General features: G+C 55.5%; 3 protein-coding genes across 3 annotated transcripts; 1 reads left to right on the top strand and 2 right to left on the bottom strand.

The window, feature by feature from the left end:
• Window positions 1–10647: 10647 nt before the first annotated feature.
• NGA_2088100 (cereblon) lies at window positions 10648–12173 on the top strand. The gene has a single exon (XM_005856267.1). It carries the CDS (start codon window positions 10670–10672, stop codon window positions 11948–11950), a length of 1281 nt encoding a protein of 426 aa, XP_005856329.1. The 5' UTR covers window positions 10648–10669; the 3' UTR covers window positions 11951–12173.
• Window positions 12174–44491: 32318 nt separating this feature from the next.
• NGA_2004810 (nudix hydrolase) lies at window positions 44492–45210 on the bottom strand. Its single transcript, XM_005856264.1, has one exon. It carries the CDS (start codon window positions 45192–45194, stop codon window positions 44520–44522), a length of 675 nt encoding a protein of 224 aa, XP_005856326.1. The 5' UTR covers window positions 45195–45210; the 3' UTR covers window positions 44492–44519.
• A 17763-nt stretch (window positions 45211–62973) lies between these two features.
• NGA_2010400 (uncharacterized protein) lies at window positions 62974–64646 on the bottom strand (the record flags this gene model as incomplete). The annotated part of the gene is made up of 1 exon (XM_005856265.1): window positions 62974–64646. A coding segment is annotated over one exon (1481 nt), but the record flags the coding sequence as incomplete, so codon positions are not given.
• Window positions 64647–70636: the final 5990 nt, after the last annotated feature.

The following is a 70636-nucleotide window of genomic DNA, read 5'->3' as shown; positions in this document are numbered from 1 at the left end:
CGAGTGACCCTGCCCAAGTGAGTTAAAAGGTCTTTTGTCATGCTGACGCAACGGGTCACCTGAGCCAAGCGGTTTACGGTCAGGAGGATGCCTGCTGTCATATTTTCAATGAGCGCCGGATCTCGGATGTAAGGATTGAGAAGGCACATGTCCTGAATGCCCGTTGGCGAACACAGGAATCCAATAATGAGCTCGAACCAGAACGTCACCTCGCGCCCCCCCTGCTGCCCCAAATCATGGCCAAGGCGTTTAGAAATCTCAGGCTCACTGAGTCCGGACGTGTTGTAGCCAGAGCTATTCGAGGCGTTCAACAGGAAATCAATTGCACGAAACATATAGTCAGAATCCCGCGCTTGCATCTGTTTCAGAGCTGCATGCAAGGTCTCAAGCTGCCGGACTGCTGCCTGAAGCTCGGGGCATTTTGGATGTGCCTGGTACTTCGCTAGATCAGTCTCAAAAAAGCATTTTAACACTGGCGTCTGTGCCTGATTTTCGCGCGTCGCGTAAAAAGCTACATCATCTTGTATCCGTCTGAGATTGGACTGAGCAATATGCGCCTTGGCGGCCGGATGATGATGAACGGTAAATGGTATCTGCCCGTTAAGCAGGGGTAACCCACGCTCATGCCGGCCTTGCGTGGTGCAGTAGTTTCCTAGACCGATGGCAGCCAGGGGATGGGAAGCAAAGGCTCTGATGTCGGCCGCGCTGAGAGCAAGCCCGAGTTGTCCAGGCAAGCTCGGATCCAAAGGCACGGGTCGCAAGACTCGCTTTTCGCATGAGAAATCCACAACGCGGGGCACCGTCCAAACTCGGTCAACATGTCTCAGTTCTGCCAGAATGGGGGGCTGGATAAACTCAGGACAAACGTACTCGGGAAGCGGCGTAGGCCAGCGGAATGAGGCCTTGTTGCCCGTGAAAAATGCGTAGACTTGTTTGGCAAAGTTCTTCATAATATTTGCATTTTTCATCATATCTAGAGTCTTCTTGGATCGACCTTCAAGCTTCGGGGCTTGAGCAGCCATTTCTGGGTTGTTTATGAGTACACGGAGAATCGAGAGTTGGTACCGCTGCCGCTGCGCCTCGTTTGGGGGCAGAAGATGTAACAAGAGCGACGCTAGATTGTAAGCGCTATCCGTACTCCGGATTTTAAGATCAAGAGTGCCTGTCATCATTTCGTAATAGACGATGAAGCTCGTCCCCGACACGTCCACAGAGGACACCCATTTATGCAAGTGGTCGAGCACTTGCGGCCCCACCATGCTTTCTGGGCGACTGTAGGCCACGGATGTAAAGAATCCTCCGACCGCGCTACTTCCCGCCTTCACATCCACGAAAGTGCATGTCTGATCCACGTACGTATCGAAGCAGCTGATTTCAGGTCGCGCCGGTGCTGCAAGTGGGACTTTTGCCCCCCTAGCGCTTGCACCGGCGTGCACCAAGATACGCAAGAAGTTAAGCCGGTTGAAAACAACCGGTACGCGAGACTCGTGCGCATATTGCTCCAGCAAGCTGAGCTCCTCCTCAGGCGTCAGACGACACGCGGCAGAGACAGCTCGACACTTGCGTACGTAGCATTCCAACTGTGTAGCGGGATCCCATGGACATGCCATGGCAGAGGCTATAGTCGCCAACGAAAACTTCAAACGCACAGCATGAGCGTCTGGGTGGAAGTCAATATTCACTGAACTGAGCATATTGAATATTTGAGCTTCCTCAGGCAGCAACTCTGTGTCGCTCACGCAAGATGAAACGAAGCGAAACGCAAAGTCGTACTGCCTGGACATGAACTTGAAGAGGAGCATATATAGTGCGGAGGCCAGCGACGCCGAAAATACAAAAGCTTGTGAAAGATGGATTGGATAAAGGTAATGCCGCATGCCCGTGGACATATTATTCTGCCATTCCGCATTACTCTTGTCAAGGACCACGTTGACGTCCAGCGCCGAAATGGAAGCAATTTCTGGTTTTGCTGCTGAAACCAACAAGAACAGGTCGTGGTCTCCATTTTCGAGGATTATGGATTGTGGCAATCCCTCAGCGAGCCGCTCTAATGCTGGACTTCGGACATTTGAGATAAAGTAGCCGTCGTAGTCATCGCAATAGAGTCGAGACAATGGGTCCCCTGGAACCACCTCTTTGGCCCGGAAGGTTAGGCCCAGGCGAGGAAGCTCCACGACATGGATGGCGCAGGGCTCGTTCGGCGCCCGGAGGGGGGTCTTGGTCCACACCAGGACATGTGAGAGATCTTCCAGCCTGGACATGACGCTCATGAGCTGCTTCAGAGGTCCCTGCGGGGAGTAGAGCACGTTTAAGAGGGTCAAGGTGTTGTTGTCTGCCCGAGATTCCCATTTGAGATCTGCGAAGTCCGTCTCACTCTCAATGGCCACCCTTCGGATCATTCCTAACGCTCGTGAATTGCAAAATCCTGTAGTATCCTGACTGTTATCTTTTACAAGATCAACCTTGACAACAGTTTGGCCATAATCTTTGAGTGCATTCTCCGCACGTCGTATGGGGTATCCAATCAAACTGTCGTCCTCGTTTTGCCAAAAATCGTATGCATCCAATATGGCCGACGGCATTAGCCCAGTCAATAATCGGTGAGGAATAAAGGTCTGCAATCCAACGCTGGAGTATAGATTGCGCGTGATTATCATTGAAAATCCGGGTGGAGATGTTTCATTCGTCGTTCCGCTCACAAAGCGTGTGCGGTCGTTAAATGTTGCCAGCTCCTTTTGCTCAAATGAATGAAGACTTAGAGCTGCGTCCGAGCTGAATATCAAATGCCGGTAGAAACGTCGTCCATACTCGATTACTCGGAAAACGTGTACCACGGAGGGGTTGCGGAGAACCGATACCTCGTAAAGAGTGGAATACGCAGTTCCTTCGCTCTCACCTGACCCATTCTTTTTGTCCCCTCCACCGTCCTTTCTCTCACTGTCTGGCCCTTCATATTTCGTCTCCCACAGCCCACAAAGCGAAGCATAGGATTGACCTTTGTATGTGCCGGAAGGCAGGAAGAGTTTAAGATCAGGAAAATAAAGTTTGCGTACAGGATCCAATACTTCGGCAATCCAGCCCTCGGAAGCATCTAAGGCACTGTAGGGCCGCGTGTGAGGATTTGGAACGAGGCGCACATCCGGTACCCAGCATTGAATGTCATGTCGCAATCCGACCAAACGAATCCAAAGGCGATTGGCGGCAGTTTGCACTTCGCAACATTGCAACGCCCCTTGCTTCTTATAAAGAGGGCCAAGCACGTACACCAGGTCCGGGTGTGTAGCAAAACGGTTTTCAAGCAAGCCCATGGAGTGTTTTTTAAGAGTGAATTCACCAAGTTGCGTGTTGACCTCGGTGTCAGCCGAAAGCGTAGTGGTCGCTCGCAACCACTCTTCAAAGTTTTCATGAATACTAGCTTGGTTCTGAATCATCTCCATCACGCCTTTCAGCTCTGTGTCAGGTAAAAAACGACCAAAGCAGCCTTGGCGAGTCATGCTCTCCCAGTGACGAGATTTCATCCTCTCCTCACCCTTGGGGATATCCCGCTTTCCCGTCAGAGTTACCGTGCGAATAACGGCTTCCATGACCTCGTCACAATCTGCGGGGTTGGCCTGCAACCATTCCAGCATCTTAGCACGATGCATGGTAAAAACATGGAAGACTTCAAGTTGAGGCACACCCAAGTCCCGTCGCACAGCATCCTTGTCTTCTTTATCGCGCTCCATGCCACGTAGGTCTCCCTCTATTGAGATATCGACATCGAAGCGGAAGTTTATCGTCAAGAAAACTTGGCTGCATAACAGAGTAGAGACATTCGTGTAGTTGAGATCTTTGGGACTTAAGTTCCTGAATAGGTAAGCCAGATGCGCGGAAACGACGCAAGCCTTGTGCAGCTCTTTTCTCTTAATAGCTCGCGTGTACCATTTTTCCAGCATTGGAAATACGACTGTGTTCATCTTTGTCCGTAGGCGGACCTGGCTTTCGGTTAGATAACTCAAATGCGCAGGCGGGCAATGCAAACCACGAACTTCTCGGGCACGCTCCTGGTCTTGCAGGAAGAGAACAAAGGATTCCACCTGCAAAAGGAGGCGAAGGACATACAGTATGGTAGGCGACGACGAAGAAGAGAAACGCCCAGTGTCGTGCTCCAGCATCAGTTCAAGCATTTTCTCCAAGGAAGCCATTATATTATAGGGTGAGCGTACTAGTTCATTGAAGAGCAAACCACAGGATGTGGCAAGATGTTTGCGATTTGGCGGGGGAATGGCCGCTGGCAGCTCCTTGTTGTAATCGGCTTGCCACTGCCCAGGCTCGAACAGACATGCGTCCAATACCTCCTGAAGCTGTTCGCATCCAAGTGCGGTTATATGTTCTTGAGTGGCAAAAAATTGGAGGACCAGTGGAATGCGAAGGTAAGGCACAGTAAGATACTGCAGAAGAAGCTCAGAGTTGCGTGTTGAAATGCGATTATCGAAAGTCGTTAGATTTTTGATGTGCAGCACGTCATCCTCCGTCTCCACCTTTTCTTTGACCAAATTACTTGGGTCAGCCCCGCTGAGTGGCGCGCGAGGTTTGCTGATGCCAAAAATACCCTTGAGGCGGGTCAAGAAACCCCCTTTCGTGATTAAGTCTTCGGGTTTGACAAAGGCAGCGCACCGAAGCTTGCCGCCAAAACCCCTAACGACAAAGCCGCCTTCAACCTTAAAGGCCCAGCTCAATGCGGCATCCCTGGCCCGCCAAGGTCGAAGGTCTGGAAGAGACTCGGAGGAGGGAGCCAGCAGAGCCTTGAACAAGTAGACAATGTCCCGGAAAAAGCCTAGCTCTGGAAAGTTGTCGAGGACGAGCGGATTCTCACCAGAGAGAAAGGAGGCTAGGTCGTCGCGTGGAAAGCCCATTTGAAGGCAGAGCTGGTCCAAAAGAGCTCGTTCTCCTCCTCCAAAATCCATCGAAGACTCGAAACGAAAAATTATGTTCTGATCTTTGAGTGTCTGGCGAAGTTGGGTGAAATAGTCAAGACATTGACACCGAACCACTTGGAGATAAGGGTCCGCCAGCTTCGCATTGTCCGACTCCAGGCGGAAGTAACCAGCATCAAAGCCAAAAGGTGCGATTGGACCCTCTGCCTGACCGCTGTAGTGGAGAGAGAGCAAAGAGGGGATGTCGCAAGCCTTCGTACGAAGGACGCAGTCCGTTAGAGCAGCAATGCAGGCCGACGTCAGCATGCGAATCGCATCAAAAGATCGCGTGACCCGCAGAGAGAGAGAGCAAGCCGCATAATGTCGGTTCAATAAATCTAGCAAACGGAGAAGGTCTGCCTGTGTCTCGTAGCGCATGGGCTGTGAGGCCCAGAAGCATTTGACCGCGCGAGCAGGGTGGTTCAGGGGCAGTGGTAGGGGAATGACGCGGGTGATGAGGTGTTGAATGAGAGAGATCCGATGACAATATGTGTTCTTCATCAAATACATCTGATTCTCCATGATCGTACAGAGCTGCACGCAGTGGCGGAGGGCATTGGTCACGTCGTTAAAGGTGGATACCTTCTCCGGAACGAGGGTCAGCTGGACTGGAAGCAGGATGGGCGGTACCCGAGCCTGACCTATCAAATGCTCGACCGAGGCGTCCCTGCGTAGCCGACCCCACAGCGGAAAGCATGCTGCCCAAGGAATGGTGGGGGTACTCGTCATGGAGACCTCGGCTGGTAAAGTCATGCCAGTAGTGTGAGTCATCCCCTTAATGCGATCTTCCATCGCTTTCAGCGCCTGCTTTATTTCAAAAAGCTGCTGGCTTCGCACGTACCCCCCCTCTGCCGTAACTTCCGAGGCAAGCGCTGCCACCTGCCGACAAGCTATCCGGATTATCGTCAGGTCCGAGTCATTCAACCGTTCGGCCGTGCCCAGATCAAGCTCAATTAGGCGACAGATTTTATACTTTAGCAGAAGGACCACATACTTAGCTTGCAAATGGTCCAGCCCGCAAAGACGAGCAATGTGCCGGACGCCCTCGATTAAAAGTGCGCCGGGACTAAATTTCCCACTATCCGGGTGGCAAGGCGCCCAGTCACAGTCTTCCTCCTTCACATTTGCCAGGAGGGTTTTGCCGTTCAAGAAGGAAAGCAGGCGCTCGTACAGCACCACCTTGCCGCCTTCTCCATAGCTCTTGTCCAATAGAAGCTTAAATGCCATGTACCAGAAGGCCGCGTCCTCCAATCTACTTGCAGGGATATCAGCACAACGAATTGATGTGCTGTAAAGCATGCGCGCTGATAGGGGGTCGGGTTTTGTAGGATGGTACTCCAGCCCGTCCGGACCGGCATTTACTACGGACAAGGTAAAAGCGCCCGCTCCTGCCTGGCGCTGTAGCGCCATCAGGATCGGATGCAGGTTGCCGCAGGGGTCTGTGCGCCAACCCGTGGGGACAGCTAAAACTCGACCGGGCCGCATAAAGCGTACCTTGTCCACCAGGACTTCCAACAGGGTGTACAAGCTTCCGTTGTTGCTGGATCCGGCCTCAGCAGGAAGGCTTCGAAGACAAGCTCCCACGTCACTCAGAGCATCATGTGAGGACTGAAACGCTTCCTTCGCGGCTTCATCGCTAGCTAACATGGCATCCGAGAGCCCCTTTGCGAGAAGGAAAATAAGACGATTGGCATACAGCAATTGCGGACAAGGGTAGAAACTTTTCATGGGCAGCCAACGAACAAGTGCTCCATAAATTGTTAATTTAGGCATTCATGTGCACAGGAACAGCTCGCAATTCTCTGCTCTTACCCGCAATATCAGGTCTAGAGAACGACCCACGCCGTCCAGACCGAGCAGACGGCTCTGGATTGTGTACTGTGGGGGGAAAAACTCTGCACCGAAAATGTCTACGAAGACCGGGTCCCGCCATAGGTATTGCTTTTCTGATTTATCATGTTGAAAGCAGGAAGTGGTCAGTTTTTTATTTACCGCATTGCTAAGAAAATTCCCCCCAATAAACTCCATCACTTCCTGCTATCGAATAAAAAGCCTACCTGTTGATAAAGTATTGCGCCTCAAAATTGAGCTCATCCTCGCAGCACGTTAAGTATGACCAGAAAGAGCTGTCCTATGACTGTCAGGTCGATGATGATCGGCCTCGAACTTTTTACCCTTCGCTCTCGTGGAGCTCTTAGACAGCCTCGCCGCACGATGAGGGCGTTCAATTTGAGAGACGACAAGGAGACAGGTGATGTGGCTGTTTCCAAGACGCGATGAAACCTGCAGGGTGGCAGTGCCTCATGATATGAGACAGGGAGCGCAACATGTCCGGGCCAGGGAGAAGGTTGAAGGCCGGGCAGACGTTTGGGCGAGGGCCCACGCCGCCAACCGATCCGAGCCGTTGATCAACCTCCCCGCCGAGAAATTTCCAGCCGGGCCAGTTGCGTAAAAACACGTTCGAGGGAGCATTCGTAGAACATTTCCCTTCTTAGCTTTTCCATGAATGAAGCATAAGGATCAGGATTAAGATGTCAAGGTGAAAAACCAAGCAAAAAACGTGGTCAGCCGTCTACGTCCACCATTGTACCTTTTAGCAAACAATACAGAGCACGAGAAATGCCCCCACGTCGCAATTACGCTGCCCCGCGCCGGGCTAGCAAGTCTTCTACAATACCGAAATTGCAGCATATGACTACTACAATAAGGAGTGCGGCTTTACGTGCGTGGAAAAATTCCCCCACGCGGAACATTATTTTTGGGGGAGCAGCTATGATTGCAGTAATAGCCGTTTTTATGCGGCATTTTCTTAGCTCAACTTACCCTATTCCCAGTACAGGAGTTGTTCTTGTAACAGGTGAAGTTGAAGAGCAATATGAATTAGATTCATATGAATGCGCTGATGAAGCACAAATCGCAAAGATCACAGCACAGGTTCCGATGAGTGCTGACCTGTATTTCTCTCCATAGGAACCTCTTCCGGGATTGGGCGCGAGGTAGTCACTTTGTTGGCCAACAAAGGATATCATGTCTTCGCAGGAGTGCGACGGCAAGAGGACTTCAATAAATGGAGAGGGTTTGTTGATCGTCATCAAGGATCCTACAATGTGATCCCTGTAATGCTTGACGTGAGAAGCAAAAAGAATATTGATGATGCAACTAATGAGGTCGAAAATTACCTGCGGGAGCGCAGCAACTTGAGATTTTCCGGCTTGGTTAATAATTGTGGAAGAGGATACCACATGCCCCTTGAGCACCACGATATGAACGATGTGCGCGACATGTTCGAAACAAATCTTCTTGGTCCTCTGGCGCTAACACAAAAACTACTTCCGCTTATCCGCCGCGACAAGGGACGCATTGTCTTTACTTCGTCGCTTGCCGGGCGCATAACGCAACCAAAGGAGGGAATATACTCAGCTACTAAAGTTGGCATGGAGGCGATCGGGGACGCTTTGCGGCAAGAACTCCTTCCTTACGAATGTTCTGTTAGCCTAGTGGAACCTGGATTTGTCTTAACGCCTATTTTATCTAAAATCCTTGAATCAGAAGAAGTAGGCAATTCGACCTTGGCGGCGCGAACCTACCCCCGTTATTACACTAGCAAATATTTCTCAATTTTTAAAAAGGGCATTGAAATGGCAGGACATGTATCCCAGCCCGCTCACAAGATCCTGGCAGCTCTGACAGACGCCCGACCTAAGACGCGCTATACCACAACAAATTTTATGTCCATACCTACCTGGGCTGCCATTCGCGTGAAGGAAATCATACCTGACCGGCTCTTTGACAAGATTGTGGCGTAGAACACTTAAATCTACAAAGCGGTAATTAAACGTGTAAGGAGCTGAAAAAGTCATGAAAAGGATTTAAGAAGACAATATCAGTAGAATGGCGAGAAGCGAGTAAGTGTACGACACCCAGAACGCAGTGTCACAACATAATGAAGACAACGAAAAATAAGGCGAAAAACGATGAGGAGATGCTAGCCATAAAGAATGTCACTCTTTAGAGTGAGAGGATTATGTAATTGATGACTCTTATAATTTATTTCTCCCGGACGCTTGGAGCGGTGCTTTTGTCGTGGAGAGCCAGTTCTTAATAAGATGATGCGCAATTGCGTAAGGCCCTGGGATACTTAACGTTTTCGAGCTCTCATCAGAGGGACCTGGCCTTCTCGCCACAACCAGTTCCTCTGCCTCCGCAACCTCGGCACGGGAAAACCATCTGCAGTCCTCTAGTTCGTTTGTGTCGATATGGATCTCGGTGCTCGTTGCGGTGGCTGTGAAGCCTACCATCATCTGACACGAGGCCCCACGACCGATCGGCCATGGTTGAGAGCTATGGTAACTCATCTCTCCCACATCGATTCCGGACTCTTCCTTCACTTCTCGGCGCACCGCCTCTTCCAAGCTCTCGCAAGGACCCACATATCCAGCCAAACAACTGTACATCATAGGGCGGTATACACTCTGACGACCCAGCAATATCTTGTCTCGGACGGGGTCCTGAACGAGCGCAATGACAACAGGATCCACGCGAGGGTAGGCACGGTTGCGACACGTCTCGCTCGTGCACGCCCGTCGCCCGCCAGCCTCGACAGCCACCATACGACTTCCACACAGTCCACAGAACCGATGCTGCCGATGCCAAGCTAATGTAGATGCCCCTAGCCCTGCCATCGCGATATCTCTTTGATTCAATGTAGCCAGCAGCGCTCGCACCGGCTCAAAGCGAAGATTACCCTCTGCCTCGTTCTTGACCTCAAATTCGTTTCTCGACCGATTTGATACGTCTACAGCGAACGCCCACCCAGATGCTGAGGCACCCAGCGCAATACATGGATATATAGGAATGTAATTTCCAACATCATTGCTGATGCAAGTTAACGAGTGCTCAAATTGTTGGAGAGATATCTCATACAAAGTTTGAAGCTTTTCAGCATCGTGAAACGCTAATTTCATTGGAGAATCGGTGATCACCAGGGCTGATGTTCCATGAAACAAAGCAAATGCTGTTAACAAGTAAGAAAAATACATGACTAAGTGGAACGAGAGCATAGGGCTATATTTTGACGGACGTGGAGAAGTGTCTCCCCATTTCATCCCTGCATGCCTACCACAAAATCTTACCCGCTCCATGACTTCTCAAGGCGTTTTGAAAGGCACTGGCCTCCTTAAGCTCTGCTTCGACTCGGCTTCGATCGATGTCCATCCCACTAAAAGTGTGAACAATGCCCAGAGGGCTACGACGGGTCGAATGCATCCTGTTGGTGAAGGCCTGGGAGCTCCTACAAAACATTAAGAAGACAAGTAAAGGCTCCCACATGCAACTCCACCCACCCAATCAGGCCTGTGTGAAGGAGTAGAATGAAAGAGGAAGGAGTAGAATGAAAGAAACACATATTCCTGCTATTTAATACCTCACACTTCGGGATTCACGATCCGACCTCCCCAGTTGCCTCTCCAGCCTGGTGCATGCGTATCGTTGCGCGGACGATGCTCCGACGTCAGAGGTGTGGTCAATCGCAGTCTCTGGCCGTAGGCAATTCCACGGCCTGCCTCTGAACCTTCATGGATGGACAGTGTCTACACGGTTTGGTGCGAGGGGCTCCACATCTATGCCCCATGCCTCCGGCTTGTGGTTTGGAAACTCAACCTCCCTCCTCAATTTTCGAAATGGTTGTCACTCTAGCATGTTTTGGTGTCGCGAACATGGAAAGCTTGGCCAGATCCCAGTTATTACCATCGAATACGGAAGTGGAACTGCCAATATTAGTTTTGCCACATGTAGTGCTCTTTCCCGGAGAAAATCTTCCTCTGCGCGTCTGGGAGCTGCACCATGTACGTCTCCTCCTTCTTTTAGCCTTTTCTCAACGACGCGGACAACCAGCTTACCTCGGCATCCTTAATGCTCGAAGGCGCTCTTTAATGGAGGATGCAGTAGTGGGTTGCACGTGTGAGATGTTCGAGGTCGAATCAGATTGGGACGGGTCCTCGCCGCTCACGGCAAAGGCCAAGGGACGTCAACGATTTAGAGTACTGGACGCTGCGAGGGGGGGGAACATGGAAATGCGCCAAGGCATTCCGCATGTGCGTGTTCTTATTCTTTCAGACGAATGTGTAAGTGCATATCCCAGGTTGCCTCAGTGGCAAAGGAGTAAGTTGCATCAATGTACCTATTGGCCCACTACTATAATGGGTCTACTGTCTCCCGCTTGCCTGCTTGGAAAAGTCAAACAAATACTTCATTCTATTGAGTCTTGGCAGGGTGTCCGATGTGCTACAGGCTTTGAACTCTGTCGTATTGCCGGATTCTCTAGTGACTGCTTGGATGGAGAGGAGCGGGGTCGCGAGGGGGCTGACGAAGAAGAGGGAGCTCCAGTGGAAATGAGGGATGCGGTGTCTTTGTCATTTCGCTTGGCAGCTAGTTTGCCACTTGATGACATTACACGTCAGCGTCTCTTAGCGATGGACTCAGTGGTTTATCGCCTTCAAAATATCATCTTATTGCTGAAGAATACGGCAGAGAGCAAGCTCTGCTGCGCTCATTGCGAGGTAGCCTTAGTTGGCAAAGGAGCGCTTTTCAGTGTTCCTGGCGCAGAGGGGACTGTTGGGGCCTATAGCAATCCGGCAGGTGTTGTGCATCAGATGCTTACGGTCAGAGAGGTGCTCGATGAAGAGGAGAACGTAGCTTTGGAGGGACCGATTGAAACGGAGGGCTCATGGTTCGAAGGCTACGCATGGACGATTGCTTACTGTAGGCGCTGCAGCCTACATCTGGGATGGCTGTTCACTTGCTGCGAAGTAAATAGAGAGGAATCGACAAATTTGCCGCGGTTTTGGGGAATTAGGCGTCAGGCCTTGGTGGATGAGCTGCAGTGCAATGCTCAGCGCGTCCCCGATAGCCGTCAAGATGGAGCACGGCCTCAGATTGACGATGGCGAGGGGATAGTAGCGGAGGAAGAAGAAATGCTAATTCGCATGGTTGAGTAAGGGGGAGATGTGTCCGGTCACGAAATGGAGGTTGGTGAAGGCGCAATCGAACATGCCGGAGAACGTGTGTACGATAGTATTTCGAATGTACAAGGGGGGTGTCGCTGATTGATCACATCAACCTCAATATGAAGACGGAACATGTAAAAGTAGAGAGATTATATAACAATTTTTTAAGCGTATACAAGGTACGAGGTAAAAGTACTCTGACGCCAGATATCTACTTCTTCGACCTCGCTAGGGCAAATACTCCTTGCGCGGCTTGATAATTCTTTTTACCATGCCGTGAAGATGCAGACACACATCTCATATTGAACTGCACGGACGCAGCTTATCTGTTTCTTAAATGGAGTCTTTTGTTGCAACATGATCATCTTCCTTCACGACAACATTCGCCTGAACCGTTACCTACGACAAAAACATCCCAGTCCATCTGTGCCCTTTACCCTCTCCTATCACTATTGAAACTTGCCACCGAAATCTTTAGCAGCTGCCTTCTAGCCCAGACAACGAATAATCTTTCACATAACTTTACACTTCGCCCGCAAGCTTTTTCCAAAACGCCGAATTTCCAATTTCACTGCGGAGGCGATCCAGAAAGCGGGCGTTGATGCGTATCCTCTCTAGAGTCTGCGCAATCTTGCGTTGTGAAGAGGGCAAAGGGTTTTCTCGGAAAAATGTCTCTATTTCGTCAGCCTTCTCGGCGGTGGAAAAGCTCCCGCACGAGTAGACTATGACAGCGTCCATGAGAGAGGAGGAGGCAGTCGCCAGTTTCGCCTTGAGCTGTGGCAAGTTCAATTTGAAGAAGTCCCAGGCCAGCTCCAGGCCTTCATGAGAGGAGCTGGAGACGGAGCCAATGGGATAGAAAAAATCCTGCAGCTTGATGTCCTGCAGGGCCCAATCAAGGACGCGGCGTTTGAGCTTGGGGTCCGACGTGGCTCCGATGGCATTATAGACCTGTTTCTTTTCCACGTTGGAGGGGGCATCCCGGTAAAGACGCATTACCTGATCGAACTCGTACTGATGTCCGGCCTTGAGGACCATGCTCAGGACTGGTACTTTGTACTCTGTGGGCAGGGTCGCCACGTCTAAGGGGTTGAGGAGAATAGCCTCGAACCGCCGGCGGGCCTCGCCGAGCACTTCCGGTTCTGACCAGCAGAAGAGAGAGAGGAGGTTGATAAGAGTGGCTCGCAGCAGCTTTCCCAAGTGCCCGTCATCGCTGCGTGGGTCCCAGCCCACCTTGAGAGCGGCTGGCTTGACCAGGGACGACGCGAAGTGGCCAAAGCGCTTCCGAATTTCGGGAGCTTGGATCAGCAGCTTGTCGAGCGCCGTGAGTACTTGGGCCAAGGCCTCCCAAACCGTACTGTTGTCTTCCTGCTCGTATGCCTTGATAAGTGTCAGGAGCTGGGTTGCCGGAATTTCTCCCTTCTTCGTCAAATTGAAACAATCCATGAGCAGGCCCGCCCGGTCGGTCGCGGGCAACGTCTTGTCCCGAACACCAGCGGCCAGGCGGGCCAACAAGACGAGGGGGGTAGAGGACGCGTAAAGGTGCGTGCTGCCCGAGGTTCAGCTTCACCCAATCGTTGGGACCCCTCAAAGGGACCTCGATCGTGTCCGTCTTGAAGGTCAGGATTTGGAGGTCGGGTCGAACTCCAGTGGAGCCGTTGACGGAGGCTGCCGTGCCGTAAAGGAGGGGAACGGTCCACAGTTTGCTCTCTTCCTCCTTGGACAAGGCCCCTTCCACAAGGAACCAAGACTGGCTGACCGTCAGATAGGCCTTGCCGTCCGTCAGATCCGCCTGTTCGACACGCACGATCGGGTACCCCATCTGCTCCGTCCAGGAGGCCATCATCTGCCCGATTGGCTTGCCCGACACCTTCTCCCACGCGTTCCAGAGATCGAAGGTCTCCGTGTTCGAATACTGGTGCCGCTGCATGTAGAGTTGTAGTCCCCGCTTGAAATCCGCAGGCCCGAGCACGGCGTGCAGCATGCGCACGACGGAGGCGCCTTTGCAGTAAGAGATGGCGTCGAATACCTGCTCCACCTCCTCCGCGTGGGCTATGGGGACTTGAATTGGGTGCGACGTTCGGAGAGAGTCCAAGTTGAGGGCAGCGTTCTGAGCGTCTATGGTGAATTGTTCCCACATGAGCCAGTCGGGGAAAAGGATGTCGGTGGCGTAGTTCTCCGTCCAGGAGGCAAATCCCTCGTTCAGCCATAGGTCGTCCCACCACTGCATGGTGACCAGGTTCCCGAACCACTGATGCGCCAGCTCGTGCGCCACCACGGTCGCCACGCGCTGTTTCTGCTGCGAAGACGCCTTGTGCTCGTTGATGAGGATGTCCACCTCCCGGTACGTGACTAAACCCCAGTTCTCCATCGCCCCCATGGCGAATTCGGGGATGGCCACCATGTCCAGCTTGGGGAGGGGGTAGGGGACCGCGAAGAAGTCGTCGTAGAGGTCCAACGTGTCTTTGGCCACGCGCAGCCCAAAGCGCCCCTCCTCCGCCTTGCCTGGCGGCGTGTAGACCCGGACCATTACCCCGTGCTTCGTCATGTCCTGCACGAAGTCGAATTCGCCTACCACGAAAGCCAGCAGGTAGGTGGACATTTTGGGTGTGGGGGCGTACCGAAGCACCCGCTTCCCCGTCCCGGACTGTTCGGACGACTCCACCTCGGGCATATTGGAAAAGGCGGTGAGGGCCCTGGGGATAACAAGCGTCACCTCGAAGACAGCCTTCACGCCGGGCTCGTCCCAGCAGGGAAAGGCGCGCCGGGCATCCAGGGACTCGAACTGCGTGGAGACCATGACCTTGCTCTTCCCCGCGATGTCCGTGTATCCAGAGCGGTAGAAGCCAGCCATTTGATTGTTGTGGGATCCCTGGTACACAACGTGGAGCTCTCCCAAGCCCACCGGCAGCGGTGAGGCGAAGGTGAAGGCGAGTGTGTGGTGCCTCAAGTTGTGCGCTAGGCCGATCAGCTCAATCGGCTTCCCTCCCTGGGGTGTAAACGTCACATGCTTGATCAGGAGCTCCTTCGAGTGCAAGACAATCGTGGCTGTCTCTTCCACGACCTGCAACTCCACCTTCTCATTTCCGTCAAAAATAAACCTTAAGAGAGTAGAGCATGCGTGCCATAGGCGGAAACAGACCGCTAAGTAGGAGTAAGGATAGTAGTCAACAAGCACACAATAACCAAGGCATCTGAAGACAGGTACTTTTCTTGCAAGGACAGCTCCGATCGCAACACCTTTGGTCCCCTCAGGCCGCATTCAAGTGTGTCTAAATTCTAGCCTGCTCCGTCTCCCACTTTGCCTGTTCGCCTCCTCCCTCCCGCTTCTTGTCCGTCAAAATACTTACTTGTCAAGGTCTACGTCTAAAGTCAAGTCGTACTTTAGTGGAACAACATTTTTGGGTAGCAGCACGCGGCCCTTTGCCTTTTCTGATGCTGCTACCATCCCTGCTTGCCGTCCCGGGGGCCTGGATGGAGGTGATGAAGTTGCTGAGAGGGGGGTTGGCGCCCAGTGAGTGATTCAAACAGACAAGCAGACGACTGCAGACCTTCGTGCGCGGACATGCGAGAGGAAGAGCGGTCAGAAAGGGGCAGCGAGGGCCCGAGAAAGCGCGGCCGCTGTCACGCGGGACTGGCACGAGAGTATGGAGACTCGCTCGGGAGGGAGAGGGCGAGGCTTAGGGGGGTTACTCCCTGCCCTCGTGGCCGCGTCCGGGCGAAAATGCCATTTTCAGGGCTGGTTTTTGTCCGCTGCTGGTGCGGTTGTAGTCGTGTGCGAAGTATGACAATGCATTTTGTGTCGTATCTTCTATTGGTTCATGAAGAAGCATGATCTCAGCCGACGCTTTCAGCTCAACTTGCTCGAATGACTAATCCTCATTTTATTTTTTTGTGGGAAATGAAGCTCTGTGCAACCCTGCTGTACCTACGTTCTCAACTTCGTTTCGGTGGCTTGAGAGGAGGGACGTCACTTCAGTCCTTTCCGCACTTTTGTGTCAGGTAGCTCCACATTTTCCGGGAACAAGTAACTTCGACGCCGACACTGGATGGAAAATGACACCGGCAAACGCAGTCTGGATGGACCTGCGCCTGTGACAAACTCCGCTATAACAGCCCATCCTTTACGATTTTGTCTCACCTTGTTGGCAGAGGAATGCTTAAAGAGCAACCAATCCTTGCCTCCCTCCGTCGACCTGTCGGAGCTGCCTGTGGCGATGGGGCGTGCGTGTGGCCAGGCACAAGGCACCTTAAATTACGCGAAAAGGGTTAGCTTGATGGGCATCGGCATCAGTCGGCAGCATTGCAGCCTTGTCCAAGGGCCGGATAACTCCCTGCAAATAGTGGACGAGTCCTCGCAAGGGGTCGCCGTCAATGGCGTGCGGATCCCCCCGCAGACGCCTCGGACTTTGAAGGTAGGTGACGTTGTCGTCTTGGGGTTGCCCATGGCGCACGATCATCCAGTGGGGGCTCTCAGCTCCTCAGGATCCGGGAGCATGAGCAAAGGAGGTGCCGTCTTCCGTGTTGATTGCCTGCCAGCAGACAGGGCCCGTGACTCTCCGGCCGTCAGAGAAAGCGACGCCTTGAACGCGGAAGAGACTTCTCCCTCTTCGATATCTGCCACTTCAACTTGGACTGACACCCCAGCAGTGTGCACCATGTCGTCAGCCGATGCAGCATCTGCACACCAGGGGGGCGCTTGCAATAAGCCTGGCAGGCAGGGAGACGGCGCAGCGTCACTGGACGTAGCTAACGAAAGCGAGCACCTCGAAAGAGGGGAGAGGAGTCAAGTAGAGGCCGAGAGTACTGCGAAGGAAGCGGGTGGCGAACATGAGGGCGTGGCCCAGGAGAGCGACAGAAACAGCGATGTGGAGATTGTGGAGGTCCGGTCGGCCGCGACCGTCCCTCCAAGGGGCGCGCGGAAACGAAGGCGGCCGGTCCAGGTCGTCTCGCTACTGGACGACGACGACGAGGATGAGGCTGAAACGATCATCGGTGCCCTGGACGCTGGGGCCGGGAGGGGCTGGCAGGAAAGTCAGATGACGCGGTCGGCGGGTGTGTGTAGGGTCGCTGCTTGCGCCGAGGAGAAGGAGTACAAGCGGCGGTGGTTGAAAGCCTTGGAGTGCCCCGTCTGCATGGAACCTCTATGTGCTGCGGCCCACATGTCTTGTGGACACATAGCTTGCTTCACATGCATCCATCGACGCTTTGCGCTGCAGAGCGTGGAAGACGGCAGCGCATATGGCTTCCAGGACCGAAAACGATTGTGCCCGGTCTGCCGTAAAGCCGTCTTCTTCATGAGCCGGGACGTGAAGATGGACGAGCTGGTGGACGAATCGATGAGCAATCATGCGGATAGAATGACAACCGCGGAGCGCGCAGTGTGGGAGAGGAGAAAGCGTGATGGGTTGGCTTTGAGCCAATTTTATGAAAGGAAAATTCACAATAATCCGCAGAATCTCGTTCATCGCCGGAGAGAGATAGGTGTCAAAGTCTCGATCAAGACGGTCACGGCGTCGGGGTCTAGGGGGGGAGATATGAGTACACTCTGCTCTGAATGTCGACAGGTTATCGGAGGTCCGAGCGGGCGCTACATTGCAGTGTGGAAGCTCACCCCGACGCAGGGCTTCCGGCCCGTGCCCTGTGTGGCAAGTGTGCACCTGGAGTGCTTGAAATCCTCCACCTGCAAGGCGATCAGGGCTGGTCTGTCACCTGACGGCATTTTGTCTTTGCTCTATCGACTGGATGTGCTTGGTCTGCTTGCCGACGAAGAGAATGGGATAGAGGGCTTCAGGAAGAAGGTCTTTCAGGCCTTGAGCGAGGAACGCCAGGAATACCCTTGGTGGGTTGACGGAGCTGTAAGGCTTCAAATATGCGGCCAGGACATCCGTGGATAGAGTCATCATGTAAATAATGCCGATCTAAACAGTTTTAATCCTTCTAGCATGATACTCCTCGAATCGCCTTCTTTGACCGTTATCGCCAGAGACCGTATTCCAATGTCTTCTCGAGAAGCCCTGCGCAGCAGCTCTTAACGAGAGCGGAGGAACGACTGAGGGAGCCATTTCTCGAGCGTCCCCCCTCTGGACATGACAGACAATCGAATCAGAAGCTATAGGATAGAGCATATTGAATGCGAAGAATTTTACCGGTGTACATAGCCGGTACCTCCTTCTTAAAACTTAAGTTTTAAAAAAATGTTCTTTGAAAGCTTTTCCCACAAGACATCACATATTTATGCATGCTCTTCCTCTCACTCACGTGTACCTCATTTGTCCTGCTGAGTGCGCAATCTTCGTATGGATTTTCCTCGTTTCCATTACTCGATGACAGCTCTCACAAAAAAAACTACGCTGTCTTCGCTTTGGACTCTAATGGGCCGTGGCCGTGGTCCCCGCCGCTCTGAAAGATCTTGATGCAGAGGCCCAGGAATACAGAAAACACTCCCATCCACTGCCACCAGTGCACTGTATGCTTGTAAATGACGATACTAATGAAAAGTGTTATTATTTTCCGGGTTATTGTGACGGTGACACAGGTCAGACTTCCGAATTCGTCAATGATACTGTATATGAAGACCTGGCCGAGGGCGTTGGAGAAACTGAAGGTAAGAATGTCCGTGATGATGGCCGGGTAGGCGGTCAAAAAATGGATTGTGTAGGCCAATTGTGAGCCCTGATTGCGCCAAATCAGGTCCAGAAGAAGGAAGCTTAATGCGAAGCAAAGGGACCAAGTATTGACCATGGCCATCATGTAGTACGGAGAGACGCGATGTTTCTTGTTGATGCGATCTTGCTCCGCATTAGTGAATCCATCGATGAGTAGATTAATTATAGCCATACAGAGGCCACGCAGCTCCTGCAGAGAAAAGCTGGAATAAACCATTCCTCCTAGGGCCTGAATTATCATCCATAAATTGTCCCGCGCGATCGCGTCCCCAAGACTGGAACGTCTTGGGTGGCTTGCAGTGCGTATGGACTTGCTCCAGCCAGAATGGTGACCAACGTCCGCATCGCTTACTTCAGGACCTTTGAACATAAAAAGCATGACTCCGCACGAAATCAGAGCGACAGCAGCATATTCGTGAGGCTTATATCGAACGCCGTTCACAAGCGCGCCGACTAACATGACAGGTAAAAGCTTGCAATTTTTGACGAGAATAAGAAGAGGATAGCTTATGTCTCGCAACGACAAGTACCCTATTGGCGAGGCAAGAGTATTAGAGAGCGCAGGGCGCCAGAAAATTGAGAATGGTGCCGTGGTGCCTTTGTTGACCTGGTGCAGAAGCACGCCGACTATAGTCGCTGCAGCGGCCATGAAGGCATTAAGAGTGATCATGGCATTAAAAATGCCTGGTTTTTCTTGGCGTCCGGCAGCAGATTTATATGCGGTGGTGCTGACTTTCTCCTGCACAAAGCCCCAATAAATGAAACAAACATAAATACCCAGGGCTTTTGCCATCAGTCGAATCGCGTTACTGATATTTTTTTTGGGGGGGTTGGCAGTGAAGGTTTCATCCCTCTTGGTAAAGTCCGTGTTGGCTGCTTTCGTTGTCATGGTCATCCGGCGTGTTTGCACCATGATTGCGACCGATGCTTTTCGTTCCTAGAGGCACTGATTTGCCAAAGAGTTCAAAAATGTCCGTTAGAAGTGACCTGAACTTAAATAAACTGCAAGTGGGAAGCGTGTATGATTAGACACGTGGTGAGTTTCCCTCATATTTCTACACAAAATGTAAAATATACATTTTATTATTAAATAACAGCTGACATGTTTCAGAAGGGGGACCGGAGCGATATAGTGAGCATGAACCCTCTGCTATGCCGGACGACTGAACGTTACGCGGCGTCGACCGTTGACTCGAGCTCGACCGTTTATCAGAGGAGGTTGCCGAGGCTTCCGATTTTAAGAACGCGTAAACCCGGCATTCGCTGCAATAAAACACTCTCATATTTTCATACAATGTTGGATACAGGTTGAAAAATCGTTCACCTAATCTTTTTGAAAACTTGTGGCGGTTGCTGTAATGAACCTTTTAGCTCGTTATGATAAATAGTTTATACATTTGCCTCGCTTACATTTGTTCAGATTTCTATTGCAACTTTCCACTTCTCTTGCTTACAGCAATGTATGTTAAAAACAACCCGACTCCCCAAAAGGCTATGCCCGTTGCACCTATTTTCCAAAATCTTTGTCTTCGCCAGACACGCGCCGACATGGTGAACTCTCGCAATGTCGAAAAATACTTTTTGCTCAATATGCCACTATCTTCACCTCCTCCGACTAGCAAAGGACTACTGAGGACGGCAAATCCTGCGGCGACTCCGCCTTCGTGGCTGCTAGCCAGCTTTGTCCTCAACAGATGGCCGACAGATTCGTTGAGAATGACGCGTTTACCTTCACCGTCACCCAAGTACACTCCGTAAACACCCAACTCGAGAACTGCAAGTCCGCGAAGGACACTGCAGTCTCGAAGGAAAAATGCTTCAAATGGCGGAGGTCGAATTTTCTCCATCAGTATGTAGGCAGCTCGCTCCTCTGCTGTCATCTGTGACAATGCCTCCACAAGATCCTGGTCATACAAGTTATGCCCGCCCCCTTCACGTTGAGGCTTCAGCACAAAGTGTTGAGGACTATTACAGGCCGCAGCCACCGCCGCCGTTGCGCCTTCACATTCCGGGTCAAGTCCGTACAACCGAACAAAACAGTTCCGGATGGCATCCACATCTTCGGCATCTTTAAGGAAACGTTCGAGCACCCCCGGCCGACAGAGAGCTTCCTGGACTTTCTTGGTGCCGGCCAGATGGTGGGATATGCTAGGACACTTTATGGCAGCCGACATCTCTATAAGTTCCCGCCCTTTCCACTCTCCTTCGCTCGAATAGTCGCTGGGATCGTATCCTGCGCGAAAATACGCAACCGTTACTTCCACCTCTGCTTCTTGCACATCTTCCTCGCCCGTGTCTGAGATTAAGGGCGACACGAGCAACAAATTTTGGCGTCGCTGCAGGTCCAAATGCGCATTACGAGCGACTTCCAGGAGCGTAGCACGGTGTAGAAGAACACCGAATTCCTCCCAAAGACAGATTTCTAGCAGTTTCTGATCGTTTATGTTGCGCTCATCAGCTTGAACCAGCATGAGCACGCAGGGGCGGCGACCAGGTCGGGAGGGCTGGGAGGGCTTGAACATCACAGATTCTTGCCGCAGATATTCCTTATGCGCTGCGGCGAGCCCATGAGCCAGCCCTCGCATGGTCTCATTATGTGGAAGGATAAAGGATTTTGAAGACAGACGGGAGTGGCCGAGGACTTTCTGAACAAGATATTGATGCAACCGCGTGACCTGGGTGGACAAGCAGCCGAAGGAGGCGGCAATGGTGTTGATCTCCACCTGTTTCAGCTCAGGCGAACCCGAACCACTTTCTCCTGTGTGGAGCATGTAGTCGCTGCGAGTGATACCCAATTGAATTTTTTGCACGTCCCGTCCGGCTCCATTGATTGCCTGGAAGATTTCAACAAGCCGCCGTGTAAATTCATCATGAGGGAGCACGCTTGCCAGTGTTTGCAGTAGCCATGGCCCATCGTGAGCAATCCGTGCGACGAGCAGGTTCCAGATTGTGGCCAAGCGCCTAGCCTTGACGTACTCCTGGACAGGGAGTGCGTTGGGAAGCAAGCACACGGGTGCGTGGCAGAATGCAGGCTTGACATGAGCGCTGTCAGTCCGGCTACCGCCCGCGCTTCGCATAAGCAATCCGGTCGTGGCTGCCATCCCTAGGGCCTCTTGAAGTAAAACGGTAGTTTCTTCTTCATTGCGTGGAGCCAGAGGCAAGGCCACGTCCGTCTTATCGTATGTTCTCATTTCACAGTGTGGGCCAGCGCGTTCCGCCTCCGTAGCTCCTATTAGCGGCTTGATTTAGGGCAACCTTGACAAGCCCAAGCACTTGCTTTGAGTCTTGGTAAATAAATGCCTTAATTACACAAATGCAGTCGACGTGAGGGCAAGAAGTATGGTGCGCCCGAAAACTACGAGACATATAGACACCAAAAACGGCACGTACAGGGGCGGTCGCGTCGCTGCAGCACTCTCACCTGCCATAGCCGGCGAATCGCTTTCCTCGATCAAGTTCAGCCTTGACGCTATCATTTTGGGATCCCTGGCTTCTTTCCTGCTTGCCACACAGGAGCTGGTTAAGAGGGAGTCGAAACTTGGGAACAAACGTCCACACAAACAATACGCGATGCACCTAAAAATCAACAAATGGTGTGTAGGCCTACGACTTCCGTAGACCCTCTACAAATGCATTATGAATTCCTCACTTTTTCTTTCGCGAGTCTCACATTTCCTTGTTCAAAGTTAACACATTGGCGCGCTCAATGACTCAGCTACTGCTGCCGAAGCCCTTGCTGGTGGTGGTCATTCCCCGTCTGCGAGCCAGCTTGCGTTTTTCGGACTTACTAGGCTCGTAGTCCGGACCCCGGTCCACCTTTCTCTTGTACATGACTCCCACGATATGCGGATCCAAAAAGTAGGATTGTTCTTCCACGTCTAGGTCTAGCTCTATCCCCTCCGCTTTGCCCACTTGCTCGGCCCAGGCGTTCACGAGGTTCTTGAGGTCAAGGCCCGGGTCGCCGAACGCACCTGTGGCCCGATGGATGGCCCCCAGATACTTGCGGATCCCGCCCAGCAAGGGATTATCACCGCAAACGGGCTCAACGAAGACAAAGACACCATCGTCTTTCAACAAATCCATGGCCTTGGCAAAGGTCACGAGGGGCTGCTTGCTCTTGTTGAGCATGTAGGTGGAGACCACCGTGTCTACACTCTCAGCCGGAAGCTTTAGTGCTTCAAACGTCTCTGGAAGGGCCGTCACGCTGTACGTCGCTTTTGCCGCTACTTTTAGCCGCGCGCATACCTGTTTATACGAAGCCTCGTGAGAAATAGAATAAGAGGGAACTCCCACGAATGCTACTGAGAAGACGTTCACCGCTCTGCCATCTGACACAAACACTGGTTCACGTACCTCGGCAATAGTCTGCAGGTTCTTGGGATCGCCTGAGGGAATTAAAAGCTGATCCATCTTTCCGGGCCCCGGCTCGTAATAAAAGAGGTTTCGGAGCGAGTTTCCATAACGAAGCTGGAGTTGGAGCACGGGAATGGACATGAGTGGTCGCATACTAGGTCGTCCCTTGCCTTAACTTCAGAGCCCCACAACCGTAAAGGATGCTAAGCCAGGTCGCTCCAAAAATATCACCAGTAAACGCACGCTACATCAATGTCTCTCGAGAAGGAAGGATGTTCATCTGCCAATCAAGCTCTAGAGTCCCTGATTGGTCCACTTACTCCTACCGAACGCACCTCAACTGTTGTTCCATTGTCCGCAAAAAGTGTACAAAGTTTTGCTATGTAGGACTGGACCGTAAAGTAAGTGTATAGCCGTATAAGCAGAGCTGTTAGGCCGAAAATGCCAACTCCGGAAGGCCCTCGCAGCAGCGCAAGCATGGCCTCCGCTACTTGCTGTGGGCCGCCGCCGACCCCGCCATTCAGCGCAGCGTCCGTGACGAATGCAGGGTCCAAAGCGTAACATCGCGATTGCGGCAGCCGATGGCTTTGTCGAGGTGGCCGGAGGGAGGACACAGAGGTGCGTGCGCCGGGAGCTTGATGGAAGCCCTCTGCGAGCAAAATAGACGACGTGGCGAAGAGAAGTAGGAGAAGCCCAGTTTGCGACCGACCTGGCGTCATCACACCTACGAAAGGTCGAAATGTTTTATGCATGAGCTATGAATCCCGAGAAAATCCCTCTACGCGCGGACAGGGCCACTCCTTGAAAGGGGAGATGAAGCTTGTGCCAGGCAAGGGGGCCTGAGGGAGCGAGTGACGTCACGTGGACAGGCGGGCTCGCGGCGGTCTCTTTCCGAGTACGATCAAAATTAAAAGCATGTATACCGGGCGGCAAACATTGTGGCGCTGCTTTCAAATCTTATTTTAACATGAGATTTTACTTCATTTCAGCTACGTAGTCGACAGTGAAGGCCCGGATAGCACTAAGTTTCCGGTGCATCTCCCGCAGCTCTTCATCCTTATTGCCTGAATCCAACAGAGCTGGCATACGTTCGTCCAAGTCCGCCAGTACCGTCTCCACCATCTCAAGAAACTGGTCTGGTTGAAGGCTACCGGCCAAGAAAGATCCCCGCAAAGCTGTGACCACTTGCTCCTCGTCAGAGAAGGCCAACAGACGAGAGACCTGGCTAACGTCGGAGCCCATCATATCCTCCACTTCTGCGAGTACCCGTGCCTGTATGGCCTGAAGAAGATTAGCCAGCACCACAGAATCCTCTGTCATGGGCGGGGTAGAGACGCGCTCGTATTCTCCTCTCAGGTATGTGACAAAATCTTCCCGGAATTGCGGCCGCAGTCTTTTTAATGTCGCGTCCAGTTCCGCGCTTGATTCTATGATAACAAGGGAAGAGAGGTTTCGAGGAGTCAGAAGCCAACCGCGATTGGGGTCAAAGGGAGCAAGATGCATCAAGTGCTGGTCACGTACTCTTTTGCGCCGCCTCCATGATTTCCTTCAAAACGGCTTGATGAGAACGGAGCTCGCCCTGAGTGTGCGAGACAAATCCTTCGATAAAATCCATTGTAAGCGTGAAGAGGTTGACCAAGGCGGTTCGCTGCTGCTCCACCGTGACCTGATAGCCGCCTCCAAGGGGCACCGGGGTCGCCGGATCCATGCTGTCCAGCTCCTCCAGCATTTCCTGCATAAATAAGGACGTGTTCGTGCCCAGAAAGAAAGGCACATTACTGGAGATGAGGCCCATAACGTTCTCCATCGGCGCTGCTTGCATGGTATGGATCACCTCCCTAAAACGGGCCCGCTCTTGATCCACTAGGAAGGAAGAGATGTGTATTGAGCAATTATCATGAAAAAATGGCTGTGCTGACGAGAGGGGTATTCGTCCGTCAAAAGAAGAGTATTGATCAAGATGTCGTACCTTGACGTTTATCTGGCGAGAAGAGGAGCTGCATGGTCTCCTTCATAGGCGGCAGCTTCGACCGGCTTCGAGTGGCTGTAGAATTACCCGCGCCTTCTCTGCTGCTGCCCTTACCGTGTCGCATAAACTCAGCGCCTGGATCGGCTGAAGCGGCCTTACCCTCTGTCCTGGCGAATTCACGAAAAGGGACTGAATGAAGTGCGCTGCTCCCGCGCGGGGCCGGCACCAAGAAACCTCTCGTCAAGGCTATACACGAATACATGACGATCAGGCGACAAAGTGGCCGGCCTTTTCTACTGTATGCAAATTTTGGCGCGGTCTCCAAGCCTCGTATGCTCCCTTGTACAGCTGCCATCATTTCTTTGAGCACTGATGCCTAAGCTTTGCGCCGCAGGGGCCGGAGGCTGCGCGAGCAACAGAAAGAAGGGTAAAAGACAAAAGTCACTCTTTCCCTGTGCCGGGTATGTGATATAGGTATTGAAATATTAAGGTCCACAGTAAGCTTACAAATGCCTGAGTTTTGAACGCGGGGGGAGGGCTGTGCTCGTAGTAGGAAAGGGGGGGGGGTCTGGGGGGGAAAGGAGAGGAAGCAGGCGAGTCACGACACTAGCATAGGCCGTGACCATAACAATGCCTCCATTCACACACATTGCGCCGCTCCCTGTCATATTTCCTACCATCTTCGCGAGTCGTTGCCTGCACTAACATATATGTATAATATACACATCCCGGTTCCACATTTCTGCGAACTTTAGCCAGTTCGGCCGCAGACAGTCGCATACGTGTCCCACCGAGACCTCCTGCATACCAACATGCTGGTTCGTGCCTTGCTCCGTACTGGCAACCGCGGCACTCATTGTGCCCAGCGCGCACATGGTACGGGCCACCCTCTCATCACACGCTGTGTGATTAGGAGACCAGCATCACCGTCTCTTGCAATGCTGGCGGGGCCAGCCGGATGCGCTTCTAGGAGCATCTTCAGTATGCTTAGTGGAGCTGACAGAAACCGGGCGCTGGCCAAGAAAGAAGCTGAAGACCAGACCGCGCTAGCCAAGCCTATTGATTTTGACGTGGCCTCGCGTGTGGAAGGCGCAGAGACGCAAATCGTGGTGGTAGACTTGGAGCCGGGACAGGTACTGCGGGCGGAGACGGGTAGCCTCCTCTACATGACGGACGGGGTGGAGCTTGAGACCTCCCTGGGGGGCGGCCTGTCCGCAGGCCTGAAGCGGTACATGACAGGGGAAAACATGTTTATAAGTGACTTCAAGTATCATGGTCCGGAGGGCAGTTCTGGGACTGTGGCGTTGGGGACGGAGTTTCCCTCAAAGATCATCCGTGTGACCCTAGCTGACTACGGCGGTTCGCTCATCTGCCAGAAGGGGGCTTTCTTGTGCGGAACTCATTTGACGGGGATGGAAATGGAGTTTACGCGCTCTTTCAAAAGCGGCTTCTTTGGGGGGGAAGGCTTCGTGCTACAGCGCCTGACGGGGGGCGGGGACGCTTTCATTAAAGCGGGAGGTGCACTCATCCGGCGCGAGCTCTCGGAGGGAGAAACACTGCGAGTCACCTCCGGATCGCTCGTTGGCTTCGCCCCGAGCGTCCAGTATGACGTGGAGATGTTGAAAGGCGTCAAGAACGTCATGTTCGGGGGCGAGGGTCTCTTCGTGACCACGCTCACGGGGCCGGGGGCCGTCTTCCTCCAGTCGATGCCCTTCGACCGCGTCGTCGCCTCCATCGCCTCCCGCGTACCGCGCGGTGGTTTGGGCCTCGGTGTACCCATCGGCATGGGGGCAGGAGGCGGGGGTGGGGAAGGTGAGGGGGAAGGCGAAGGGGAAGGGCAGGCGGGGGGAGAGGGAGCAGACGCCTCTTCGGCGGCCGCGGCTGGTGCCGGGCTGGGCGGAACGAGCAGTGGAATGAGCAGTGGGGGTGTCAGTGAGGGTACAGTGCCAGGGAGCAGTGGTTCAGAGGAAGTGTGGGGGGAGGAGAAGGGGGGCCAGCCAGAGGGCGATGAAGGGGGGGAGGCTGGGGGGGAGGATGATGAAGCTTTCTCTGAGTCGGGAGTCCGGGACGCGATAGGCGACGTCTTTGACAGCATCTGGGGTGATGACTAGGCGTGGCAAACGCTAACTCAAATGAAAGGACCTAGAGACCTGGCTTACCACGTGCACAGTACCAGAGCCACTTCTTGAGCTAGGCAATTTCAGTTGTTCTTTGGGCGCCCCAAACAGGATTCACTCCCTCGGCGGACTAGCCATCTCACACTTCTCTGCCTACCAAAAAGGCAAAGGTCTGCCAAGATTCAATTCCTCAGTCACCAAACTCAGCACCTCGTACCCGATGTTTTTCTGCCCAGGCAAGGCGGCTTTGTTCGAGGTCACCACCAGTACCACGCCCGTGCTTGGATCACAGAGCGCCAATTGTCCACAGGCACCCGCGTGCCCGTACGCGCTACCCCACCGCACGACTTCCATGGGGCTGTTGCCCGCGCCCTCAGGCCCCCCGGCAACCATGGCGGCGGGGGCCTCGAAACCGAAAAGCTGGACTCCGCAGGCTAGCTTGACCGTGTGTTCGCGCCCCATGATGCGAGTAAGGCCTGGTTCAGAGTCCACAGGGTTGGCCTTCATGTCCTCGAGCCGGGCCAGACTCAGGATCGTAAAGGGAGGGGAGGCGGGCGACAAGCCGGCGGGTGTGGGGGCGGAGGAGGAGGACGACTTGAAGGTGGGTTTGCCCATCCTGGTGTTGGCGCTGCTGTTCGTGTACAGGACTTTGCCGGCTTTCGAGGGGGATGAGGCTAGCGCTCCGGATGCAAAAGGTAATGTTACAGGCGCGCCCGAGGCAGTAGTCAGGAATTGCTGTTGCGCAACGTTACCTGTGCTTCGCTCGATGCGACACAGGGCCTCCAGGACATCAGCAAGGGCTCTGGCGCTGAAACGGCCGCTTAGCGAAGGCAGGGAGCCGGATGACCGGCATCTTTTGCCGTTGAGCATGCGCGGATCCAGCAAAAACTCACGTCCGGTCAGCTTTTGTTGCCAATCCTTGAAAGCTGCAGCCTCGTCGCCCTCGTCGCTGCCTCTCACGTCTATCATTCCCTCCATCATCCCCATCAGCCCCTTGTCCGCACCCGTACTCCCGCCCCCTTCCCCTGACAACTCGGCCACCAATTCCCGCAAATCGTATTCGATAGTGGCCAGGCGTGGATCGTCCGACGAAGGGAGCTGCTCAGTGCCAAGCACAGGGCCCAGCACGACACCACCCGGGTCACTTTCGGACTGCGGTTCGAGACCTAGAGGAGTCAGAAGCTTCTCATGCACTAATTTCCGAAGCGATCTCCCCGAGGCAGCCTCAAGGAGAGGCGCTAAGAGCCACCCGAAGCTGTAGTAGTGCATGGAGACGCGGGCAGAGGGCTTGCCAATCGCACCCACGGGTTTCGCCTCCTTAACAGCCTTGATGCCTGTCTGAGGGTCCCATAACGACTGCGGGGTGGCATTCCTGGGGAACGCGTACTCGAGGCCGGCACTGTGCGTCAAAATATGTCGCAGTGTGATGCCGTCCTTGCCGGAGTCCCGGTGCTCGGGACAGACGTCCGTGAGCAAGGTGTCGTAGGATAGGACCCCCTCGTCGACCAGGGCGTGCGCTAGGATAGCCAGCACTGCTTTGGTCAGACTGAAGCCGCAGAAGAGCGTGGAGGACGTTACGGGCCTGGGGTCCAGTCGGCTACATAAGCCCTCGGCAGCGTTGACCAGCATGCGTCCATTTTTGTACAACACGACTTGAACCCCTACGCCGTGGCCCTCAGCCAGTAAATCCTGTAATAACGTACGTACTTTGCGGTCCAAAAACGATACAGGTGGCGAGGACGAGTCCGAAGGCGAGGGTAGCGGTGGACGTGGCCGCTCGAGGAGAGCTCGTTTGCAACTGGCAGCCATGATGTGCATGTACTCCACGCGCACGCCTAGTTTAGCGCCCAAGCCCTGCAGCATCTCCGTCACTCGGGCCAGGAAGAGAAGTTCGGGGACCATCGTCTTGAGGGGATTCCTCTCGCGCTTAGGTTTTTTCTTTTGCTTTTCCACAAAGTCCTCCATGAACTGCTTCGACTGCTCGCGCGCCTCCGCCCCCGGCGACGTGTCACGCATCATGAATCGAATGTTGCCGAGGTCCTCCACCACGTTGACCAAGTCGATCGGCATCCCGACCTCCTCCATCCCGTCCAGCATGCCCCCCATGTCGAGCTCCCACACAGACAGGACAATCTTCGCGTTCCCGAGGCGGACGTGCTCTGAGAGCTGCTTGGCGAGGCCCCAGTCCAGGACGACCGGTCTGAAATGCCGGCGGCCCTCCGTATCCGTGGAAGCCTGCACATGAATGTTACCGGCGTGCGGATCCCCTTGGAAGAACCCCTCCACGTAGCAGCCGTAGGCAAAGACCTCGCACAGCGTCCTCATGAACAGGGCCTTGTCCTCCGCGGCAGTCTCGGGATCAGAGAAGGCTCGGGGGTCCGTCACCTTGACACCCTCACAGTATGTCATGACCAGCACGTCCGGTGAGGCGTGCAGCACCTGCGGGACCACCGCGTCCAAGCCCGACTTCTTTGCGATCCCCTCGTATGCCATCCGCAGGTTGTCGCCCTCAATTTTGAAGTCCAGCTCCTTGCGCACCTCCTTACTCCACTCGCGCGCCACCATGCTGAAGTCGTAGTCCGGTTCGATCCATCCGATTAAGGTAAGAATCACCACGATGTTCCGCAAGTCTATGCTTAGGAGCCTTGCCACGTCTGGGTGCTGCACCTTGACCACCACGTCCGTCCCGTCCTTGCGCCTCGCCCTGTGCACCTGAGCGATGGAGGCAGAAGCCAGGGCCTCCGACTCAAAAGTGTAGAACGCCTCGTCCAGACGAGAACCAAGTGCTTTTTCGATCATGGGCCGTATGGCTGTAATCGGGGACGGAGGGACGGCGTCCTGAAGAGCTGAGAGCTCGTCCGAGAAGGCATCTGGCACGATGTCGGCGCGCGAGGAAATGTATTGCGCCATCTTGATGTAGCTCCCCTTGAGTCGGAAGAATGCCAACCGGAGGTAGGCACCGTAGATGTAATTGGCCTCCTCCCACAAGGCCTCCGACTCCGTGGCCAGGCGTGTCCCCACCCGAACCTTGGTCAACTCGATCGCCACCACCAGCACAGCCGCCACGCTGAAAGCCGTTGCGCTGCGTCTGTACAGGGTCGACGAGACAAGCAGCACGGAGACTAGTATCGTCACCGACAATGTCAACCAGTAGGACTCGGTGCTCGTAGGATGAATCTCATACAATTGCTTGAGATAGGCAAGGGGCGCCCAAGGAGCGCGAGAGCTCCAGCCGAAGGAGGCAGGCAGGTCCAGCCAGTCCACCGTCTGTCGCAGGCTCGGCTGCAGCAGTTCCACGGCCTGCACATCCCAACCCCGCAGACGAATGAAAAGCGCAAGATAGTGGCCAATAAAGGCGCCACAAATAAGTGTGGATGCAGTGGCGCTCCCAATGACCCAGTCAGCGCATTTGAGTAGCGTCCTTGCTTTCCTGACGCGTCGCGCCCGTTCCAGGGTACCAAGCCGATTCTCCAAGGTCAACATCCGCTCTGTCATGTCTTGGCCGTAGTCTGGACCGTACGTCCCAGCAGTGGGAGAGGCAGGCACTGCTCCATAGAGCGCACTGTCCATCTTGCCACCGCTTTCCTCGTACTCACGCCGTGCCCGCTGTACTGCTAGATGACACAGCATGCAAGCTCTCTTATGCTTTGTACCGAGTCGATAACGGGTGCAATCCGAGCAGCATAAGGCTCCACAGAAGCGACAATGGTGCCGCCGCGTGGTGAGGGAGAAACCTGCACCACACTGACTACACTGAGGTCCGTCAGGCTCCCACTGGCTGCGTGGAACAGGAACAAGCATCGGTGCCCTGTCGTCTTCTTCCGCTTCTGATCTACATTCCTTCGGTTCCAACACGTCTTTGAGCTTGCTAAGCTTCGAAAAGTTGCCTTGTACTCGTATCAATCGCTTCGCTATGGCCGCCGTGAACTCTGTTTTGCCCTTGAGAGCCTCGAGTAGGGCATCTGCTGATTCGCACGTAATAGTGAAGTCTGCATTTGGCGGAGAGCCCGATGAGACGCAGTCGTCGGGTAGTTCAGACACGGGATCAACAATGTCTTTGTGTAAGTCAAGCATCCAAGATCGCGGATTGGGGTTGAGAATGTCGAAGCGGCCTCGCAGGTCGACGTCGTACCCGGGGTTCAGTTTTCTCTTCTCCGCTATGTTCGTCTGCACCAGTAGGAAAAACCGGTCAATTTCAAGCCCAGCGGCAGGTTTCCGAGCCATTTCAGTTTTGTCCTGCATCTGTATTTTATGGCGGAAGCCAGGGTCGTGTTGTGTTGGAGAATGGTGGCGGAAAGTGTAATTCTCCTCGATTCTTGTCACGGGGCAGTGATGATGGTGAACATACCCCACCTGGGACCCCCCGTGGCAGGGGCCGCAAGCCAAACGTGGACATCGCGATATGGATGCATGTAAATTGCTCATAATTTGGGATGGGTGTCCAGTGCCGCCCATTCCATGCCAGCAAGATAAGTGAATTATCGTTCACACGGCGACCACGCCTGGCCCCCGGATCCGGCCTCGCTTGCGTCAGTACGCGGAGGGCGATTGGCCCATATCCATCTAGGCGCTTCAAGGGAGGGAAGAGGTTCGCGGGGCTGCGGTGTCAGTGCATGGGGACAGCGTGATACGTGTAAAGCGTTGCTATTCAGACCTCTTGAGAGCTACGATGAAATGTTTTGCGGAGTAATTTTTTTTGCCCTGTTGCCTCACACCGCCTTATCAACATGGTCACATGCATCTCTGTCTACCCTGTCCTGCTTCGTAAAAGGTTTTTGATCGATCATTCCTCGGCTCTTCTGCGCCCTAACCATCCCCGACGTTACATTTTTGTCGTGAAAAGGTGCCAAAGTCGTCATTCCAAGCCAGAAGGGTGTCCAAGTCCTTTTCACTCACGGAAGGCCGCAGAGTTGACAGTGCCTCCAGGAAGTGGCGGAACTGAATGGGAGGGACGTCGGCGACAGCAAGTGCAGTGATGTCGCCAGCCAAGCCCGCAGTCATGTCGCGGATGGGTCCCATGGCCGCCTCAGTGCAGAGCTGATGGACGTCTGAGCCGCTGAAACCACGGGAGCGCGTCACTACCTGCTCGATTTCCTGCGGGGTAAGCTGGTGGTTGTTGGTGCGCAGGAGAAGGACAATTAGAGCATGTCGAGCTTCCGCCTCTGGCAGCGGAATGTAGAGCCGCTTCACGAAACGCCTTCTCGCCGCCTCATCCAGTTCTTGCGGTCGATTCGTCGCGCCCACCAGGAGGACTCGCGCCGCCGCCGCGGCGCTGCCACAGCCATCGAGCTGAACCAGGAACTCAGTTTTCATGCGTCTGCTCGCCTCGTTCTCGTCGGCACTGCGCTGGCACAAAAGTGAGTCAACCTCGTCGATGAAGACAATGGACGGGCTCATGTAGGCCGCCAGCCGGAAGAGTGTACGCACGAGCTTCTCTCCCTCCCCGATCCACTTTGACGTGAGGGAGGAGGCGGAGATGTTGAAGAAGGTGGCCCCTGACTGATGGGCGATGGCCTTGGCGATGAGGGTCTTGCCCGTGCCCGGTGGTCTGAGGTGTGTGGATGCGTGCGTTGCAGGTGAGTTAAAGCGAAAAATGAACGAGTCCGCGTGGAATATCGGGCATACAGGCAAGGCAGAAGCCTCAGGGGGGCCGCATCCAGGAGACCCACTCCTTTCTGTCTCACGCACCCGAAGAGCAACAGGCCCCGAGGTAAGGCGCGCAAGCCTGTAAATATGTCAGGTCGAGACATGGGCCAGCAAATTAGCTCCAGGATCGTCTGTTTGGCGAAGGCAAGCCCGGCGATGTCATCGAAAGTGACGGGGTCCCCGCGGTCGATGATCTCCTGCTCGATCCTCTCAATAAGCAGCGGGTCACAGCCTTTCAGTTCCTCCGGAAGTTCCTCTCCCGGCCCTTTATCCCCGCTGGTTCCGTGCCTCTGTGCCTGCGGTTGCTGCACAGAACCTCTGAAGGCGTTTTCCACCATGCCACTGATCCCCTTCTTCCCCCCAACGCTCGCCCCTCCTCGCCCGTTCGTCTCACTCGAGCCCTTGACGGGTGGTACAAACTTTTTCATCACGCGAGATGGAGCTGAAACGGGCGCAGGTGGGCCCGCCCAACTCATATTTTCTTCGTTTTGCTGCAACATACAAGAGCGCGACGGCGGCTGGATCCAGGAAGTTGATGGACCGCTGCGCTCCTGAGCCTGACTCCAATTCGGCCCACCACACGTCTTTCCACTTTGCCTTATGCAAGTCGAGAACATAAATTTGGATTGTTCAGCATTCGCTTTCGCCGGCTCTGGCAATGGCCGCTCCTCACGAGACGACAACAGCGAGTGTTGCAGCTCCGCAGAATCTTCTCCACGCCCTCCTTCACGTCCGAAACCACTTAAGGCTCCCCTCCCGCTTTCCGCGCCAGCAAAGGGACGCTTGCGGCTCTTGTCTCGCAATTCTCCCGCTGTAGAGAAATGTGAGGTATACGCAGGACGCTGCTTTTGCTGCGCGTCCTCGTTCTCCTGCCTTGAAAAGGGCACTGGCTTCTGCGGCACAAGGGCATCATGGTGAGATGACGTTACCGCCCCGCCATAAGAAACAGGTGAACGAAAATGCTGTATTGAGACATTGGAGATCACATGAGGTTGCCTCGAAGAGGTTGGGGGCGCAAATGGACCTTGACGCTGGACCCCTGTGAGCGTACTGTCCGATAGATGGTGATGCTGAAGAAGGTTCTTCAGCGCCGCTGCGTCTTGTCGCTCCTTTGTTCTGTACTCCTTGATTACCGATGTCCGCCCTTGTTCCATCACTACATTTTGGAGAGGCGATTCATGGCTGGGAGTCGGACCATCCCACCTTGTCATTAGTGCCAGCACATCCTCCTCGTCTGTCAAAAAAGAGGCGTCACTCAGCAATTCGGACGTAACTGTTACTCTCTCAGCCGTTGATGAAGCCTCAGGAAGCGGATACTCTTGTACTTGTTGTTGGACAATCTTCAAGCGTTCTTGCTGCACCAGAACACGAAGTGCCCGTTGTTGACATGTTATTTTATTTGTCAAAGGACCAGCGGCGAGGGCTTGCTTTGCCAAAGCTACCTCCAGAAGGCAAAGACAAGATATACCACTGACTAATGCGCATGGACTTGAGTGAGCTGTCTCGTGTGTCAGACCTGCAGGTGTCCTCAGCGCTGTGACGCGTGGCTCCAAAGATGGCAAGGAGGAGGAGAGGGAGGAAGGTACCATGCTGTCGCTAAATTTGGTCCGCGATCTGCGTGACGCTTTGTTCCCTGCTTTTCGCTCTGGATAAGGAGTTGTGGATAGTTTAATGAGGGCCAAAAAAGGTGACGTTGAGGTCAAATTCCTTCAAGGTAGAGAACGTGAGAAAGGACCCTGAATGTCATGAATGCCTGTGACAATTGCTGCGGTCACCTTCAAAGTCTGTAATTCAGCGACGACGCCAAGGAGCGTCATGCCGGAGAGTGCCAAGAAGAGGAAAAAAATTGGAGAGACGGGAATGAATGAAGCGAATCATTCACATTTTCGTATATTTGCCGCATTTCAGTATCGAAATACCCACATGGTGCCCAGGGGAGGGGGCGGTGGACGATGGAGCGCAGAATCATCGTGGAGAAGGGTAGGAAGGGAGCCTCGGGGTGAGGGGGCCGGGAGGTTTGACCAAGCAAGTGCAACAATGTGACGGAAGTGGCATTGGAGGATGGCTACATTAAGCAGCATGTCGTGGTTTTTCATAAAAGGAAAGATATGTTCCCCGTTCCCAATTTACCCTTTTCCGAATAAACCAGCCAAGTCGACCTCACACACAGGTCGTCGACTCGACCCCTTCTTTCAACGTTGAAGTCGGTCCTGACAATATTTGAACTGAATTAAAAAAATGAGAGTCGATTCTCAAGATACGAGAACCACTGCTCAATAACAAATTGATCGACTGCCTTATGCATTGTACCGCGGCCTCGGGTCAACTGAGGTCGAGAGCCCATGTAGGACGATGCGGGAGCACATTGACATAGTTTTACATCCAGAATAAGTGAAGTTCAACAATGACTCCTTGGAACATGCGTTTTTAGTGCATTCAATACATGCTAAATTGTTGCGTTTTTTTCTTGATGGGGAGAAATTCCTTCCTATCACTGTCCAGGCGCACTGACATGCTTATGACCGCATGGACGACTTCGACTCCCTGACTGAGGGAGAGGGCTTCGTGTGTCACCTTCTTGCCTCCTACATGCTTATTTTGAGCGAGACTGAAGATTGGAGGGGCAGCGCTGGTGAACAATCAGGAGCGTTGAGCGAGGATTATAATGGGGGCTCAGTTAATGAGGAGGGCCAGACCCGCCTCTGTCCTTATCAGACGAAAAAGACCCTGGTGTGACGCATTCGGAAAACCCCTCTTCACAAGTTTTTCTTGGCAGGGACCCCTTTTCAAGCCTGTATTTCGATTGCAGGCAAGTATTTCGATTGCGTTCTCTCCTCCTTAAGACGCTCAGCGACGGACAGATGCCCAGAAAAGGCTGGCTGTGTCCAGCGAAACTCGACGTAACGCGTCAATGCATACTTCAATATCAATAGGCCACTTGACGTTGTTGTCAATAATCAACCTAGGCGGCTGACGAATATTTTTTACAGACCACGCATTGGAGGGCCATAAAGCGCCTTCAAGAGTCTGATTCGCATGAAATAAGATATGCAGCAAATATTTTGGCCATAGGTTCATCTTGCTAGGTACTCTTATTTGTAAGTGGGCCCTCGATGATGCGGAGGGGCGCTTGTGTTTTGCTTCGGGCGAGGACCCTTGCAAAGAAAGTCAGCCATTAGAAAGGGAAGACGGGGCCGAGCCGGGCGAGGAGGACAATGCAGGAGCAGAGGACATGAGGATGGGCGTGCAATTCCTCGCGGAAACTCCCTCTATGGATGCGGGTAGCCAGAATTTCCTTGGTATAAGATGGAGTGCGAGCCCAACTAAGTAAAACCCGGGGGGGGGATGGGGGGGGGACGGAGGAAGACAGGAAGAACGTCGTGTTCCACAGAATGACGGGGAATGGCAAACGGGTGCTGGAAAGTGGCGGGCTACGTCAACACCGCCGAATCGACAAAGTGTCGTCCATGGCGGAAGCAACCGCTGCGAATACACCAATTGCACCAACTCTGCCCAAAACAGCAGCCGCAACACGGGTCTTCGTGAGTATGGATCGTCCACGGCAGATTTAGTGCAATTGGTGTATTGGCCCCGCCATGGACGACAGAACCGTCCAGGGAGGCCCGTGTTACGGCTGCTGCCTACGGCATAGTTGATGTATTTGCACAGATTGTGGTTAAGAAACATTCTTCATGCTCGGCTGTGTTTTGCGCGAGATACTGTAAAAACAGCATAAGTGACATTTTTTTTCACTACATCTTGCTACTGATTGGTACTAGTAGTTACAAGGAATAGTAGCAGTAACAAGCTTACAGGCTTTAAGCTCGTTTACTTTGTATCTTGTACCGTGATATTGTCAGCACCCATTCAATATATGGGTTACGTATACTTACACTTTGTTGTTGCATGTTCTGATGGGGATTCAACGGGCTCGTCGTTCTTGAATTCAGCCAGGGAGTTACTGACATGGTATGGTATGTGCCCCTGAGCAGATCGAAGGGCGGGCTCGGACATGCACGCATAAATGCAAGCATGGGCTCAACAAGTCAAGCCACACACGGGGGCTGGATTGTGGCACAGATTATGTGCCCACATTCAACTACTTTCTCAGTCGTTGTCGCACGGAAGTGGCCAGGTTGTAACGATTGACTGGCGGATGGAAGCCTACAAGCGTTCACTTCCAGGCTTAAGCGTTGCCTCCTGCCTTAAATAGGTCGACTGTCACTACATTCTCTCGCTTTTCCATTTCTGCTCACGAATTACCTTGATTTCTATTTCCGTATGACGCAGGTGTTTTGAGTGTGATAAGATATAGCGGTTGTACGCTTGATTTAGTGCAATATACCGAAGTAAGGGTTTCCGAAGAGAGTCTGCAGAACTAGCTTTAGAGGGTGCGCACCATCCATCGTCTTTCACTTCAATTTTAGACGGTCACACCCCCATGTTACGACGTGCCTCGATTGCGAGAAACTTTCCAGTCCTCGAAAAGGTAGCAGGGGGCAGAAGAAACGCGGAACGGGGCCAGGACAAACGGGCCATTGGTGTCGTCTTGTTAGAGTGGTCCCTGATGGTAGCCGGCTACTACATTTTGTACCTGTCCGTCAATGGTATCGTCACCATGATGGACCCGGTAAAAAAGGATAGGGGCGCAGGAGTACAGGTACTTAAAGCTCATGTGGATAGTACGTGTACCTCTAGAATGTCGACGAACTTAACCACCTCCCTCTTGTTTTACACGCACCACAGACCAAAGAGGCCCTGGGGAAAAAAGCGGACCGTTCTGAGATTGCGCGCCTGGATCTTTCGCCTTATGAGCGGATCATTGCCCACGAGGTCTTGGACGCAGAGCAGTTGGAGGGTGGGTTCGATACTATCGGCGGGCTAGAACAGCAAAAGAGGGAGATTTTCGAGCTGGCCGTGCTTCCCCTGAAGCGCCCAGACCTTTTTAATAAGCGAGGGAAGCTTTTGGGTTCGCCCAAGGGCATCCTTTTCTATGGCGCACCTGGGACTGGGAAGACTATGTTGGCCAAGGCCATAGCGCGGGAGTCGGGCGCAGCTTTCATCAATTTGCGAATGAGCACGCTTACGAACAAGTACTTTGGCGAGTCCAATAAGCTCGTTTCCGCCGTCTTCTCCCTGGCCAATAAGCTGGCGCCCACCATTATCTTCATCGACGAGATCGAGTCCTTCCTGCGCGTGCGGGGCCGGGGGGACGACGCGCCCTGGATCTCGCTCAAGGCCGAGTTTATGACCCTTTGGGACGGCATTCTCACCGAGAGCGCCGTGCCCATTATGGTGCTAGGGGCGAGCAATAGGCCCTACGATCTCGACCCAGCCATTCTCCGCCGCCTCCCAAGACAATTCGAGATACCACTCCCAGACCCCAAGCAGCGGGCGGAGATTCTGCGCTTGCTGTTGAAGGAGGAGCACGTTGACTACGAGTCGGTCAAACTAGGGGCATTAGCGGCCGAGACAGAGGGCTACTCAGGCAGCGACCTGAAGGAACTGTGCCGAGCCGCCGTCATGATGCCGGTCCGCGACGTGATGTACCTGCCCGCGGGCGGAAGTCTCACCGCCCTGGACGTGGATGGTTTGCAGGCGGAGCACCTGCGCCAGGTCACGATGGAGGACCTTCGGAACGCCATGAAGCGCGTCAAACCCACGGGCCACGCCGCTCAGGACTATGAGCGGCGGGAAAGCGCCCATGCGGAGCACACAGCCCATATCTCTCCGGCCTTCATGAATACTGCGCTCTCTCTTCTGCTGCAAAGCTTGGTACAAGGCCATGTCCCACAGGTGCCAGGAGCGGCCCACGGGCAGGCTGGCGGTGACGGTCGCAGTAACGGGCGAAGTGTGTAAGCATAGCTGTGCGGATGGAGTTGGCGTGGGAGGGGGGGGGAGGGGTCTGACGTGTGCATAGAAAATAGATTGACATTTTTGTCCCAAAAATCTGCCCGATAGGTCCGCGGCGCTAAAATCACATAAATGCCCGGCATCCGCAGGCTTTGTCAACCTGATTTCCTTCATTGGGGAAGAAAACGTCGACAACTTGTACTCTTGGTCGCTGGCATCAGAAGCCAGCCTTTAGTTTTTTCTTTGGTGTGCCCACAATCCTTTGCCCGAGAGTACCTGCAGCGCATCAATTCATCCGAGGCCTAACATTGGATATCATCGTCATTTTTCTTTACGTTCTTCTACTGCCCCGACTCAATTTCTTTTACCCTCTCTTGCACCATATGCTGACGTTCTAAGGTATCGCTGCCGCCTACTGGAGCCTTTCCTCGTTTCTGAAGCGCAGTTTCTATACAAATACGCAAATATGCACAGCACACCTCTCTTTGATTTCTTTCTTTGATAGATTGAATCGTCTGGCCCTCTGTACGGCCATCAAGCGTTCCAAGGCCTGACGCTCCCCTGACGCAACCTGGTCACAGTCATCGCCCTCGTCCCAATATGCCGCGAGAGGCCCCTACTGTCCCGGCGGTAGCACCGACTGCCCCGGGCCCCATCGCCGGAACCCCCGCATTTCGCAAGCCCTGGCCGCAGTCCATTGACGTCAACTTTATGTTCGCACAGTTTCCCGTTCCTGTACGGCACTCGTACACGGTGCTGACTCGCGACGCCGCAACGGAAGAACTTCCCTCGCCCGACACATCCAAGCTGGCATTCTTAATGGAAGACTCTGTGGACGGCCTTGTGCTTGATGGTTGATGCGGGCATTTGAGAGCACCGCATTGCGCTCCTTCATGGTGCTGTTGTAGCGGGTATAGGCAGGCCGACCAGCAAGGGACGTGAGCGCCTTGAGCCAGGGCGCAGGAGTTGGCAGGTGGCTCCTGCGCTCGCTCGGTCGCACCGTCGGTTCCACAACATTTTGGAAGGACATGACCGCCATTCGACAAGTCGTCTTGCGCACTCCCACACCCTCGGCCCCCGTTCAGCCCACCTGCGAGGTCGCCGTTGCCCAGTGGCAGCCCCCTGCACTGCTCCTCTAGCACTTTCCTTTCTCCCTCCTCGTCGTCGGACCACTCTCCGTCAAAGATGGATGCATTGTGCGCGGCATGATATCGACTGTACGACACCCCTGGGACAGCTTCCGCATGGCGAGTGGGGGAAAAGAGGCTGCGGAAAGCCTTCTTGCTTCTAGCCAGGTCCTTCTGAAATTTGGCGTGGCGCACAGCTGCCTGGGCGTCAGGCAACGGGACGCCCCGAAGCAAGGGAGCTGGATGGGGAGCCATGCCACGCTTGGTATTTGCTGGGGGCTGCGCCGCACCTGACCCTCTAAGTGACGACGCGGAAATTACCTGATCCCTGCAGCAATGCCCTGCACTCGTGGCAACATCTCCGTGATGATAAAGTCCCTGCTCCAGCTTTATCTTCTGAGGTTGCGGCGTTTGCATCTTTATAGATTCACTGATTCCGCAGTCTTGTGTCGGAATAGACTGGAGGCTAAATTGGCCAAGGGCTGCTTGGACTCGCTCTCGACTCAGAAAGCGACTGGACATCACGTTTACCCATTCTTCCATAGGCCTCTTGAGCGCCTTCGGCCATGTCTCTCCCGGCGCGCCTGCCCTATCGCGTTTTCTTGGCTTTTTCATTCCTTTAAAGTAGACTCGGGCCATCCCCTCTCCGATCATCGTCACGCTTCCCTCCTCCAGCCCTCGCGGGCCCCGACACACCACCACTTTTGACCGCAGCTTGATCCGCCGCCCAGTGGGCCAATCCGCACCCGATGCTTCCAATCGCTGCAATACCTGATGACAGCCTGCACAGAACGCCCGGCGGGGGGCGTGGTCCTTGCTGTATAGGCAGCGCGTGTGCGACCAGGCCAAGCAGCCCGCGCACTGGAAGATGGCGCCTTTCGGCCAGCTCTGCACTGGTGCCCCACTCGTTGCGGCCACCCCGCAGCGACACCGAAAGTCCCACTGCTTCTGCGCCGCTAGGTCCACCTCGAGACCTTGGCGGGCGGGCCCGCCGTCCTCCTCGTCCTCCCCCTCGTCTCCTCCCACGCGCTCCTCCGAGTCTTCTGCAGACTGGCCATCCCCACCACCTTCCCCTTCCCCCACAGTCAGGCTAAGCGTCCCCCCGTTCAGCCGTCGAACCTTCTCTTTCCGACGCAAATTCGTTTGCTCCCGCTGTAAGCGCTGACGCTCCTTGACCGCCAAAGCTTCCTCCACTCGCCTCGCTTCTTCCTCTTGCTCCCGCCAGGCCATCCACCCTATGTAGCTCAAACGCCTCAAGATCTTTTTCCGGTCTATTTTGGACGTTTTGTTCGGCAGCGCTTCCACGCGGGCTTGGTCTGCGGCACGTTTGGCGGCCAGCTTGGCAGCGAAGTCGTCCATATTGATGTGGACCGAGTAGGGCTGGCACCGGCAAACCTTGGCCTCGCGGCCCTTGGACAACCATCGCTCCGTGCTGAAATTTGTCGCCTCCGCAATGTTGAATCCGTGGTTGAAGCCTGCGTGGTAGGAAGCAGGAAAAGTGACGACGAACTCCCCCGGCTCCTGCACCAGGGTGTGGAAGGGAATGCCGGACTCCCGGAGCACCTTGGGCGAGAATATGCTGGTTTTGTGACGCAAAAACTCCGAGCAGGTCCGGAAGCCTTGGGGATTCAGGGACTGCGCCAGACTCTCAAAGCGCCTTTGAGCGTGGGGGGGGATGGAATACCAGCTCTTGGGCCGGCCCGCGTGAAGGTAGTTGATGCTGTACAAGTTCATGTCCTCCGTATGGAAGGCAAACATGGCGCGCCACATCCCAAAGTACAGCATGGCCGTGGTGATACCGGGCAGATTGGAAGGCAGCAGCTTAATCATATTGTCCAGCTCCGACAGATTCCACCCGCTAGCCCGATCGCGGAAGAGAGAGCCGCTCATGTCCGCGCCGTAGAGAGGAGGGGGCGCCAGGGGACCCATACTGCGCCAGAACAAGCGCTCGATCTCCGAGTACGACATGGCTTGGTCGGGCTCCGTCTTCTTCGCCAGGGCCTGGAAGTCCTTGACGGCCATCTTCTTGCCGTCCATCAGGCCCAACTGGTACACGCCCCTGAGGCCAGAGACACACTGCTTGATGGGGGGCACCACCAGTCCTCGCTCCGCCCACATGCCTTCGAACTCCGCCTCCGTTGGCGTATCATACCAGCCTTCCGGAGGTATAATTTTGCACAGCCCAGCATTTCCTACCCTACTGTCAATCTTGTCGATGTAGGCTGAAAAGTTCTTGAACTCCTCCCTGGAGGGCCGAAACACAGGACATGTCGTCGAGGACATGCTCAAACGACCCGCCTTTTAAAACACCGCCGACTTCACCTCTATGGCTGCTGCTGATAATCGCTACCGCAAGTCGATATTATTTATATACTTACGGCCCAACAGGCGACGTGCCCACAGCCAGGTCGAGCTCCACGCTGCAGCTTTGCTTCTGTCCGACACAAATTTACGCCACCGCAACCACTGTGACGTCAACCTTCTTCCACTTCATACTTTTGCTGTTTTTCCAACATGGTTCTATCTTTCAAAAGTGATCCACAGGCGCCTGCTTGGGAGTGTTGAGGAGGTACGTGAGGAACGTCTCGTGATGAGCTTCGAAATTGACCCGAGCAAGCAAATTTTGGAGATAACTTTCAGTCGCAATCGTGCTGAAGCATACATTACTCCAATCAAATTCTATGCCAGACAAAGCGAGACGGGAACGGAAGACAAAGAGAAGGCTGTGGACAGTCGGTGCCCTCAAAACAGTCGGAAATGCGCCATCCTCTTTCTCGACTACTCTCGAAGACCGTAAGAATGCATGATCATGGGAAAAAAACCACACGTCCCGATCCCCAATCCTCTGGATATAGTTTAGATTTAAAGGAGGTAATTGGAATGCATTTGTGAATTGTCCTTGGATGGTGATTCCTGCCCAGCTTGACTGCCAAGAAGACGAGAACCCTCATGAGGAAACGCGGCAAAAACATGGAATCGAAAAGAAAAATCATCGCCGCGAGCCATCCATATGCCCATGCGCGAGGTCCGAAGGATAAAGCGCATGCCTCGCTGTGTGGTGATGGAGAACCAGGAGTGGGCAGCCAGCTAAATCTTTGCGGCCCGGCCTGGCGGGGGGCCTCGCTTGAACGGGAGGACGAGCCTCAAGGAAACTTACGTGTTGCTCGCCCCGGCCTCTGACCCCGTACTTTCTCCACGGACCAACCCACAGGCAGAGATCAGGAGATGATTTTACGTGGCCAGCGACGTGCTTACCATGCACTGGTTAGGCAGGAAGAGTTTTCGGCTCGTGTCGGACGTAAAGGAGTACTTCCCTCCTCGCGACCTCCCCCCCGCGGCCTCGCGTGCGCGGTCATGGACGAAGGGGCCTCATGGGACAGTCTGGGGAAACAAGGCTTACACAGTGTCCAGATTGAGGAGCCAGTGGCAGAGTACATGGAGGGTGGGCCGTTGTCTCGGCAAAGTGACTCGTGTAATTTGACCCGGATGATTGAAATGACTTGTCCCTTTTCGTACGGCAGGGGGCGTGAGACCGTCAAGGTAAGCCAACACGCATGGGTGAAATGGCTGGCGCTAACTCCTCTCGTCAGTATCAGCACGTTTTTGAAGCCCTTTGTCGGCTCCTATGCTGCGCCTTTTTCTCGCGATGACAGAGAAAAGGACTCCGCATACCTGACAGTCTCCATGGAGACGAAAAGCCACCTCACAGTCCTTGCCCATACTTTAGGTGGCCGTCATACAAGGTACAACGGCCGCGAACTACTGGTGCGATAGACTCTGCCACCGCGTGCGGAAAGAGCTCGGGCCAGGCGGGGGGGATGGGGCCATCGGTTTGGACGTAGAATGGAGGCCCTCCTTCAAGCCGAACCAGCCCGCGCGTCGATCGGCCATCCTCCAGCTCTCGGGCCCCGGCCTCTGCTTGATCATCCAGCTCCAGCGGCTGAGTCACATCCCCCGGCAGCTGGGAAGGCTTTTGAGGGACCCCACCCTGCCCAAGGTGGGTGTCTCGGTGGAGGAGGACTTGGCCCGGCTCCGGGAGGACTGGGGGCTCTCATCGAGGTGCTTCGTGGACGTCGGCCGCGTGGGCGGGCGCGTCTTCCCAGAAGGCGCCCCCTTCCGTATCATATCCCTGCAGAAGCTGATGGGGGCCCTGTGGGGAATCTGCTTGCCCAAGCCCCAGTCGATCAGGCTTGGGAACTGGGAGACCCCGGAGCTCTCTTCGCGTCAGGTCGAGTACGCCGCGCTCGACGCCATGGCAGGCCGGGCCATCTACCAGGCCTTTCACCGGCGGGGGCTCCTGGACAAGGTCACGCTGGAGGAGCTGATGCTGAAGTGGTCCCTCTCTTCGGACGAGAAGGACTTGAAGCGGGCCAGGAGCCTGGCGTTGGAGTCCGACCTCCTGCGCCACCTCTACGTACGGTTCACAGGCCTGCAACCCACGCGGCCGCGAGCAGGAAACCGACGTTTTGGTTCGGACGCCATATCTACCGGGTCTAAAGACAAGGGAGGGAGCAGCAGCAGACGCGAGGGGGACCGCGACCGGAGTGGGAGAAGCAGAACGAGAGGCAGCACTCTCGCGCCGGTGAGGCGCACCATCGTCGTGTCCGAAGAGCCATTCTCGCTTCAGGAAATCGCTGTTGTATAGGCCCTATAAACTGCGATGCACGCGAAATGTCACTGTGTTGATAGAGTCTCAACCTGCGTACTAGATCTCAGTAAGTTGAGTGCCCGGGCGGCACATAAAAATAGGCCAAAACGCTCCTGGTGTAAAATAACGACAGATTAAGCAGTCTACTAATACGGATGTCGAGTATCAATTTCTTCCTCATTTTATGTGAAAGGCTTCGAAGATCTGACGACTTGTGCCGCGCTGGCTGTTGGCAACCTACACAGCACTTGCTGTGCTCCTCGCTCCTTCACCACGGTCGTACCCTCCTTGTCACACACGACCAATCTCATCCACGTCTCCTCAATGATTTTCTTGTGGTCGAAAGCTAGGGGAGGAAGTGAGCCGAACGCGAAAAACTTTGCCTCTCGGGCGTCATCCCCAGCTCTTGCTCCCTCAGACGACAGCAGGAATGCTGTGTAGGCCACAGTGATGGTGTGTCCCCGCGGGTCTCGCCCTGGCTGTCCATAAGTACCGACCTGTGCAAACGAGATACTATCTAGAGCAGTTTCTTCCCTGAGCTCCCGAGCCGCCGCGGAGTCCAGCCCCTCGTCCTGATCGACAAACCCCCCCGGCAGAGCCCAAGCCCCTTTGAAGGGCTCGTTCCCGCGCTGAACGAGCAAAATCTTCATCTGGGTTTCATCCAAACAGAAGACAAGAGTGTCAACCGTGACCGACGGTCGGGGATATTTATAGCAAAAACCTTGAGCGGCCATTCCCACGGCGGTGGAGGCGGGGCGGCTTGACGAAGGACGGAGGACAAAGGAGGATGGAGCGGTAAAGCACAAGCAGGCAGCACTTATAAGGGTTCTGCTCAAAGTCGGAAGCAACGGGGGCATTCAGCCACGCAACCTGAATCGAGAGTGAACTGATATCAAATTGAAGAGGAGTTGTGCGACCTGCAAGAAAAAGGAACGAACCAGGCGGAAGCGGTTGTCCTCTGCAAGGGGACAAGGAAGAGAGAACGTCAAAATTGGGCGAGGCACTTGCCCATCCATGTGACTCAGGGATGTACGTGCCTGCTTCCTTACATCCTTCCTTAGAAGGTCACACAGCCATCCTGATGACAGTGCTTCGTCTCCATGTGCGACGAATGGCTACTCACCAACCTCCCCACTCGCGACGTGCATTCCTCTGTACCTGTAAGGATCTCCAAGACGGGACCAAAGAGAAGTGTGGAACGGTACGTATACACTAGCTACTCACCAACCTCCCCACTCGCGACGTGCATCCCTCTGTACCTTTAAGGATCTCCAAGAAGGGACCAAAGAGAAGTGTGGAACGGTACGTATACACTAGCAAGTTGCGAATCTCATGCATCCATACGTGAGAGTCGCCAGTACGACTGAATGAATGACATGAATGACACGGCATCATACGTGAATAATAGTACTGGCTCACAACGAACACTCTGCTTAGGCCTGGATAGATTGAGGCAAGTAAGACGGTCATGATCGAGGGGCTTCAAGCTATCGATCCCGAGTATGAGGAGCGGATGCTGGCATTCGAAATGGACTGCGACAAGGGCAAGGGCGATGCATGGGCTTGCCATTCTGTGGGAGAATTTTTAGCCGTTGTCAAGGTGCGTTTGTCCACTAATATGTCTGGAAACTGCTGTATCTGTCTCTCACGCTTTCCCTTCCGCAGGGCGACTACAACAAGGCGGCGAAGGTATACACAGACAATTGCGCAAAATACAGTCACCCTCCCTCATGTTTTAATTTGGGACGCCTATATCTGGGCGGTCGCGGGGTTCCTCAGAGCGATGCGAGGTCGCTCAAGTGCTTTGACACTTCTTGTAAAGCCGGGCACGGCATGGCCTGCCACCACATGGGGCTACTGCTCCTGTATGGGAAAGACGGCGGGTACGACGTTTCCAAGGACGTAAAGAAAGCGACGGGTATCCTAGATAAGGCGTGCAGGGAGGGCATCCCTGATAGCTGCTACGCGTTGGCTAGTCATCTGCTTCGGCACCTGCCGGAGGACAAGTCGCATGAACGGGATGCTCTCAAGGCAAAGGGGTTATTGGAACAGGGTTGCGCGCGGGGACATGGGCCCTCTTGTTTCAATTTGGCCGTCATGCACAAGAAGGGTGACACGGGAATTCCTCGGTAAGGGCGGGCGGGGTGGTGGGGGTGTTTGACGCTCAGTTCACGGCCACTTCCTTGCACAAATTCACAGAAACGAGCAAGAGTTTGAGAAGTACAAAAAAGTAACGGAGGACCTGGTGGAGCAAACGGGCGCGCTGACGTGGAAGAAAGGGCACTAGAATACCCATGGCGTGCATGGCATACACGAGCTGGAAGTCATCAATGCGTACAGGGGCGTCTGCATTGTGCTTAGAAACCTAGGGTCGATGTTGCTTTGATTCGCTTTTTATAAGAATGTACAGCGGGATTCGAACATGACCTCCCACGGCTCACAGAAACCCCCTCCGTCCTATCTGGATCGAGGCCTCTTCATCACGCCCATCCGCCTCACTTCGATCTTCAGCGAGTTCGCCAGGCGCACAAGCGCGAAGGCCTCCGTCTCTGAGACGAGCGAGACGACCCAGCCAGGCCTGCCCATCCGGCCCGCCCGCCCCCCTCGGTGCAAGTACGTGTCCGCCTCCCCAGCCACGTCGAGCATGATCACATGGCTGACGCGAGGCACGTCCAGACCTCGCGCCGCGAAGTCCGTGGTCACCAGTCCCCAGCTCTCCCCGGCTCGGAATGCGTCCATCACCTTGGCCCGGCGCGTGATGTGCTCCCCGCCCACCAGGGCCTGCACCACACTGCTCTCTCCCCGGGGCTCTTGCCCTCCCGCCGCGAGCCCTCCGCTCCTCGCCAGGATCGCGGCCATCTTTTCTGCCTCACGGTCGTCCGCCGTGAAAATGACGCAAGCCTGCAGCCGGCCCTTGGCCCGTTCCCGCCGCAGGAAAGCCAAGAGTGCGGCGGGCTTGTCAGCCTTGGTGGGGGCGACGAGGTAGCCGTGCCGCAAACCTGGAGGCATCAGCTCCCCGGGCGTGACATGCACGTGCATCGGTTCTCGTAGAGTCCACTGCTGCTGGACACACTGCTTGATGAAATGCTTGTGCTGCGGGATGCTGGCGCTGACGAAGAGGGTCTGCCGATGCACGAGCTTCCACGGGGCAAGCTTCCGGGCCACCCGCCCGCCCTTCTCGCCCCCGCCATCCTTCATGGCTCCTTGTGGGAGGAGCGGACCCTCCTCATCCTTGCTGGATCCGCCCGTGGCGGTGGCCTCCTCCTCGAGCTCTGCGGTCAAGAAGGAGGGAGAGAGGTACTTACCGAGCAGGCCCTGCAGCTCCCTGCCGGTCTCGGGACTGGTCAGGCAAGCGTCCACTTCGTCCACGACCACCATCTTCACCTGGTGGTAGCGAATCCCCCCCCTCTCCACCAGTTGTGCCAGGGAACGGGGATTTCCGATCACGACGTGCGGAGGCTCCGCTAGCACCCAAGCCTTTTGCCGTCGGTTTTTAGAGCCCTCCAGGAGAGACATGATCAGAATTTTCTTGGCGGCCCTGACATTGCTGGCGCCCGCCGTCATACTTTCGCTCCCGACACCTTCTTCCCTTCTTTCTGGGTCCTCGATTTCCGCGTCCCTTCCCTCTTCTTGCCCGTCTTCGCCGCGGTAGTACATGTGCCCACTTGCCAATTGTTTCGCGACACTCGCTACCTGCAGTCCCAACTCCCTGCTCGGCACCACCACGAGCGCCTGCACCGCATTCTTGTTGACATCAATTCCCGCCAGAAGGGGCAACATGAATGCCAGCGTCTTGCCGGTGCCCGTTTGTGAATGCACCACCACATCCTCACCCTCAAGAATGGCGCCCAACGCTTCCTTCTGCACGGCGGTCGGCCTTATATAACCCAGGCTCTCAACACGCGCCAGTAACCATGATGGCAAACGGTCGCCGTAAAGCTGTGAGAACGTCTCTGCGGTCGTCCCGTCGTTCTCCGCGACATGCATCATTTCTTTTCCCGGGGGCAGCGCACCATGAACCTGATTTGTCGGTCGCCGTGGGGGCAAGCTGGAAAGGAAGGCAGCATGGCGAAGAGTGTGGCTCGAGGAGGCCGAAGCCGTGACATAAAGAAGGGTGACTGAAAACAAGAGAGTTTCACGTTGCCATAGTCTGGTGCTGCGTGTCCGATTGCTAGGAGCGCAGTCATGGCGGGCCATGCGGGATGTCGCTGTTGCAGCAACCCAAGCTTGTGACGGAGGGTCGAAGAACCTTCTCCTAGCAACCCCCGTGGCTTGATATCGGCATACGCTGCCCTGCATCAAATATGTGCCGTATGACCAAGAAAAGATTGAGATGATGTTGGTTTCGGGAGCATCGGTGGTACAGGGGTGGTGAGACAGACTAGTAGCGCGGGCGACAGCGAGGTTGCAGCTCCGCCTCTCCAGTACTTTGAAGGAATCCCCCCAACCTCTTTCACCCACGACCACAGAGCGATACCAGAAACGCACAATTGTCTAGCTCCAATCGCATCAGGGTAGAATCTTGACACGTGGCTCGTCCAAATGGCTATCACGCTGGTGGAGCCGCCATCTCCTTACTTTCTACCCCTCCTGATCTTCATTGTCCTGTTTGAGGTTGCCCTGCTTTTGGGCAAGAGGCAACAATGCAAGTCCCTTACACTTGAGATAAAGTCTCTAACTCTTCGCAAGTTTGAGCTCGCGTTGGCTATGAAAAGCGTAAGTATCTGTTCGCAAAATGAGGCGCTGTATTTGCCTGAGAGCAGGACGACGGAACGTACGATGCCCCGTCTCCACAGAATGCTCGGGTCCCTCCTAATCAGCAAATATAAACTTAGCAGTCCCTGTCTCTCTCACTGCACATACTGGGGGTCTTCCTCCTTTCAATTTCATAGCTGGGCATTCCCACAGATTTTGTAAAAAAGAGCAAGCTGGAGCGAGAGCTCATTCAGGTAGAGAAAGACCTGGCCCCTCGGAGGGAGCAGGTCCTTGCTCGTGCCAAGGATTACGATGCACTGGCCAGTAGACTACAATACGGCGTATATGTCTTGCTGGTGATCGTCTTTTGGCGCACGCGTCTAGTCGTCATGTCGCCGGCAGCGACCTGGCCCTTGTCATCTTTCTTCGGCTTCCCGCGACTGGGGCTCGGAGCGGTGGGTGTATCGGCGGTGATCTCCATGGCCAAAGCTGTGATCAAGCCTTTCACGCCCTTGCTGTCATCTGTATAGGAAGGAAAAGTCAGCACAATGACATGAACGGGGCAAGCCCGTCAGAAAGCATAAAGGAGTACAAGTAAAATCTCAGCCAACCGGCGCCTTTCGCGACATGACTTTGAATTTTTGGCAAGCTAATCTGTAGAATTCTTTATCGCTTTTCTCCTAGTGTGCATGACTGAAATCTTTGTGTGGGGGTGCAGGGCCTCAGTCCTCACGCTCGTCCACAAACCCCCTCAGACTCGGTGGCCTCCCTCGCCGTCACTTGAGGCCGCGGGAGGTCCCTTGACACGGCGTTGATCCAGAAGTTCAGGCACACGCAGAAGTATGCATGCTCGGAGTTATATGTGACAGTGACGCCCAGTTGACTGGCACAAGCCAGGGGCAGGAGGCACAGGTTGCAGTGTTCCGAGGGCTGGATCTCTCCGGCGTCGGAGTCCACGCAGTCGGCCACCACCAGCCGCATGGCCTCGGTGCTGGGAGGCAGGCGGGGCGCGAAATACGCCGTCAGGCCCATGCGATCCAGGGCGACCCCCAGGTCCCGCATGCAGGCCTCCACCGCTTCCTCCTCCGCCAGCACCAGACCCAGCAAGGCATCCGAGGCAGAGGCCAGGACGAGGCGGGCCACTCGCACCATCTCGAAAGCCGCCTCCACCATGCCCAGGACGCGCGTCGATGTCAGGACTTCTCGCACGAGACCGTTCTCCTTCTCAGCCGTCGCAGCCACCACCTGGTTGCAGGTCTTTACTGCCTCGCGGACGTGCTTCTGCGCCGCCTCCAGGACGGCTAGCCAGTGCCCCGGGTGGGCTACCCAGCGCCCGGACGCGTCCATCCCCTCCAATAGGGCGCAGCATCGCCGCGCTTGTCGGCTTCGACGAACCGCTTCCCGTCGTCCCTCCCGCCCACGGGCTGCCTGCTCGACTAAGGAGGGATGGCCAATGACGAAGGTTGCCGCGAAGGCTTCCCCTCTCCCCGCGTCCACTGCCGCAACTCGTGCTTGCAGCTGCTTTAAGGCGACTGCACCTCCCTGTTGGCTCGCTTGCTTTCCACCTCCGCTTTTCTTGCTCTCTCCCACGACGGCATTCTTCCATACTCCGACCTGCTCCTCGTCACAGACCATCTTCGCCAGCCTCCTCACCTCCTCTCGAATCAATATCGCCTCCTCCAGCTCATCTTCGGCCTTCGCCTTCTCGTAGCGGGCCCGAGTCTCAGGTAGAGCAGCCAGGGCCTCCAGGTGCCCTGTCAATTTGACCGCTTCGTCCACTACCTCCAGCTCCCACAAGGCTCGAAGCGCAACCAAGAGTTTTTCTTCTTCCGCCGCAGGCCCGGTGGACGGGGCCGACGTCTGCGTCCCGGCGCCGACAGCCTCCTCCCAGGCATTCTCAGGACGCGTGGAGGGCGGCGGGGGCCACACGAGGACGGAGGGGGCAGGAACAGAGAGGAGGTGGACTGATGGCTGGAGAGGAGCGAGGGACGGGGGGGTGCGGGGGGGGGAGAGCTGAGGGGCCAGGATTTTCATGCCAGGGGTCGGACTGCATCCAGGGGGCCTGAGCGGTGCTCGACATGGCGCGAACGGGGGCCACGTGAGTGGAGGTGGGGGCGTGCGGCGCGAGGTTTGGCACGCAGAAGTCCCCCCACTCGCCTTCAAGGGAACTCCCTGGTGGGGCGGCGGGGGGGGCAAGAGGGGAGAGTGCCCCCCCGGCTGGCCTCTCCTCTCGCTCGATGGGCTCCGGAGAGTCATCGTCTTTCCCAGTCGCCGCCAAGACCGGTGCCGCGCCCCGCCCCTCTCGCCCATCCTCTAACAAGCCGGCGAAAGGATCGGGCTCCTCCTCCGCTCGCTCTCCACTCTGCCGCCGAGGGAGCACGGGGCAGAAATCAGCGCTCGTGTCCAGGGTGGATGCAGCGTTCGCTTGCTTGAATGCCACCCAGCTGTCCTCGCCCTCCATCTCGTTCCCGAGAGAAGCCTCCTCAGGCGCTGTTCCCAATGCCAAGGGGGCGCGTGGTGCACCCGAAATCGCGCCCAGGCAGAGCGCGGGTGTAGTGAAGGAGGAGAAGGTCGCCGCGGCGGCCACGGGCTCCGGGCTCGTCTGGAAGGGGTCATCCTGGGAAAGCGGGCCGGGCGGAGTGGACAGGGAGAGGGCCTGCCTGGCGAGGCAGGGGGGCGAGGACCGGCGGGGCGGTGGGGAGGGCAAGGGCGCCGCCTGAGTGAGTGCACCTGATACCGGACGTGTGGGGGCTGCGAACGTCGCGAAGGCCCCGCCCGATCCCCACGGGCCCGGGCCGCCCTCCGCCCCCTCGACGGCCTCGCCCACCGGGAGAAGGGTGGTGAGAGAGGCGTTGGGAGACGAGCGGGGGCTTGGAGTGCGAACTTCAGGGTCGGCGTCCGGGTCGGCGTAGGGATTCTCAGAGGGACTTATCTCGCACAGGGGCTCAGGGCCCGAGGCCGTGGAGGCAGGGTCGAAGGCTTGCTTTGCGCCCGACTCATCGCCGCCAAATAGGGGCAGGGGCGGGGAGGAAGGGGGGGTCTCTGTCATGAAGCGCGACGTGGGAACCTCTCTTGCCTGGATGCTGTCGATGGACACGAGCTCTGGGCCGCCGAAGGGGTCGTGCGGGCTCTCCCAGGCGTCACCCAGCCAGAGGGAGGGGGGGGGCAGGGACGAGGATGCCGCGGCCGGCAACGAGAGGGAGCGTGCGACCACATGAGAGGCCACAGCTGCATGTTGGTGTTCCCAGGATTCCTCGTCTCGGGACAACTTCTCCTCCCCCTCGAATGTGAGCGTCAGGGGGGGGGGCACAGGGCCTGCCCTTTTGGTGGGCGCTTGCGGAGTCGGAGCCCCCAAGGCCGACAGCATCACGGGCATAGGTAAGGACACAGTCGAGCGCAGTGTCGGTGGCTCTGATGATAGCGTTGGCCCTGGCGCGGAAGAAAGCGCGCCCGGGGGGGAAGGAGCAGGCTCAGCTGATTGAAATTCATCCCACTCGTTTTCTGCCACTACCATGTCGAGTGCGGCCATGCGGGACACAATGTCGTCATCGCCGGCTTGCATCGGACGCTTGGATGGACTAGAAGGCAGCATAGTGGGTGGTGAGGGTGCCTGTCCATTGTCTTGTGACGAGATCCATAACAGCGAAGATGGAGGGCTACAAGGCACCTCCGGGGACTCCTTGCGTACGGGAACCATGGGGTGCAATTGCGTCGATTCCACGGAGGGGGGCTTTTGATTTGTCGTCGACAGATCAAGGACGGTGGGATGGATCGGAGTCGGAGGTGCTGCCATGCGTAGCGGGGGAAGTTGCGGCAGAGGCACAGAGAGGGGATCCTTGGCCCGTATCCGCCCTGGTAAGGAGGGATCATCCGGTGCTATGTATCCATTTTGGGTCAATACCATAAGCCGCATCGCCAGATGGAAGTGTGCCCTGAAGAGGATGCCTCGACCTGGCGCGTCGCAAAGGGCCCAAATATGTCGCAGCGCTGGCGTCGGCAGGCCTGACCGGGTCATCAGATCGACCGCATTCTTGCCTTGCACGAAACCATCAAGACCCGAGGCCCCGGCCTCGATAAAAAGTTGGTCGTACAGTTGCCTCTCAGGCGAAGGCAGAAGCTCAGGATCGTGGAAGGATGGGGGCCATGATGGAGAGGTCTGAAGTTGAGGATCGTGTGGTAGCATCGCGGAAGATCGATTGAAGCGCGTTCGTAGAGGGTTGAGCTTGAGGAAGGCCACAGTGGTCGCTTGAGGTGTAACCTCCGTCCTCCTTCCGTGAGCTGTACCATGTAAAAGCGCGTGTGTATGTTCGGGGTGTGAGCGTGCGTGCATGCGGCGTAGATCAATTGGAACGAGGAAAGGATGTAACGACTCTCCCAGGGCCTCTCGGAGCTAGCGCGGGGATAGGGCCAGGCAGACGTGCGGCCGGGGTTGAGCGATCGAGCCGGATCTCACGCCTTCCTCGTCTTTCCCATCTCTGGCAATTTAATGTCCGCAACAAGCAGGTCGCAGGACCTGGATCCTGCTGGGCCTGGGAATCAAGAGGAGACGGGGCACACCCGGCAACTTGGGCGCCGCACCTCCTAGCCACTCTTTGCTCCATGCTACTCATAACACACGTGGGAAAGGAAGGAAACACACCGCCTCCACAGCGCCCTTCATTACATACAATGTGGTGTCTGCGTTTTATGACACTGTGCATGGTGCTTAGCTCGCTTTGCCTCAGCTGTCAGGCATTCCTCCCCACACCAGACACCCTTTCTCCTCACCCAAGCATTAAGCAGTATACGAAAAGTCTCGAGCGGCACGGGCATCTGATGCTCATGGATGAGCCGCCACATGAAGGCACTACAAGCTGGTCACCGGCGCTCACCAGACAAAAAACACTATCACGTTACGTGGAAGTGGAAACTTGGAAACGCAGGGAACTGACGGACCTCCAGCCTGTCATGAGCGGCATCGAGTCTGCGTGCAGGGGTATCGCCACCCTGGTGCGACGCGCGCAATGCGACGAAATCGCGGGGCTTCATGGGTCGGGAGGGGACACGAATGTTCAAGGAGAAGTGCAGAAAGTGATGGACGTGTTGGCTAACAACATCCTAGCCGCGTCCATGTGCGCCCCCGGGAAGATGGACTACGTGGCCTCGGAGGAGGAGGAGGAGCCCACCTACTGCTCCGTGGTGTTGCAAAACACGGCGTTCCGGGGAGAGTATGCAGGCGTATTCGACCCCCTGGACGGGAGCTCCAACATCGAAGCGGGCCTGCCCGTGGGCACCATCTTCGGGATCTACCGGCGACCGGAGCTGAACATGTCGCCGAACCGCGCACGGGACCCTCTGGAGGCGATCATGCAGCCCGGGAACAAGCTTTTGGCCTCCGGGTACTGCCTGTACGGCGGACAGACCATCCTCGTACTCACCCTGGGCCAGGGCGTGCATGGCTTCACCCTGGCGAAGCCGGGAGGGGACTTCGTCCTCACGCACCCGGATATGCGCATCCCCGACAGAGGCCGGCTGTACGCTATCAACGAGGGGCCGTCTCTGCAGTGGGATCCTCGCATCACAGAATACGTGCGTCGGCTAAAGCTGGGCGAGGGGGCGGGCAACGTGCCGCACAGGACGGCATACGTGGGGGCGATGGTGGCGGACGTGCACCGGGTGCTGGTTGAAGGGGGGGTGTACGCATACCCGGGGACGGAGAGCGCGCCGAGCGGGAAAATCCGGCTGCTCTACGAGGCAAATCCGATGAGCATGCTGGTAGAACAGGCGGGGGGTCTGAGCACGACAGGAACCGCGCGCATTCTGGATCTGCGGCCTTCGAGCGTCCATCAGAGGGTGCCGATCTTCATCGGCAGCAAGGAGGACATCCAGGACCTGCAGGCGCTTCTGAAGGAGGGAGGATAGTCCAGGGTACATGTGATGACGAACGCAAATTTTGGAGTCCCCTTTTGGTTGTACATACGTTGGGCGGAGGTACTTAGTGTAACATGATGCCAAGAATATAGCCGACGAATATCAATCAATTCCATCTCTTCACGTCACAAAACTGCGGCCAATAATGTGCGTTCTTTGTTTCGTGCAGTTTAACCTATTTAACAGCATTAACTACCAGCACGAAGCTTTTCACGTTGACAACGTCTTCGCCTCTCTAAACTCCGCGGTGCCTCCGATCTAGCCAGTCCTTTTTTCAACACCTCCAGGAGCGTGGCGCTCATGACGGCATCGTCGCAATTCACCTGCAGCTTCAATCGGCCACCGTTTCCGTCCAAAGAAATTTGGATCACCATCCGCCCCCTCCTGTCGCGCTCGTCATCCTCCCTCCGCCACAGCAAAGAGGCGAAGAGCGCAACCCGCTCCTCCTGCCAACGATCGAGCGAGGAGACCCAGGCTAGATTTGCGGTCTGCAGCACTTTGCGCGGTACGCTGTCAGGATCGTCGCACAGGGCCATGGGCAAAGACAAAGAGGCTTTGCTTTCATGGAAGCCTCCCAATAGGGATCGCTGAATAGCCTCGGCCTCGGAGGACGAGACGGGGTGGGGCAGGAGAGACTCCTCTGGGGGCAAAACCACCGTCACCACATAGGGCCCCCCCCGATCCGTGCTGAACTGCAGCTTCAGATTCTCGACACCATTCAGGCCCCGATGCACCCGCAGAGTCTGCTCCACGGTCACGCCGGCTTCCAGCACGGGGATCTCCGGAAAAGGGGCCAGCCGTTTGAAGTCGGCGGCATGGACTGACGTCAGCTTGATCCGACGCAAAGGCCCCTGCTGCTTGTTAGTCAAGGCGAGTAGAAGGGTGCTTGTGGCTGGCGTTGGGTCGGCGCGCGTGAAGGAATACTTGACTGCCAATCCACCGCCTACATCATGGCGTAAAAGCTCATGCGGTGCAGATATGACCCGATCCCCTGCAGAGGTAATTCGAGAGCTGGTGCGCTTCTCAGAGAGAGAGGTCTCCTCCATGCCCCGCATCAGGTCAAGAAGCTGCTCATCCGCGCCTCCAGCCTTCCCATTCACAAGATCCGGAAGGGAATCCCTCTTGGCCACGGCATACGCCTCCAAGTCGAGCAAGGAGCTTTCCGAGTCCTGTCCCTCCTCATCAGACCGAGGGGCGGCTGACAGCCCCGCCTTTTGCCCGAGTGCCCCTTTGTCCCTGTCGGTTGGCAACAGGTCCCTCGTGACCCCATCGTAGCCAGCGCGGCTACTATCTTGTAGGCTTTTTCCCTCCTCTTCGCTTTCTGAGCCGCTCGAATACCCGCTGCTGCTCCCCTCGCTGCTGCTATCTTCTTCCTCTCCCTCCGACGACGAAGAGGCCTCCGGAAAGCGGGCCCCAGCCCCTTCCAGGCGGCTGACCAGACCGCTCTGTGTTGCTGCCGTCCTCGCGGGCTCATTCCTAACCGAGTCTGTCTCGCTGTCTTCGCTGGGCAACACAGAAGAGGCGCTCTCACTCTCACTCTCCTGGGAGGACGAAAAAGAGCTCTCTCCGCTGCCTCCCTCGTCTTCGTCCACGTCCGAACCCTCAGTCTCGTCTGAGTAGAATTCGGAGTCTTCGCTTCCGCCTTCGGGGCCCACTTCTCTCCCTCTACCCTCCTCCGTCGCACCTCCAAAGCTGCCGGTGGATTGCTCTGCTGCCTCCCCCAGACCTTTGGGCGCGTCCCTCACCGACGGGTCTTGCGGAAAGGCCGCCCACCCCGGGAGTTCCTCGTAGCCCTGCACTTTGTGGTTCAGCATCCAGGACAAGGAAGAAATGTTCAGATGAGGCATCCCCTCCGTTGCCACGGGACCCCGGGAAGTGAGAGGAGGCAGCTTGGTCTGCAGGAACACTTCGTCGGCCTTCGCACGCAGCGCCACGAGGGCCGCCGTGTCCGCGCCTCCCGCCCCTCCCCCGCCTGCGGCCAATCCCAAGCACGCCGTTAGTAAGCGAGTACGATCCCGGAGGTCGTAATTTGTATCAAACCGTGCGACTTCCAGCACATACCGAACCAGCTTGGCCACAGCATCGTCCTCCTCCTCCTCCTCCCCTTCAAGCAAACGCATTTCCTTCCCACCCGCCCTGCTGCTTGCTTTCCTCAACATTTGGGCGTGATACAGCCTCAGTTTCAGGGCCAGGTTCACAATTTGCATCTTCACCGGGGGGTCCTCCTCCGAGAATGACTGCGCCAGAAGGCGGAGGATGTCCGGGGCCGCCGCATCCACAAAGCGCATAAATTCACCGACAATCCATATCAGGGAGGCTCGAGCGGGAGGAGGAACTTGCCGGCCTTTTTCTTTCAGGAGGACGTGGGCCAGCTGCCTGACCACCCTCTCCTGCTCCTCCTCCTCGATGTGCGCCCCCTTCTTGTTCTGCTGAAGGAGCTGACGCACAACCACCACCACCTGCCCCGCCACCTTCTCGGAGCGCACGCATGCCAGGAGGGACATGAGCCCGTTCAGGCACTTAGCGGCGACGGCGGGCTCGGCATCTGCCACTCTCCCCACGGCCCGCACCGTCGCGCAAACGAAGTCCTTGTCGGCGTGCTTCACGTAGGATTGCAGCTCCTTCAGAACCAGGGGGACATTGTCAGCGTCAGTGAGCGCAGTCAGGATGTCGAGCTTGAGCGTGCGGCAGAAGGAGGGGTCCGCGGCCGGTTGCACGAAGAAGTCCCGCAAGAAGGGCCGAAACATGGAGGGTCGCTCTTGTGCCATGGAGGCGATGGCCTTGAGGACCACGAAGGCGATCTCCCGCCGGTTCCGCGAGATCCGGACCAGGGACTTGCCCAGCTGCGCCGCGATAAACTCGCTCTGGGTCCCGCAATAGTAGTGGAGGGTAGCCACGGCCAGGACAACGCCGCAGTTCCGGCTCTTGAGCAAGGGGAGGCAGGAGCGCAGGAGAAGCTTGTGGTCAGGGTCCAGCTCCGCCGCGTCCAGCTCGGCGTCCGCGCTCTGATACCGGGTGGGGCCCGGGGCCTGGGACCAGGAGGGCAGGCTTGCGGACGGGCCCAGGGGGTCCGGGATCTGGACCTCCTCCTCCTCGCTCACGTCCTCCTCGTCCGAGTAGAAAGCCTTCTTGACCACCCGGCGTTTGATCGCCCTTTGCATCCTCTTTCCCGACCCCTCCAAGGCCGTCACTGCCGCTGCCCCCGAGGCGGAGGAGGAAGCACGTTGCTGCGCCTGCGCCAGGATGACGGCACGCGTTTCGGGCGCTGGGTCACAGAACTGTGTGCGGACGTACCGCGTCAGCACCGTGAGCACCGAGATCTGCGTCCACTCGTCCATGTCGGCAAGCAGGTGGCAGAGCTTGCGGTAGCTGCGATGCAGAAGCTCGTAATTGGTTGGGCACACCTCGTTGAAAGCCGCCACCGCGGAGCCCAAGACCATGGTGGAGGAGTCTCGGAGGAGCTTCTCCAGGGCCTGGACGAGGGCGGGGAGCTGGGCCGGCTCCAGCGCGTAGACCTTGGGGACAGCCGTGGCCGCGCATCGGCGCACGTAGGGAGAGGAGTCGGAGGCGCACTTGAAGATGGCGAGGAGTTGGATCTGAATGATGTCGGGGACGCGGATGGAGGTCATGACCCGCAGGGCCAGGGCCCGGATGAGCTGGTTCGCCGCCGCCAGGTCCTTCTGGAAGGAGTTTATGGAGAGGAGGGCCAGCTCGCGACAGGTGCCGGTGGCGTCCGCGTAGTGTACCAGGTACATGTAGACCATCTTTTTCACCTCCACCGCCCGCACCACCACATTCTTCACCACGTCCGGGAAAAACTCGGACATATCGCGACCTACCCATCCCACACAAATGTAGGACGCCACCGCGAAAACAGGGAGAAGGTGAGCGAGGTCAGAACCACACAAAAATGAAGAGATCGGTCGTGAGATTTTTAAGGGTATGACAACATGTTTTGATCAGTCCGGAGGAGGAAAGCAGGCCTTGGCTCGATACGGATACTGAGAGATAGCATGAGGGGAGGCTTTATCTCAAGGCTCTTCACGAGCGTTGTCCCACGAGGAAAACGAGATGCCTCACGTACCTTTGCTCATATTGGCAAGAAGAAATTTCATGCCCCGTGATTTTTCTGCTTCCTTGTTTGAGGCCAAGTAAGCTCGCACCTTCATAGTTAGGGATACATTTTTTTTATTGTTCCAAGACATGTTACATCCACCCAGTTGGAAGCGGGGTAACCAGAATGGACGAAACCAGGACCGAACCTCGGCTACATACCTTAGTTGCGTTCATACTCTCCTCGAAGTAGTGGGCATCTCCAAGGCTACTCGACATACTGCTTGCTGTACACGTAGGAGTGACGGCGTTCAGTACCCGGTTTGTGCTTTTAACGCCGGTTCCCCGTCTTTTGCACCTTCGCGTCGGCTATCCCGATGCTCCGACGGGACACTTTCGGTTGACGTGGAGGGGAAAACTTAAAATTACAATGTGCGAAAGGGCGACAGGGAAGGAGAGGAAACTAGAAGGCAAAGGGTGGCCCGAGACGCTGGGAAGGAGCAGCGAGGCCTGGCGACTCGCCATCAGAGGGCCAAGCACGTTCCCGGTGAACTGCCCCCCGGTCGTGCCAATATCTTGAGGTTTGTCCACGCTTTTGTTCATCTTTTACTGCTTTAAACAACAATGCGACACCATGCACTTAAAAACAGGCAGTTTCCGAGACCAGCGTGCCATGCCATCGGGTGCCCGACGGTCGTCCCGGGGGGGCGCAGGCAAGCCCCCCCCTGGAGAGGGAGAGCGGGTGCCTGACTCGCAGCCCCCCGATGCTCCTGACAAGGATGCAGCGCCGCTTTTCTACGTCGATCGAGAGGAAAACGAGATGGTTGGGACCCTAGACGTGGATAACGAGCTGGATCAAGAGGCAGGCGTGGGGCCGGAGGAGGCTAATATAATAGCACAGGCAGGGCCGTCCAAGCGCCAGAGGAAGCAAAACGAACAGCAAAGGCGGAGAAAGGTAGACGACGAAGCAGAGAAGGATGACGAAGAACGCACCTTGGAGCGTCTCGTATTTGGGGCCCGAGACACGGAAGCGCTTCTCCAAGGTGAAGATGGTCTCACGCCACAGGACACAGTGTGGGAGGGAGGTTTAGGAAACAATCATGAAGACGAGGTCGAAGGGAGTGGATCGACACGGACGCCCGCCTGGAAAGATGAGGACGATGAGACGCTTTGGGTGGATGTGGCGAGAAAGGACAGGCTGCGTAAATTGCGCCGGCACCCGGACGAGAGGGACATTAGCGGAGCCGATTACCAAGAGCGATTGCGTGCAAGGTTTGCGAAAGGTCATGAGGCAGCCTTGGACTGGGCAAGATTGCCGACAACTCCTGGAGACAGGGGGGATGGGCGGCGAGGTAGGCGTCGACGTGGACGAGAGTGGGGAGGCGCAGAGACTAGCGAGGAGGAGGAAGAGGAAGTGGTGGAGGGGGATGATGACTTTGGAGGTCTTTTTCGGAGCAGTGCGCCTTTGGTGGTAGGTTCTGGCACAAGCACTCGCCGGCGGCTTCAACCAGGAACCCTGGAGGTGGCTCGGTGTCGAGATGCGAACTTGCAGGAGCCGTCGCAGGCCGTGGTGCAGGCCGTGCAGTTCCATCCCTCCACAGGCGGACTCCTCTTCACGGCGGGCCTGGACAAGACCCTGCGCTTCTTTCAAGTGGACGGAAAGCGGAACGACAAGGTGGCGGGCGTCTTTTTCCAGGACTTGCCCATCCAGGCGGCGGCTTTCGTGGACGGGGGGGGGGACAAATCCTTCCGGGAGGTGGTGGTGAGCGGGCGCCGACCTTTCTTCTACTGGCACGACCTGGAAGCGGGGGCTTCGAGTCGGGTGCCGCGGCTGATGGGGCGGGAGGAGAAGAGCTTGGAGCGTTTCGTGGCCTCACCGGACGGGCAATGGCTGGCCTTCACAGGCAAGGACGGTTATGTGGTGCTGGTCGGGGCCCGGAGCAAGCAGTGGGCGGGGGAGTTCAAGATGAACGGCACGGCCAGGGCGCTGGCTTTCAGCGCGGACGGGCGGCACCTGATGGCCTCGGGGGGGGACGCGGTCGTCTACCGCTGGGACCTACGGTCGCGGCGGTGCCTGGCTCGCTTTCACAATGAGGGCGGCACGGTTACCTCCGCGCTGGCCGCCTCCGCGGGCATGCTGGCCGTGGGGGCGGAGAGCGGGGTGGTGAACCTGTACGAGGAGGAGGCGGTGCTCGGGGGGGCTGCAGGGCCGGAGCATGGGCCGACATCCTGGCACTCCACCGCCGCGCTCGCCCCGTGCAAGGCTTTGACGCACCTGGTGACGGCCGTCGACACGCTCGCCTTCAACCACGACGGCATGCTCCTGGCCATGGCCTCCAAGTGGAACCGCGACGCCCTACGGGTCGTGCATGTGCCTTCGCGGACCGTCTTCTCGAACTGGCCCACCGGGCAGACCCCCATCCGCTACCCATCCGCCCTGGCCTTTAGCCCGAACAGCGGCATGCTTGCCGTTGGGAACGACCGCGGCCGCGTCTTGCTTTACCGCCTGCGGCACTACGCGAGTAGTTGAAAGCCGAAGGTGTCGGCGGGGGGGGTATCTTGAGGTGGGGAAAACGTGCAAAGAAGGCAAAAGCATCCGCACGTCGCGTGCAAACTCGGCTTTGGTATCATTGCCTTGCCAAGGATTGCTTTAATTTGGTTATCAAGCATCCCTTCCATTTCACTTGCCTTGACATAGGAATGATGCCTTTGCTGCATTCGTTCTCTTTCTGTCCATACATGACTACCCTCGCTATATGTACTTTGCCTGATTCGCAGGCCTTTCTTAACCCATCCCTATATTTGACATTTAACCCCATTCATCCACGGGGTTATGGCTAATGAAAACTCCCCGCGTGAAGGAGATTGTGCAGGGCGTCTGACGCGAAGGCCAGGTGGCCGGCCCCCTCCCCCACCAGGATGGCAGCGATGACGCCTAGATTGAAAGTCATCGCCAGAAGCATCACCAGCAAGGACGACGTACTCAACAACACAAAGTAGCACGTGAGCACTATACGATCCCGCACGCTGATTGTGGACCCAAACTTGGCCAGCGCGTCATCCGAGGGCAGCAGCCGCAAAGGCTTACACGCATCCGACACGCAGGCCTCACGGGCGACACAGCTCCCATTTTTCCCCACGAGCTCTTGTTCCTCCTCGTCTGTCACCCTTGCACTTCTTGAGGTTGATCCATACGTCGACGACGTCGGACCAGGCTTGCTCGCTGCGCAGCCTACTAGCATGGATGTCGTCCCGTCACTTGCCTGACCTGTGCACGAGAAACAACGACATGGAGATGGAGGAAGTAGAATTCGCTCACTAAAATGCAAGAGATGTATACCTGTATTTTGCTCAGCCAAGCGCAAAACCAGCCTAGTCTTGTGCATAGTGAGTAAATGCCGCAAGAAGCAGAAGAAGCAGATTGCGGCAAGGCTAGCATAGTAAACCGAACATGTGTCGATGTCCCATGCTGCGATAAAAAGCTTGCCCACTTGACATGTGCATTTGAGAGTAAGATCCATGGACATGGGCATCGACCTCGGCATGGGCATATTGCTATCCATACTCTTCATACCCTCGCTTGCGCCATCGGAGTTCATCCTGTTATCAACGCCAAAAGAAAGAGATGATCAAGATTCAGAAGAAGCATGCAAATCCTGCTCCTTCAACAAGCTAATTCATCACAAATTCTGACGCGAGCGGGTCTTTTTTTCATATCGGTGGCCTTCGAGACGCATTCAATGCTCTTCTTATGCGTTGTTTAGACGTACATCGTGCGGGCTGGGGGAGAGGAGCAACGACGGAGCGCGTAACCGGTTCCGGCCCTAAAAAATGTAGCCGCCGGAACAAAGACAGATTTCAGGGGTGTGTGCTATGACCGAGGATTCAATACAAAGCTGACAGTCGGCAGGCATAGAAGTGACACAATGTACGAAGTTTAAGCATGTGCTAGGTGCGCGCAGGCCGCGAAACGGGCCATATCGATCCCTCGATAACCTCCTCATAACCTCCCCCCCACCACCGGGAAGCTTATGACTCGGCTTTCACTGGTTCATTGTTTATTACTCGCCACTCAATACATAATTTATTGGACCTATCAAATTACTAACGCATGACAGCTTCTGCCATCAACATGCAGGTATATACACAAACTAATTGGAGCCCTACTGCTTATCCCGCCCGTGTCCACACCGCAAATCGCGCCTCGTATGACTCCTTTGGAGTCGTACCTTTCGCATCCGACGATCTAGCAGTTACCAACATGGTGTCAGTGATGGCGAGGACCCGTAATGTGTGTGGCAGTCCAGTAGGAATCCCCAATGTACTAGCCATGGACCCCTCAACCCCATAATTTAACACGCGCCCCGTGCCGTCGAATGTAAATGCGACTTTTACGTCCCGTACAACTTCGAATGGCGACACGACTAGCTTTCCGGTAATTGTCCTAGTCTCAGACTCAACCCGCTGCCAGACGTCAACCTTGGTGAGGAAATCGACGCTTTCTTGATGGGCAGTGAGGCGGCACCGCCACCGACCATCTAGGTCTTGGACGGGGACAGGGGCCAGGCGTCGAGAGGGACCTTCCGACGCAAAATCGCTGCGCAAGACATCTTGGTGCACCACTCGCAGGGCAGCATTTATTGCATCGAAGCGGACGCCCACACCCTGGGCTATTACGGCGTCTTCAAGTACCTCAAGGGCCTGAGCTACTGATTCGATGCGGAGCCCCGACATGGAGTCGTCCGGACTAGGGCTGCTCTTTCCCTTCATATAGAGGCCGTAGCTCCCTTCGATCTGCCCCGGTATGTAGGCGAAATTGATCATGTTGCGTGGGTTTACATTGCTTTTGGAGCCGAGCCCCAGCTTCTTCATGGCCTCCGCACCCAGGTTGAGCGCTTTCGCCTTGGCCCGCAGGTCCTTCACGGGCGAGCTCCTGACCTGCGTGTAGATGTCTTGGGCCTCCTTGAACTCGTACACTGCCTCATGCGCCATGGCTAAATCCATGAGCGTGGATGCGCCCAATGAGCTCCGTACCGAGCAGATGCTGCGGAAGGGGAGGAGCACGGCCTTGGCGGCCTCGTATTCGCCTCGCAGCATGTACTTACGCGCCTGCGTCCTCGCTACCTTGATACGCTCCTCGTCCGCCTTTTCGAGGGGGGTCAGGACCGTGCCTTGGACTCCCTTCTTGTATTCCCGCACCTGAGCCATCAGCGTATCGTACTTTGCCAGCCATTCCTTGTCCCCCTCCAGGGTGACACCGCCCTCGGGGATGTGCACGCCTCCCCCGAAGGCGTCAGGAATGTTCTTCGGTCGCGCAAACTCGCCCCAGGACGTACTTTGAGGCTTGTATGTTTCCACATTCTGGAAGCGCTTTTCAACATCCTGGAGCTGCTGCAGCTTACGAGCCAGGTACGGCGAGGGCTGTCCCTTGTTGGGCGAGGCGGAAGAGGTGCTTAATGTGGTGGACGAAGACTGGGTCTGAGACTGGGCCTTTGACTTGAGGATCTTGTCGAGCAAGGCTTGCTTTTCCTGTCGCTTCAGCTCGTTGTACATCTCCTGATCCTCGGCGGTGTACTCTGATGAGTCGGGCAGTGCGGCGTCGTCATTCGCATCGTTATCCCAGTACCTGTAGTCCTCTTGTCCTCCCTCGCTGCCGGAGACCCCTCCATCAAGTAAGCGGTTATAGTCTCCTCCACCCTCCTTAATTTTTTTCAAACGTAGGAGTTTGGCAACTCGTTCTTTGTCCCCGCCTCCTCCTGCATACAAGGGATGGAGGTGTCGTTTCGGCTGCTGCTGAAGCGTGAAGGCGTGCACGAGGAAAGATAACGTCAGGCACCAACAGAGCACGCGCATTGCCACCGCAAGGCCATGACCCTGTGCCGCCATGGCCTACGTCGCCTCTCTGAGGGCCCTGCCGCCAATCTGCTTGTGCGTTTCACACGTGATGAGAGCATTGAAAGGCACGGTCCTCGTACAAACCTTATTGCGCCTCGCAAGGCGATCGATGTCGTCATCAACCTGAGGGTAACCTCCTCCCTCCACTCGCACCCTGGTGCTACTTCCTTTTTTCCCCTAGTGAATCTCACGCAGCTTAATGGACTTAATCTCTCCTTTACTTTATTTGCTGCTTCAGGGAAGAGTACATGGGATGGACGGGCCTACTGATGCCGTTGAAGACGGCAATCGCTGCTTTTGCTTTTCAAAAGCAAGCAAGTCAATCCTCAACAATTCTGCAAAAATTGGGTCCTCGTTTGTCTGCCGTTTACCGCCTTGTACCTTCACATGCGAAGGGAATTGTAGATGTGGGGTGTGATCATGCACTGCTAGGGCTTGCCTTGGCTGCGGGTCGAGATCATCCAAATTTGCGCAAAGTGATAGGTATCGACAAAGCGCTAGACCCTCTAGACGTGGCAAGGCAAAATCTAAGAGAGCACGCGTACTCACGTATAGAAAAATATCCTCTGACAGCATCACTAGAGCTACGACATGGTGACGGTCTTGAGGCCTTGATTCCTGAAGATGTTAACATTGTCGATACACTATGTATGGCCGGGCTTGGCAGCGGCACAATTATAGAAGTGTTGAGCTCACTAAAATATGTCAGGGAAGGGGCAAAGTTTAAATATCTTGTCTTGCAACCCTTTGACTCACGACCGCATTATGTAAATGAAGTCCGTGATTGTGTTAAGTCACAGGGATTTAGCATCCAGCAGGAGCGCATTGATTATGTCAATAGCCGCTGGTTCGTGACCATGGCCGCGAGTGTCAATGCCAACAAAGCAGACAAAGCTGGGCAATGTGAAAAAGTTAGATATAATAGCACATGCATGCTCGGAGACGCATTGATGCGCCTTGCGCGGGAGGACCGGCGTACACACCAAATTTACGCTGACTACCTTTGCCATCATCGAGACTGGTATGCTAGCATTTGCAAAGCGAGGAATACGAGGATGCCACCAGAACATGATTATGTGTCTCACTTCTTACGCGCTATAGAGCAGGAGATATCAGAATTACGTGTGCATTAGACAAGAAATGTTTGGTTAGGGTTAGGGTTAAGAAGCGTGGTGTCCGAGGACAAAGGGATAGTACTTTTAAAGTTTTCTGAATAGCGTTTTCTTAATTGTCAAGACACTCTCTGATTGTATCATATTAAGTATAAAGCTCTAGCTATTGTGACATCCTAAAAATTCTTTCTTTTTACCGAAGTCGAAGGGCCTTCTGCCTTCCCAAAGCGGACCCCCCCGCCATTTCGCTTCCTTGAATCGACCTGCTTACCGCAGGCACTGACGGCATTGTAAAAACCAGGTCCCGCTCCACTTGACGTTAGGTCTGGGGCTAAATCGCTTGTGAAGCTCTGCCGCTTTCGGCCTTTTCCGAACGTAGAAACAGGTGGACTGGCCCTGCTGGACAAAACTTGTGGGCCTAACGTATCTTTGAAATGATAGTGGCCAGGACCTGGCTGTATAATCAATTTATTACGTGGAGAACAGCCTTTTGGAAAGGAAAATTGTGGCGCGGCTCGATGTTTAGGGTTACTCAGCAACCCTCCTTTCCGGCTTTGTGAGGAAAGGTACGCTCCGGGACCTGGTTCATCGACGCACGCTCTATCCTTTGTGAAGATTTTACTCCCAAATCCCTCTCTTCCGCGCAGAGAAAAGCCATTCGTTGATCTGATCCTGGAGTCAGCCACATGCCCTGACAGAGTTGACTTCAGATTGTAAGCGCCAGGTCCTGGCGTGTCGTTACCCGAATGTGAAGGAGCAATGGTGTCACGTGGGGAGGATCCAAAACCAAAAGATGGGGTCGCGGGAAATATTCCTTTGTATGAGGTTATTATCTTGTCCTCCGCCATGTTGTTTACACTGGTCTTAGCCATGGCTAGGGGTAGATGTGCATAAGCTGGCATTCGTTTTATTTTGATCGGAAGTTGCTATTTAAGGAGCGTGTTGAAGTTCAATAATATGTGCCTACAAGGAATGAGGAACGAAATGCATAAATCGCTCGCAAAACAAAGGAAACGTAGCGTTGGTTTTTAAAATGCGCTTTTCCAAAGGCGGAAGCCGGCAGGGAAAGCCTCTCAACGGCCGGAGGTCGTAACGGTCCGTTCCCGCCATTTCCCCCCCAGGCCACACCGCGCGAGCCTTGTTCTTCACTTCCTTCTGTGCCCAACATGATCGACACCGTCCGTGGTTTTGTCACGCACGGGCTTAACGAAAAAGTGCCAACCCATCACGACAGATTGTAAGCATCTGTCTAGAAAATTGGCCGCAAGGATGAGGATCTTCTTCTTTTTCGCATTCTTGTTCGCCTTCATTCTCGCTCAGGAAGTGGTTCGAGGGTTCACGGGCAGCAGTGGGGGCTTCAGCTTAAGCGAGATTCCAGAGGATCTTCTGGATGAAGATGATGCCTCCATTGTTGGTAATGCTGACGGTACCGACTCGTGGACAAGCCCGATATCTCTCTCCCGGACCGGTGGCAGGCGTAGCGGCAGTCTGGCGAACCATGCCATGTGGAATACTCTGCGCGAACAAAGCCACAAAGCTTTGCTGCCGTCGATTGCCACAGTTCTTGCAGGTGCTACAGGTCGAATATTGCATAAGCGCTACGCATCGGTAATCCGTCGCGCATGGCATGACCATCGTGCCGCCCGCCACTTGGGAAAGGAGAAGCGGCGCCTCGAAAGAGAAATCCAAGAGGAACAAGGCCGCTATCAACAAGAGATGCGCCGGATCTCGGAGGAACAGGACGAGCTGGACGCAGCCGAGGAAGCCGAAATTCAAGCGAAGGACGAATTGCGACGTGCCCGCTTCCAGGAAGTGTCATCTATGCCCGGGGAGGACGAGGAGCAAGCACACCAACGAGATCGTCTTCAACAGCAGCAGCGTTATCGACCAGATTTAAAAAGAAAGAGTTTCAAAGATATGCTTTCATTTTCTGGCCCGTCATCTTCGCGCCGGACTGCAGAGGACTTGAGGAGGGTCGTAGGGGAGCTGGAAACGAAGATAGCCGCTCTCCAGAGGGAGGTTCGCGAGAAGGCGGAGATGGTCTCGAAGCTCCAGTCTTCCAAGGTGGAAGAGCTTAATAGTGCCCGCTCGGTGGTCGATCAGCTGCGGAAAGAGCTGGAGGGGGCGCGCGGGATGAAGGAGCATTTGGAAGGGCAACTCCGGCAGAGTCAGGTGCGTCTGCAGACGTTGAAGGACCAAGCGGAGGAGGGCCAGGGGCAGAAAGAGCCATCAGAGAATGACTTGCACCTTCTCCGCACTGACTTGGAAATGAGAATCCGGCAAGAATACGCGGAAAACCGTGCACAGGACCAAGAAGCGTGGGCGAGGGAGGTGCGGCACCAGACGGTGGCTGAAATCACGGCGCAGACGACGGCGGAGCGCGAGAAGTACGAGGCCGACCTGGTTGAGCTTTACCGCCGACGTTTGAAAGAGGAAGTAGCAAAGCGGGACGCGGTCATGGAGGAGCGTTTGCAGGCCCAGGACGTGGAGTATCGGCGGCAGTGTGAGGAGCTCCGGCTAAAGGTGCAGGGGCTGTTGAGGGAGCGGGACCACAGTCTCCGCGACAAGCTGGTTCTGCATGCCCGGGAGTGGCAGCAGCGGGTGGGAGCGAAAGGGGGCGCAAGCAAGAGGCAGCGAGCTGCGGGTGGCCAAGCGCCTGTCCGCATCGCGGGCAGTGGTGTGAGCGGCAGCCTTTTCCGCGGGAAAGGAGCCTCTGCCCCGTCCAAGGTACCTCGCGGCGGGGCATCGGCCCCCACGGACACTGCCCAGGAATGGAAAGGAACGAGGGAAGGAGGCTTGGTAGCGGAGTTGATGGACGCGGAAGAGGCAGAGGCTCGTGCGAGCACGCGTGCGGTGGGGGCCAGGGAGGGAGGACAGGGGGTTCCACAGGGTGGCGATGACGGACAAGAACCTTCCAAGCTCGTGCAGCAACAGCGACAACGGGTCAGCTGGGGGGCCTCTGGGGTATTGACCGGGGTCGGAGGGGGAGGTAGCGGCAGGAGGGCCACGTCGGGGGCGGTCGGGAGGAGAGGAGGCGCGTGAGCGGTTGGGAGGGAACAAAGGCCATGGAAGACGGGGAGAGGACCCCGGAGGCGCATATTCTAACAGACGAAACGGGGGAGAGGGAGGTTGTGAGGTGGCATAGCGTTACACGACTTGAGGGCTTGATTTTACGATGGAGGCACAGCAACATATACTTGGCTGGATGTTGTAAATGTTTAAATGGCAAGGAAAGGAATCTTTTGAGGACGGTGGATGTAAAAGAGGAAGGAAATTGAAATGCGGTGCAGAGGCATCGGTCTCGATCTGTGTAACAATTCTTCTCGGCGTTTCTTTTTTCAGAATTTTCACGTTATGTACAGTTTGTTAGACAGGCGCCCCATCACGATTCAAAGGTCGAAGCCATCCATCGCCACCGATTGCCGTGTCTTCCACGAGAGGTAAGAAGGCAGTTACATCTATGTGCAACCATCATTTATCATTCCAAGAAGCTTTTGATGTATACCGTGTAGAATGCAAAAAGCATCGCTATACAGGCTCCGAAGAGAGTACGACCGTCAAAGGAGGAGTAGCGGACATTTGCTGCCGCTGAGCACAACATGAAAAGCGAAAGCCAGGCGCAGATCCTCAATCTCGTAAGGATACACAGTACTGCTAGGAACAAGGAAAGTACACCAATTGAGTCGTACCTATAGGGCTCCTCCACGCTATCGCGGGCTCTACAGGAGAGTAAGGACAGAGAGTGACGAGTTGTAACATCGGAAGTACAATGGACAAAAGGGTGACATCTTTTTATCAATACTTTGTGCGTACCGAAGGGAAAGATACGGAAATATGTGCTTGGAACGCCGAGGGTCATGTGTACGTTGTTGTGGCTTTGGGGCAATTGTGGCTTGCTGCATATTTTGGATGGCCCCCCTTTTCTCCTTCTGGACGGAAATTCTCTTCCTCCCCTACCTTGTTTGGAGACGTTTACAGAGGCTCGTGTACTCTATTGAAAATGCAAGGAATCCTGACGTGTCAGTTATATTCGGTACACTTTGAGTGCCTCAGTGCCCTGGCGGAACAATGCGGGGCGGGGCCGGCGCTGTGACAGTGTGTGTCCGCACACTCGCACGGCCTCGCCGCCACACATCACGGAGAAAGAAGGCGGTCTGCCTGCCCCGCGTTTGGTTGCCATGCCGCCTCGTGCGGACTTGGATTTTTTTACACTCTGTGTGTTCACCACATGACATCTGTGCATTTGCGTCTATGGAGATGCTTTGCGTGGTATGTAAATGGCTGGGCGGGGCTGTTGCCTCCCTACCCTTTGCCCTCGCCGAGGAAGGGTGGGTGTGGTGGATGGCGCAGTCACGTGCAGCCTGGAGGTGTCGCACTTCCATCGTGATCCCTCTACTCGAATGTTACCTATATGTGTAGTCCTATGAGGGGCCATGGAAGGAGTGGAAGCTTAATTTGTCCGGGCATGCCACTCTGTCCCTCGTTTATCTCCCCACCCACCACCTCCCACGCAAACGCTTTTCCCTTCTCATCTCTTATTTTAAAGGAGGCCGTAGCTCTTTACACACTGCCACCATGAAGGTAAGAAGTTTTATAAGGCTTTGTTGTACCGCTCACATTTTAATCTCCCCGAA

Source organism: Nannochloropsis gaditana, assembly GCF_000240725.1.
Source record: "Nannochloropsis gaditana CCMP526 unplaced genomic scaffold scaffold013, whole genome shotgun sequence".
Lineage (NCBI taxonomy): Eukaryota > Eustigmatophyceae > Eustigmatales > Monodopsidaceae > Microchloropsis > Microchloropsis gaditana.
Note: the sequence above shows the minus strand (reverse complement) of the source record. Positions and strands in the feature narration are given on the sequence as shown.

What these genes read in the sequence shown, in the direction of transcription:
- NGA_2088100 (XM_005856267.1), top strand. Translation starts at nt 10,670, where the DNA reads ATGGAAAGCTTGGCCAGATCCCAGTTATTACCATCGAATACGGAAGTG.
- NGA_2004810 (XM_005856264.1), bottom strand. Translation starts at nt 45,194, where the DNA reads ATGCCCCCGTTGCTTCCGACTTTGAGCAGAACCCTTATAAGTGCTGCC.